Source organism: Dryobates pubescens, chromosome 12 (genome assembly GCF_014839835.1).
Source record: "Dryobates pubescens isolate bDryPub1 chromosome 12, bDryPub1.pri, whole genome shotgun sequence".
NCBI classification, from domain to species: domain Eukaryota; kingdom Metazoa; phylum Chordata; class Aves; order Piciformes; family Picidae; genus Dryobates; species Dryobates pubescens.
Window position 1 is genome coordinate 18,299,219 of NC_071623.1, and position 72,089 is coordinate 18,371,307.

A 72,089-nucleotide genomic window follows, 5' to 3' on the forward strand; every position below is an offset into this window, starting at 1 on the left:
TAAAATGTCTTGACCAATGACATTCAAAGGTAAAACTGAAAGGCTTTTAGATGAAATCTTTCACACTGAAAAGACTTCATTAAGCAGCTCAGAAGAAGTATAGTTTGTCATTAGAAACCTCTCCCAATAAAGTTCATCCTCAAACTCTGCGGTAGGGAAATGGGAGTGGCTAAGGGCAGCGAAACAGCTAAGAAACATCTGAAGAGCATTCAGGAGTTATTACTTCCAGAGTTGAAAAGGGGCTCACTGTTTGCCACTCTATCTGTCATTCACATTGTGCTTGTTTGAAACTGGTGACAGAAGCATTACTTACATTACCATGCTGTAGAAGAAGGAACAGAACTTTGAAAACCAAACCCAGAAGGACAATATGGAATCCAATCACAGAAATGGAAACATCATTATCTTTTCAGGGAACTTCTTGTTATAACATGTACCAAAAATGTTAAGACAGTAAGAGGGAGGCATAGGAAAATGTAACATGGAGAAAACACTGAAGCTACACAAGTTCTCTAGCTTCTTATATTCCTTATAATTAGTATTTTTCTCCTCTTGAAAACTGATGCAGGGAAAGAGGGAGAGAAACTCAAAAATTTCCTTGTATTCCCAACTTCTAATTCCAAGATAAATAAATTTCAGATGTTGGATCACACTACCAATTATTTTACTCTGTTCAGCTATTCAGCCAAGAAATTGGAAAGTGCCAAGAATTGAAAAAACAAAAGAAAACTGTAGGAACTTCCAGTTACAAAGTGAAAGAGACAAGTGAGTTAAAGAAACCCCCCAACAGTGCTTTATTTTCACACCCATTAAGTGCACCACTGTAAAAGCACCATTCCTGAAATAATGTAAAAAAGAAATCTTTGCTTATTCCATGCACTGTCAAATGCAAAGGCAGAGTCTATCAGAAAGCTGTGTGAAGGGATAATAAACAAAAAATTTTCTAGACAAGGTCCTGGGAATTTCAGAGCTAAGCTTCCTTCCCCACCCCCATCTTGTTTCCCACACAGATATGCAAGCTGCAAACTGATTTGCTACAGAAATGTAAATGAATGATTGTTTTCCTTTTTAAACAAACTGATAACTAATAGTTATCACTGAACTCATCAACCTTGCATTGTTTATCTTTCAAATCCACACTATGCTAGCAGTATTGAAAAGTGATGGATGTCCTGCAATGCTCACTGAGACAACTGTCCTGTCTGCAAAGAAAACATCATGTTCTGACCTCAGCATTAAGATCTGTGCTTGTGCAATGGAGGCCAGGTCAAATATATTCTTCCTTGCTCTCTCCCACTATTGTTTTCAGTCTTTCCACGTTTATTTTCCACTGCTGAGTACACATACCTTTTGTTTGACTGAGGCACCAGTGAAGCTAAACAAAACACCTCCAACTTCTGTTCAACTTGAGAAACAATCCAGCATTAAGACTTTCACTTCACAGTCTGTCCATGAGGACAGATACTTTCCCCTTGAACTTCAAGGGTTGCTGAGCTCAGCAAAAAAAAATAAAATAGATGGAAAGTCTGTTTTGTCATTTTTGTTACACGCTCACTAGAAATACCAAATAGTACAGTAGAATATGACCTTAGCTATATCATCTATCCATACATATGCAAGACCAGCCTAAGAATCAGTCACCCTCAAAACCCTCAAGAAACCTCACAAACCCCCCACATTAGGTAGAAAACTGAAAAGCTTTCTTTTGTGTACCCAATTGCAAAGTCATGACCTATTAGTTTTTATAAAATCCAGTATTTTGAAGCAAGGAGTTCCATTTGGTCACATGGAGTGTCTTGTGCTTTAAGACCAGTTCTAAGCCACACGCTTACCAGTGGTAGCACCCCTGTCAATTAAGAGAGGTAGTCTTGTTTTACACTAAGGCTGAGCAAGTTAATTACCCAGGTTTCACCTCTTCAAACTATTTTGTAACATCCTTCAGGAAGGGCAACCCTCTCAAGTGGCAGCAGTGATCCTGAGGGCAAAACCCCCACAAACCAACATTTTTTTTTGACCTCAAATGTTTTCTCTGCTGCTTAAGTCTGATATTTCTCCCTCCCCGGCACCATAAGCAGTTTCAAAATGAACTGATGTAAACAGAAAGCAGTATTAATTTAATGCAATTCATCAGAAAGGTCATTATTTTTTTGTCTTCTTCTACAGTTAGGGCTTGATTAGTTAGGAAATACTGACAGCTCCTTTTTTTCCCCGTTTTGAAAGGAGAATGAACATTTTTGCTCAGACAGTGGAAGAACATAATGATATGGGGGGGTTTCATATTTTTTGGGGTTTTTGTTTTGTTTTGTTTTGTAAAGAAGGTACTATTAAGAGCATAAAGGCTCATTGTACTGCAGTAGCAAATCCAGTACCGTAGCACTTACAGAGGTGGTTTAACAGTGCTTTGGTTCAGAATCAGTGTTAGAAAATAAAGCTTAAAAAAGTTATGACGCAGGATATTTGGCGGGATTTCAACAGCAATTTGTAATGAACATGGAAAGGACTGAGGCATTGGCTTCTTCCCCTTGGCAAAGTATGTTGTTCTTCATTCTAAGTCCCGGGTTTCGTGATCAAGTTTCTCATTTCCATCGATGACGCACTAAGGAGGATTCATCATTCACCACGTCATTGTCAGTGTAGCGATGCTGACACCGTGGTGGAATAAGTAGCAGGATGATTAGTACAAGGAGGATAATTCCACACAGGCTCATGAGAGCATAGGAGGCAATCCACAACACTGGTTCATGGAAAGAAATGCTAGAAACACAGTTGCTTGCAACATCTGCTGTTGTGAAAGGGCCTTCAATCTCAGATACTGGAGAGCCATCAACTTCTGTGAAATTACAGATAGAAAAACAGTAAGTCTACAGACATCATTTAAAACCAAATAACAAAACATTAAGCCTAAATACTTATACATTTCTTTCCCTCCATCATCATACATCTTGGTATACTGTATTTTATTGTATTTCTCATTGCAATAAAAATGCTGTTACTCCTTGTTTATAAAATGGGAATCTAAAGCATAAGGAGACAGTGCCACTCCCACATCTATACAGGCTTTCAATGAGAGAACAAGACATTTGAATCAGATCTTCCATAGCCCAAGTTGAAGCCCAAGCCACTGGATCACCACTTCTCTCTGGACTAACCTTTAAGAAATGTCAGTTTAACAGAGATTAAAAATCCTACATCATCTACACTTTGGAGCAGGTAAGGGCCTGGGTAGTTTTTGTTTGTTTCTGGCACTTACAAGAACTGGAACAGTACTTCAGATGAGTCATATCTTCTGTGTTTGCCAGGATTTTAGGCAGCAGCATGCAGGTTCATTAGTTTCACAGATACCTTAAAGAATTTGTAGCCTAAACACAAGGCTACACAAGGACAGAAAGCAGCACAGATGTTCTTGTGAGTGGAGGTGAAAATTCAGAAGGTGAGGCGAGTCAGGAAAGCTGGGTGACAGCTATCCAGAAAAGGAGAAATTTGGTGAAGACAAAGGGGAATGTCAGGAGTGAGGAGCTAGGACATGAGGGAGCAGTGCTCTTGGACAGGGAAGAAGTAACCAAGCGCATGAAAAATTGAGATGACAAAGGTAAGGCAAGGAGCATGAAAGGGTTCCCTGCTAGCTCCATTTTTGAAGAGCCATCCATCTCGGTAACATCACAGACTGTTACTTGTTTCACCCCCACAAAACCACTACTTTTTAAGCTAGTATTTACTAAAAGGGTTATGCTGCCCGTGGTTGTCACTGTAACCATGGCAAGCGCAGCAAAGTTCCCCTGAGTTGCGGACAGGGCTATGTGCATTGTAAAAGCAGAGCAAGTGAGTTGCCTAGGGCAACAAAATATTCAGAACATTTGGTATCTGCAGGTGTTCAGCCAGGGAAGGATGGATACCTTTTAGCTTGCTTGGGGCAACCAGGAGACTGCAGTCAGTACTGTTGTGCATTTTAAGAAGTCTTCCAAACAGTTGCAATTCACTTCTCTAGTCAGATACTTTAAGACATACACAGAAGCCAAAAGAAGACACACTCTTGCCAAATTGTAAGTGATCTTGCCTACTCAAAACAGGATCTTGCTATTTACACAGATCTTAGGCATGATTCCTGAAAACGTGTTTAATGAGATTAGCATAAAATTCCCTTTGTAAGGAAAAGGAGAGCCTGGGTTTTGAAAAGGCAGGAAGATGGCCTTTTTGTGGAGAACTAAATGCAGATCAGGTGGGCTGCTTTATCTGCAACTTATTGGGAGAGATTTTGGTTGGTATTCCGTCTCTGGGTTCCCAACACCTCATCACTTGAAGAGTTAAGTCTCATTGGACTTAATTCAAATTAATTGTGGGCTGCTGCTGAGACAGTTCTGCTTTACCCTTGCTCCTTTCCCTCACCGCCTTTTTTGTACTGGTGCTAGTGATTTGTAGGCTGCAAGCAGTGTCAGGGCAACTCACTCATCTCATAGAAAATTAGCCTATCATTAACAAACAAACAGAATTCTCCAATGAAGAATTTTCTGTAGGATCACTCAACTGAACCAACTCCTCCTCCAGCTGCAGGTGTAGGAAGACTCCGCTAGCAGGAATATGCTGTTAGAGCAGACTGTGCAAAACTGAGGCTGTGCTCACAAAGCACCCTAACACTGGTGAATATCGAACATACTCTCTCAACTCATCAGATGGTAACAGGGCCTCCAGGCCAGGGCCAAACCACCACACCTATGTTGTCAGCATATCTTTGCCAAGACACTGCTGTTACACAGATATAGTAAGGGAGCTGCACAGTACTGGACAAACTTGTGAAAGACTATCTAGGTCTGTGGCAGAATCAGTTTTGGCAGCATTTAACGTTTTCTGCCTTGCAGTTATTTCTTCTGGACATCTCACCCCCTCACATCATTTCATCAGTCTGCATGAAGTCCTGCAGCAAATCCTAACTAAGCCACATGCTAATGTGAAATGCAAAGCACAAGTATTGCTACTTAGGGATTTAGTATTTTGAGGAGGTACAAAAAAAAAAGCAGCCTGATTTTCCACCTTGGAGATAGCTTTGAAAATAAATAGTCCCTAATTATTCATTCTTTGGCTTGAGTACAATAATTACTCCTATTAAAAAAAGGCAATACAAAACTGTTGCCATAGTGGCTGACATTTTAATTTACATTTTGAGAATGTTTGATAGCAGCACAGCCTCTGCTTTCTTCCTTTCAAAAAGAAGTTTTCCTTCACTCTCTTCCACCCCCAGAGAAACTGAGAGGAAATCAAAAGAGGGGAAATTTGCCTAAATTGTTCAAACAAGCTTTAAACAAACAGTCACACACACTTAGCATATTACTCTTTAGTTGAATTACGATATTTTGGCATATTTTTATTAGAACATCTGGTGGTAGCTACCTATAATAAATTCCTGACCTTAAACAAAGGGGATTTTATTCAAAATAGCACTGCTTGAAAAATACTTACCAACTTGGATGGTTTAGAAAGGAAGCAAACCTGAAGTTAGGTCAAATATCACATAACACTGTAAAGTACTGCTTGGAAAGGGCCCCTGGAAGTCACCTACTCCTACCAGCCTACTACTCGGAGCAGGACCATCACCATCTCAGCTGCAGCTTTATCCAGCCACGTCCTGCAAAACCCTGAGGATGGAGTGCCCATGATCCCTCTGTCCAATCTGATCCAGGGCAACTCACCAGATGTAACTGGTGGACGTTGCCCTGTGTTAGGTAGTTTCTCTTGCACTCATCCTTTCATTCAACTCGGGGCCCATCATAACCTCTGGTTCTTTTTTCCACAGGGCTGCTATGCACTTGGTCCCTTCCCAGACTGTACCAGTGCATGATGGTTTCTGCGCAAGGTGCAGAATTTTACACTTCTGTTCACTGCAGTGCTTGAGGTTTTGTCTGTCCAGTCCTCCAAGTTATCAAGGTTCTGGACTGAAGCTCTGCTATTCATCATTCTTCCAAGTTTAGTGCCTACAAATTTGGGTGTGTTCTCATCACAGTTTAGCACAGAAGCCACTTGTGATTACAGTGCTTGGAGTGTTTCTTCCCTGAAGTCAAGGGAATCAATACTCAAGGGAGTCAATACTCAAGTCTTCTCACTTACTCCAAAAATACTAGAGGTGTAATTCTGCTTGATGCCCAGGTATCATTAGGTTACTACACTGTTACTAACTAGTTGATTGGAACATTTTTTTCTCAAGAAGGTACCTTGTCCAAAACCTTTCACAGACATCCTGTAAACAGTACATTATCCCTGAAATTATCATCAGACAACTTGAAACAATTTCTAATTAGTAACAGGCAGAATAAGTCTTAAAGGGTTCCACTTATTGAGGAAAATACAAATTTCTTTTCCTACTATAACAGAATAGCTTCCTGCAGCCATCGATCTAACTCTCCTCGCTCCTGGTACATCTTTGTGGTAGTTTAAGGCTGTGCCTAGACAATTTTCCACAGATCTTGAACAGAAAGTGGTAGAATGTAAATAAATCACCAATGGATGTAAAAGGGAAAATAATGATAAGGTCTGAATAATTGCATTGGTCCAGTATCTTATGTAAAGTTAGATCTGTAAACTAACTTTCTCTTTTTTCAGCTTCCTTCACTCTGGCAGATACCAACTGGCTTTTTGCTTAGCTCCTGCTGACCTTGGCTGTGTTCTTTGCTGTGGTTAAGTACTAACAAACTGCTCTCTGCTCCTTCTCTGGTCCCGTGTACCGGGAAGGGGGGAAGGGGAAGCTGTTGGTAGCCCCTGCTTTTGTCCATGGAGGAGTTCTTGGTTTTATAAATTGTATATATATGTAAATATTGTATATTTTGTATATATTCATTGCATTCCATATTTCTAGACTGTAGTTGTGCTTGTAAATACAGCTTCATTTGATTTTCAACTGAGCTGGTCTGGCAATTTTATGTTGGGGGGAATTTCAACCCGCCACAATCCTGGAGAATGAAAATGGTGCAAGGAATATTGTGGGATAAACCAGTTCTCATCTCTAGCCAAATCTCAATAGAAGCTTGGGAGTTCAATAAATTGAAGGCTTTTAGTTCTGTTCACCTAATTTCTGTATACAGCACATACCCATTTACCATCTTATAAAAACATGGGCTTAAATGTAGTGTTAATACTCGACTGTAAACAAGAAAGCACAGGTCATTGCAAAGCCACACCAAATGGTCTTTTATAATTCTGTTTCTGAAGATTTATGCCACCAGTAATTCAATTTAATTTATGCTTATGAACAGACTGTAAAGGTCCACATAATTACGTTAATATAGTTGCCATGGAGGACATGGCTGGTCTCCACAGGAAGCCAGTTAAGCAGCTTAATCCCTCACACTGCACTGCCTGCTAACCACTCACAGTTGTGGTTTTCTGATGAAAGTAGTGTTAAATATGGAAACCACAAGCTGTAAGAAGTGAATCCAGAATAACTGACACATCCAGCAAAATCTCATCTGCCTCATGTGAGTAGAGTCTGACAAATCAGTGTATCTTGTCTCAGTGGTTTGTGTCATCTGATTTCTCAAGAAGCTAAGTTCCCATGATGCTAGGTCAGACATATGCATGAAACATGGACAAAGAAAGGAGGAAATGCATTCTAGCACCAGCTGGGTATGATCATGTGTCAAAGCTAAAGTAAATTCAGAATTCCTTTCTATTCAGCAAGCTGAGGTCCTTTCTAGACAAGGCTGGCAGAATACATGGAGTGGTGCAACTCTATGCTTCTATGTAGCAATATTAACATTAAGGTGCTATTGTTGTTCCCTGACTCTTTCTCAACAATGACAAGCTGTCAAAGCAGTTCTTAAGAGCATCAGCTGGCTTCTGTTCCCTGCTGACCACATAGGTCAATATGTTGTCAAAATGCTCCCTCCCCTCTCCATTAATGATGCAGCATGGCAGGAACAGCAGGCTGATCTATGGTTGCTAAAATTTCAGCTAGGAAGCACAAGCAAGAATGAAAGTCAGGAAAACCTGGTCTGCAGTATTTTCCATCCAGATGCATTCAAAATGTGTATTTTGTCGCTGCATGGTACCTCCTAGGAGTCTTCATTAAGCAACCCACATCAATATACAGAGTTTTTCTCAGCAAGCTCAAGTAAGCCAATTTTGAATCCATTAACAATGGAGAGATTAAAAAAACAAAACAAAACCAAGACCAAAAGGCAGCAGCATTTAAAATGCCCTGGAGTTGCAACTCAGCTAGCTAGAATCTCTCTTTTTTTCAATGACCTGGCTGCAATAAGTACTCAAGTACTAACTGCCCTTACAGAAACACTGTCAGTCATAATCCTTTTCTCATGCAAATCTCAGATGATACAACGTGTTTCAGGGCACAGACCACTTCTGTTTGGCACAGTGACTTGCATATACATGCACATCCTCCCCTTCTTTTATGTTCTTGTGGTGGTAAAGCAATGTCTCATCAGCAGGGGGAGGCTTTTTGGTTTTAGCTACCCTTGGTGAGATAAGAGAAACCACAGAGAAAAGCACAAAAAGTTATTCAGTCAAAAATGCTGAGCTTTGACACATTTTCTCAGCAGCTAATTTAAGAAAAAAAAGGCTTTCTACTTATACTGAAAAAAAATGTTTGTTTAGAACCAATACAAACACCTTGGCTCTTAATTTGAGTCCCCTTTTCATCTTAGCTTTTTCTCCAAGTATTTCTGAGAGGCTGAAAAGGCATGATTTACATTAAGAGAAAACTGGAAGCAAAGTACTTCACTGCACATTGTAAAGTTAATTGAAGAATGAATTTATCTGCAAATCAGAACAGGAACTAGCCTAAAAAGAAGCTGCATTAAGAACAGGGACTCATCTCACGGAACACTTGGGGAAATGGCACACAGACAGATGTCTCAGAAAGAAGATATGCTCTCAGAGAGAAGAACACAGCTATGATACCCAGAGCTGAGGCTGATTTTACCTCATGCCAGAAGACTGCTCTGTGCAATACAGATTTTTCTTCTTTCTTTCCTTGAAATCTGAATAGCTTGGTTTGCTCATAAGCAACCATACTTTTTCTCATCAGGTAAGTGGCAAAGGTCTTTTTCTGAGAGAACAGGTGTTTCATCACTCACAAAGTCTTAAACAATATTTCTCTTACCTGCACATGGACTCACTGCAAAGCCCACTCTTCTCTGGGCTCTGTCAAATATTACATAGAAGCCTTCCATGACTGTAGCACCAATAACTAGAGCGTTTGTGGAGGAAGAGATGCCAAATCGGTAGCACTGTAGATTCTCTCCTATTCCAAGGATGGGTTGAATATAAAGCTATTCATTAAAACAAAACAACAAACAGAAAAACACCAAACTGTGAAAAGCATGACCACACAGTACTTAACGGTTCAGATCTTGTGATTTGCATATTCAAGCATTCAAACTCCACTAGAAATAGAGGATGAATGGGGGCAAATAGATTTCTGTATATTATTTAAAACTGCTCAAAGCTTACAGGTAGAGGTAAAGCTCTTGGATTCCAACCTTATATTTTAACACAGCCAGTCACTATGTGAAGGTCAACAACAAATTAATGAGTGACACTTTTAATTGTATTTTCTACATGGGAAGGACGGTTGAGAAGGATCTTGGGATAGGAACTCAAATTAGAGAATAATTTTATTATAAAAAAATTATGAGGATGAAATCAATTCAGAGTGTTCAGTGTCAGCTTCAAGGCTCTAGATTCATAAATTCAAGTCACATTTTACCCCTTGTCTCCTCAGGGAAGATGAAAGATTGCCAAGCCACAAGATCAATACAGAAAAAAAAGCTTATCATAAGGCTTTACTATATTTGAAGTTAAAATGTACTTAATAGGTTCATTCTTCCCTTTACTTCTGACCACCCCCTGAAGTGAAAGACTGCATTAGAGGATACTAGCCTGTATTGCAGCCTGGGATGGGAAACCAGAAAGGAAAAATAAAAGTGTCACATTATATTCTAAAAGCTGGTGTGGAATATTAATAAAAGAGAAACCAATCGAGTTACAGAAGCTGGTGAAGAAATCACATAGGCTCATTGCCAGGACTCCCATATTCACAAGAAGTGTTCCAACTCAGAATGCCACAAAGAACAAATCAATTTACTTCCCAAAACAAGATCAAAATGAGCATTCTGTATTGACATCTAATGTAGCTAAAGTTTGTAAACAAACCAAAAACTTGCCTATTTTTCCTGTCAAATTGAAAGAAGTCCCTCCCAACTACATGGACTACACTCAGAGGGAAAATGCTTTATATTCTTTTTGACTTTAGGCTTGACAAGTTTATTTTCCCTATTTAAAATTAGCTTTTTAAAATTTAATTTAAGAAATGTCTCCCTTGCATGCAATAAACTTGTTCTCTATTATTGCTAAATATAGGTCCGCTTTTTAAGAGTAAGTGCTTTGTAATAGTAAAACTAAATGCATAAGTGAATAAACAATGAAGGTTGAGACCTGTGGTAGGATAGAGATCCGAAACGACCTACTGGAGTTTTCATCCCTCAAGTAAATGGAGAGTTTGGGAAATAAGGACCAGGGTCTTTCACTGTTATCCCAGCATGCAAGCTGTGAACCAGTCCAGAAACCAGAAGAGAATTCTTGTATCTATTGGAAAAAAGAGAAAAATGAGGTAAGAAAAAAAATAAAAGGAGGACAGATACATGTCAATTACATACATTTTGACAGACCTTTGTAAATGATCACTACCACTATCCAGCACTCCTGTTTCCATGGAGAAATTCAAGCATGAACACAAGTCTGACAAAGAGCTTTTTCTTTAAGTATGAAAGCAACACACAAATCAAGGCACGTCATAACCTATTATGACTTGTCTTGGGTTTGGGTTTGTGCCTGGGGCAGGGCATACTGTTGTGGCTCCTGTAAGAAGCTTTGATAAGCTCCCTTAGCTCCAAATCTGGCCAAGGCCAAGCCTATTAGCAATGTGGAAGCACCTCTTCTATAACTCAAGAGAGGAAAAACCTGTTGGGTAAGTTCTTTTGTTTTGGAGAGGAGTGGGACCCAAGACAGCTATGCACAGATCAAGGTCAGCAAGGAGGGAGGAGCAGCCTGTGTGGCAGGCTGAACCCTTGCAGCTCATGGTGATTAATGGTGCAGCAAAATCCTGCCTGCAGCCCGTAGAGGCCTCCATATCAGAGCAGGTGGCTACACCCAAAGAAAGCTGTGACTCTGGGGGAAGCCAGTTCCTGAAAGAACTGCAGCCTGTGGAAGAGACACTGGTTGGAGAAGCCCATGGAGGATTGTCTCCTGTGGGAGAGATGCCATGTTGCATCAGGGGAAGTATCCTCCCCATGAGGAACATGGAGCAGCAGAAACAAAATGGGATGAACTAATTGCAACTCCAATTCCCCTGTGCTGCTGAGAGCAAGGAGGTAGAGCCTGGAGAGAAAGGAAGTGTAGGGGGAAGATGTTAAGATCTATTTGTATTTCTACTACCTTACTCTGATTCAATTAGTAAATTGGCGTTGGGTTTGTTTAAAGTAAATTGATTTTCTTTCCCCAAGTCTGTCTTTTGCCCATGACCGTAACTGGTGAGTGAGCTCTCCCTGGCCTTTGTCTCAGCCCTTGAACCTTTTGTTGCATATTCTCCTCATTCCACCGGAGGGGATGGCTGTGTAGAGGCTTGTTGGTGAGTGGGCTTAAACCACGACAACTTGGACATGTGCAAGAGGCAAAAGCAAGTTTAGCTTGTCCTTCCCTCCCTGTTTGTGTTTCATTACTTCTGCTTCTGCAATGATCATGTATGACCTTCTTGAGCAAAGGCAGAGGCAAAGTATCAATAAGCTTTTACTAGCTACTTGTTCTCTGAATATCTCTGACCAAACAGCACCATTTTGAAGCAGCAGACATTAAAAAAAAATCAAACTATTAACATAACCAAGCCATGTGGATGTGTTATGGAACAATCTCCCTTCCTCACACATGGTTTCTTACTCAACTTATGGTTTTGAAGACAAGAGTTCAGACAAAAATCTCCCACCATCTAAAGGAATCAAGATCTGCTACAGTCAACTGAAAGAAGTATGTCCCTTCCTTTGCCTCCTTTACTACCCTGCCACTCACTACCAGTGCAACTCAACATGCTTTTGAAATAAGGTTGATTAACATTATGTCTTAATATATCCATGGCACTAGCAAAGCAAAAAGCAAACCACCACAGAGCTTGTTTGCCTAAACCAAACATCTCATGTTCATGTTCCCTGAAGCTGATCTCCTGCCAGATCAGAGAAAAAACCTTCCTTATTTGAGTGCACTGCTTTGTGCTGGTTCTTCCCCACATGAAGCAACATACAAGGCAGTATCTTGTTCTGACCTTGCACAACCAAAGCCTCCCATTAGGGTGAAGGAGAAAGATGCAATCCAGACTCTCCATTCCCCTCATTTGTCTTTATCTGTGATATGAATTACTTTGTAAATGTCAGTTCATACATTGGCTATATGGCATTCTACATGTGAAAAGTATTCCTCACCCCACATACCTGCTAATGTATGCACAGTATTAGAGACTTAATACTTCTACATGTTCTTTTCTGTTCTTGGGACAAGAAGCATACACTCACATAAACACACAATGAGTCTTCCCAACACAGACAGCTTTTACCCTTCAATCTCATGTCTTGGCACGAGACAGAATGCTTCACCCATCACAGCTAAGTCCCAGGCCAGACTTCCTGAAAAATACAGCCACTCTCTCAGTTTTCTCTTGGGAAGTAGAGCTTGTGATCTGAGAAAAACTGCAAGATAGCATGTAGACTGGACAGACCAAATCTAGAAAGTGCTCCAAGTGCCTACTCTTGACTGCTTATTACATTGCATTTCTTTGCCTTAGTTCTGTGCACTGAAGAAATGCATTTTGGGGGGAATTTGGATGCAGGATACCTAAAAGGCTATTAAAATGAAGATTTGAGCCTTCCTTTCTTTAACTTATTAACTTAGAATTATATTAATGCTATGAATAGACATACTGTTCTGACTTCGGCTCAGTGAGGTGTAGTAGCTGCCACCCCTCTGTGGCTCTTCTCTGTTCATCTGCCAAAACCACCGCCCTTCAGACCTGCCAACAACAAACTGCATCTCTATCTGCTCCCTAAAAGACTTTATTCCAAATAAATAAGGTTTAAAAAATGATCTGCACCACTAAAGAGCATAAAGCTCACAGCCTTGGTTTTTAAATGGAGCTGAATAAAGTAACACATCCCAGCATACCTGAAGGGGAAATAACATCTTGCTGAGAAGACCAGAACAAGCTACTAGGAGCAGGAACTTGTTAACCTGGCTCACCTGTGGTCAGAGAACTGTGTATGATGACAGCAGATGATTTTGTATTTCAGTGGTACATAGTCTGCCAGAAGCAGAAAGTGCTAAAAATACAGTTGTGATGCCATAGTACAATTGCTAAAAATACCCATTTTCCTGCCATTGCTCCTACACAGCTGGATTCTGGTCCCTGTATCTCATAATTACTTTCTTATTTTATAGACCGTCGTCTTTGTTTAGAGCTGTGAAAGTAATTTTTGGTGAGATCTGGATAGACTTAAGAGTTGTGTGAAGAGGAACCTAATGAAATTCAAGGACAAGTGTAGATTTGTACACCTGGGCAAGGATAATCCCATGCACCAATACAAGTTAGGGACTGACCTGCTGGAAAGGAGCTCCATGGAAAAAGACTCCTAGTGGACTGTAAATTGAGCATGAGAGAGCAATGAGCCCTTGTGGCCAAGAGAGCAGATGGTATTCTGGGGTGCATTAAGAAGTGTGACCAGCAGGTCAAGGGAGGTTCTCCTGCCCCTCCACTCTGCCTAGTGAGGCATTATATGGTGTATTGTGTCCAGTTCTGGCCTCCTCAGTTGAAGAGTGACAGGGAATTACTGAAGAGAGGGCTATGAAGATGATGAAGGGGATATAACATCAGTCTTATGAGGAAAGGCTGAGAGACCTGGGGCTGTTTAGTCTGGAGAAGAGAAGGCTGAGAGGGGATCTGATCAATGTTAACAAATATCTTAAGGGTGGGTATCAAAAAAGATGTGGCCAATCTCTCTTCACTGGTGCCCAGTCTTAGGATGAGGAGCAATGGATACAAATTGGAACACAACAAGTTCCACCTCAGGAAGAGGAAAAACTTTACTGTGAGGGTGAAAGAGCACTGGAACGAGCTGCCCAGAGAGGTTGGGGTCATCTTCTCTAGAGACTTTCAAAACCTGTCTGGATGAATTGCTGTGCAACTTGCCCCAGGTGATCCTGCTTTGGCAGGGGAGCTGGACTCAATGATCTCCAGAGGTCCCTTCCAACCCCTACCATTCTGTGATTCTGTGGTGTGTGTGGAAGGAAAGGGGTACAGCAGTGAGATCTTTGAGATTAAAAAGGAAACATAAAAGAGAGCAGTTACTTTATGCATTTTTAATAGAGAGAACCAAAAACCCATTAAGCAGAGTGAGTGAGTGGGTCCCTTCCAATACCTTATCATCAGTTAACTATTTGCTTGTCATGTGGAAAGCCCTAGTTCAACTGACCTGACCAACATCACAGAGAGTGTGGACCACTGTGACCCACTTCATGGGAGGATGCACAAAGTGCCGTTACAAGAGCCCTTGTGTAGGTTTCCTTCAATGGACTGAAATTGTTCCAGTCAATGCTTAAAGTGCTTTGCAAAGGGGAAGAAATTTTCAACCAGGGAAGCTGAGCTACATAAGGTAACTGGTACATTTATTTCAGATACTGGACATCTGCAGGCAGTGAAGAACATTTCATGCCAAATCTCTACTCTCAATCTGGTAGGAAAAGGATCTCAATCTTGAATAATCAGCATTTAGGCAAATACTTTTGGGCAGGCAGCCAATAGTCCAGCTAGTGCAATTCCTGTGAAATGCAATGATTCCTGGCTGGCTGTTTCTGAATCCATGGCAAAAAACTAAACCCATTCACATTAAAATATCTGGGACTTATTCTTCATCTTTAAATTTCTCAGTGCTGTTCAACCAACATTTCTGAATAGTTTTTATTAACCAGAAAATGCTGCTTCAGTTACTTTACACTTGGGAGAAATCCACCATCCCCATGCCCTACTTCTGAAGCCCACTCTATTTCCAAAGAAAGACACGTTTAAATATAAATAATAATTCAGTACTCATGCTCAAAGGCAGCTTTGTTGATGTAAATAATCCTAATGAATGACATCCACTCTACACAACAATAAGTATTATACTTGGAAAGGAACTGCTTGCAGCAGCAGGTTCTTCTGCTTTATAAACACTCCATTTTGAATGAAAGGTCTGATTTTTGCACTCTTAACACTTGGAATCAGAGCAAGAGGGATTATGCCCATGTTTCTGCAATGCTTAGAATAAAATATTCCACCTCCTCACTATTTCTGATGCATTTCCATAAACACATTTCTTGTCTGTACTTGGACACCACTTTTACCTCTTCCTTTTCACCTCTGCCTTTCTCTTTCCTATTTCCATCACTACCTACAATTTCTGACTTACTAACACAGGTAGGTTAGGAGAGATTTTGCTCTGCCTTGGCTTAAAACTCTTATGAATTTCATGGTAGACAGCAAAGATGCCTACTCCTTTCAAAGATGATGTGATGATTTAAGAGGAGTTTAACATTTCAGTCAGATTTAATGACATTAGCTTACCAGGGACGTGCGAGCTATTGCTTGCACAACAGCACTGAAGACCTTCTGGGGCAGACGGAGGAGCGTGGTTCCGCTGTCTACTATTGCTTTATCAGCATTATACTAGGGAAGGGGGGAAAAAAAAAGGAAAGACATTACACACTGCCACACCTCTCTGTCTCAACTGCTGAAAGCCACTAAAACACAGATTTAAAAAAAAAGGACATTTCCATCTTGCTGCCTCAAAACCTTCACTAAAAAAACAAACCCTAAGCAAACATTTATCTTCATTAAAATCCCAACATTCAGATTAAGAGAATTCAGCAAACTTCAGATACAGTAAACAAAGAATAAGCATTTTAATAGGTATGTAGTTTTTCATTAACTCCTTAAAAAATATGATTAATTGGAGGTGTGGGGGAAAGAAAGGCAAGTAGCAGTGGCAGCTGTTTGCATTAACTACTTCTGTTACCAGCTTAGGCAGTGGGATCAATATAACTGAAAACTGACATGTTTATGTCATAATCATAAGATTTTTTGAAGACTTCCAACAGCAAGTGAATTTAAAGAAAATTGGTTTGGATGTTTACCAAGTGACATGGGATATCTTTAGTGCAGTGACAAAAATAAACTCCACCAAAACATAAAAAAGGAGCTCTTAGTTATTTTGTTGTTGAAAGAAGGGCTGCTGTAGGCTGCTTAGCAGAGCTGAAAGTAAAGCAAACCAGACACACTCAGAAATACTTCTAAAGAGTGGAGAGAAATATCAAGGTGTAGTGGAGTCCACAAATATGCAATTGCCAGCATCCTGAAAAGCCACCCTTGGAAAAAAGTAGGTAGGAGGCACAGCTAAGAGGGTCAGCCACTAACATAAACCCATGCAAAATGCCTAGAGTCACACAATTGCTTGGTGAGGTACTAAGCACCTGGACTTTCATGCTGCATACAACGGACTTGCAGCAGGCAGTAACTTGCCTTCTTAAGTCTTCCTGGTTAATGTTTAACAATGCACCATGTGCATTGTGTGGGGTGCGCTGCTGCCAGCTCAGTATTTTTCTCGGCCCTGGTTTGCCAGGCTCAAGGCCACGGCTGCAGCATAACACTGGACAGATTCCCAGCATTGAAGTGAAAGGACTACTTTTCCCTGGCAAGGAGAGTAGTCGTCTCGGATGGTGGTTACAAAGAATGTTCCATTTCCTAGAAAACAACTAAGAGGAGAGAGGGCACATAGTTCATCATCCTATGCAGTGAATTACGTATCCTCTGCAAGCCTCTAATCTAGCCAAACTTTAATCATACTAGCTCTGAGTTACTGTTCTTCCTCTAATTTTTTGCAGGAAGACCTCCTTTGATCAAGAAAGGAATGCAGCCTTCTGTACTTGGGACGAGCATACTATACTAATATGCACAATGTGAAAGCGAGCCCTGGCTCAAAAAGAGCAACAATAACAGGAAACTTTCATAACACTGCTAGATTTTTAAGTGAGTTGTTTTCTGGAAACAGCATGTATTAAACCATTAGTACACAGGCTCCTCTTCAAAAACACATGGACTGGGTTTTTTTTTTAAGTAGGAAAAAGAAAGCAAACACAAACATTGATGTTAGAGGAGTAATAGTTTTGCTTTCTTAAAGGTATAACAAGATAGAGGCATTTAAATAGATGTTGTTTTCCATATTAGGTTGAAAGACTGTATGATTAACTTAAAATATTTTATCTGGGAATTTGATTGCCACATTTTGTATGGAAATATGCACATATAAGATCTTTATCACAAATGTAATTTAATTTGTGTGAACTATAAAAGCTCAGAATTATCACATCCCAGTGATTTCCAGCTAAGAGAACAAACATAAGATAAAATTAAGATGTCTAATAGAAACAAGGCATGAAAATTATAGAACTAAAATCAAAACATGAATACCAACAGGCAACTGTGAGCAACAAATAAAACACACACACACATCCTCCAGAGAGAAAAATGAAATAGCTTTGGAATAAAAATTACAACCACACAGTCTCATTAGACTGATTCAGAGATAGCAGAACATTATTCTCAATAAAACCACAATATATATCCATCAGGAATAATAACTGGCAAGGCTGAAGTGAGAAACAAAAAGAAAAAGGAAAGAAAGAAAGAAAAGGAGGCATAGGATGAGATATTTTGGCAAGCAACCCAGGATGACACCTGCCTACTGCCATCATGAATTACATGCTTAGATATCTCCACAGGGGTTAATCCAAAAATCTTCCTTTTCTTGCTTTGACTAGAATTGCTTTAAAATCCTTTGATGAGATTTTAGTGTATGACAGCAAACCATAAACTGTAGCTGTTTAAAAACTCTTGTCTCCTGGAATCAATGCATCATCTTCAGTGTTTAGACACCTTTGTTACAACTGAAACTAGTCAAGACGCTGACCCTGTCCAAACCACGGCAGCCTTCTTTTCAGTGGACCACTCACCTAAGAATTGTAGCTTAGTTCTTAAGTTACTGAAAATATTATCAATGACTTTAAAGTTCTCTTTGAAGCAATCCTGGCATGCTTGATGTATACACTGTTTAACAGGGTTTAATTTCTTTTCAAAGTTACCATGCAGCCTTAATTGTCATAGAAGACTGCAATACACATCTGCCTGCAAATAGAAACCCGATCAATTACATGGTTTTTATTTAACCAAACTTGCATTTTACATAGATAGAAACACATCATCACAAATACCTCTCTGCAGTCCAATTCCAGGTTCTGTCCTCCGACCTCCAGTTTGAGAATTTCAACCTGGTAGTACCACTCCTCTTTGATTGGTGTGTACCAAATATCACCTGTGTACAGACTTGGTTCAATTCCACCCAAAACCTACGGGAAAGGAGAAAAGAATTCACATGCTTTAAAATCCTTGATGTTTAGTTTGGAGGCAAGTACAGGAAAACAGGAGAATACTTAATTGTGATATACAGCATATGAAAATTTTCATTTAGCATCATTTGTAAGGATGTTACTGACAAGGTCTTTGTCAGTAAGATGTATAAAGCATCTAGACATTTGTTCTTCAGTCACACAAAATTCCCATATTGGGCCAAATTACCACCATCTCCATGTTTACTCCTTTATGAAAGCTCCACTCTTTAAAACCAAAACTACACAAATGGGACAGAATATTAAACTTTAACATCATAAATTAACTTTATCAGATCAGAAAAGCCTTAACAGTGTTCAAGAACATTTCATTTTTCCTGCACGCATCCAAAAGAGAGTATGACTTATATCTTATTATTGCTATCACTATTAGCTTCCATCATAAAGTTATGTTGAAGCTGACTGGGAGAATTAGGCCATCAGACTTTGAACTAAAATATCATAAGCAATTTCTCTCTTGGGCTTCATCTCTCTCGAGTGTGTTAACATTTACAGGAGGTGAATTCACAGTCTAATAACTATTTGTGACCAACACCTGCGTATTTCAGGATAATTTGGAACCAGTCATTCTAACTCCTGATTCCAGATAAATAACGGCCAATTCATAGTCCCACTAAAACTGATGCACAGACATTCCAGAGTAACAAGTGTAAGAACTGGTCTTCAGATTTCTTCCTTTGATATGGGAAAAGACCCTTAATTCCTCTCCCCCTTTTCATATCACATGAAAAAAAAATTTACTGCAGCTTGAGCAAGAGTAGCAGCTGAGTAAGAGACTACTCAAGTTTGACAAAGGTAGCAGAATCTGCCCTGAAGGAACACCACAAGATTTATGTTTTACTTTATTAAAATTAGACTTGAAATAAAATTTTACTCAAAATTGAGAGACAAAATGGAAAAAAAAAAAAAGAAAAGAGAATGAAAACAGACACTTGAGTTTTGCCTGAGGGCTTAAATTTTTCTTAAAAAGAAAGCAAAAAAACATTTCATATATTTAAATACTTAATTTGGAAGAAGTATGATAGTCATAGAAAAGAGGGAGAGAGATTAACAAAGATACGTCTTCCCTCTCAGACTGACAGATACCCACAAGACTACCTCCGTTGGTACCACTTCCAGAAACAGGCAGTCCAGCACCACACATCTGCAAGGAGAAAATGTTGGGGATCTTTGCCTGCTTCACAAGTGAATCAAAGAAGGTCTCCACAGAACTTGAAGGCTTGAAGGTGTTGGAAAAAAAACACAACAAACAACAAAACAAGAATTGCAGAAGTATTCATTAAAAAGTTTCTTTGCATAAATAAGCAAATCATTCAAACAAGACCATTTTTCACAAGTAAACTGAATTTCCGACAACCAGCTGATGAAAATTCTAGTCATTAAAAAAACCAACAGCTGTCCTTTTTTCTGTTTCTAAAAATATTTTTACTCTTGACCACTGTCATAGAAATCCCTACAGCACAAGAGTATTTTTCAATTGCAGTTTTCAAACTCAAATACCAATTTCAGTGAGAAACTCTCACTGTTCCTTTCTTCTTGGGAAAGACTCTGGCCTTTCAAAAAGGCTTAGAAGAGTCAAGCTTAAGTTGCCCTACACACCCTTCCACAGTTAAAAGGCAGGTCTTTAAAGGGAGGATGTTAAGGTTTTAAATACAATTTAATTCTAATGAACTCTGAATTCAATGTTCTTTATTTCCTCTTCTTTCTTTTAAAGAACTTTCTATGCAAGTACACCCACTTTAGCTGATCACTGGGCAACAAGTTCTTCCCTGCGCTGCGTGCTGTGCTTTCCTTTGCAGTTATTAGAGCGATGCAGTTTCACTGTAATTCCTGTTTCTCTGCAGGCACATCCTAGGACAGGCAGGAACCTTGGCTTGCTTACAAAGTGCCAAGTGCTCTTACTACACAGAGCACACAGCAACCTCAGAAACCACCACCACTTCAGTCTTTGGAAGAAGGGAAAAATAAATGCCCTGAACACAATTATTTGCCCAAACCAGAATCTGAGAAGCAGCTTTTCTCTGTCTGTTGACAGTGTGTGCTAGCAAATATGAGACAGAAGTCAATATAATGATCACACAGCTCTTGAATAAAGCATTTTAATTCCAGAGCCGGCAGGCAGTATCAAATCATTTATTCCAACAGGATGTATCTGTGAATTTCTCAGACAGTAGGTTGAAAACAACCACTGTGTAGTATTCCAATCATGTTTTCAGTCTTAGATTATAAGGTTACAAATTTATAGTCTACAATTTTAGGTTTTAAACTTCTGTCTGAATTTCCTACCTCCTGAAGCTCTGGATGTGCTTGGTTCTATTTTAGTGAGAACATTGTAGCTAGTATTTGTTCTGCAATTAGACATATATGCCCTCCATCTCAACTTTTCCATGATGAATAGAGAATGTCTTAGAATGAACTGCCAAAGGCTTTGCCAAGTAGGTTCATCAGCCCATTGACAAGTTTTCAGAGAGATCACCAGGGCCCTAATACACATCTTTCAAGCTAGAAGCCTTTACTCCCATACTTCGGCACTGTAACCTATATAAAAGCTCATTCATTCCAGAGGAGCTAAAATCAGAGCCTTCATCACCAGAAAAGCCAAAATGCTCACACAGGACTGTGGTACCATCACAACTCAGTTTTATTCTTCCTGAACAAACACAAAAGATTCTTAGGAAAGAGTGGTTGGGAAGGGAGGAATCTAAAGCTGAAAGATCATCTACTACTTTTATTTTATTATCTGGATTTGTTTTCATTGTCATTGTGAAAAACAGCTGTTGGGGAAAGGATGATTTACCTTTGCTAAGGCATCATAGGCAAGACCAAGAATCCCGTGCCATTTAACCCCTGGTAAGAAGAAATTCTCTGATTCAAGAATGGTAGCAATGTTGATGGTGTAGCTGCCATAGATTCCTTTTGGGATAGTAATGACATCTGTACCCAGCACTCCAGTCCAGCTTCCTTGACTGTACTTAACTGTGACATCAATCCCTTGAGATTTGTATGTACTTGACCTTTAAAAGGAAAAGATACACTTATGCATGAACTGTTTCACAATGTGAGACAATGGAATATATTCAACCGCCTTTTTTTTTCCCAGAGAGGGACAAAAAACCTGAATTCTGCAAAGTCAATCACTTATATTCAGAGGAGGAGAAGGATGGGTTGTGAAAGCAGTAACAAAAATGCCCTGTTTGTACTCTGAAGCCATGAGTGACTCAAATCTTCACCAAGTGTGTGCTTTTCTTTCTTTTAAAAATATATCTAAGGTATTATGCCACCTAGTGTAATATATCCCTAACTCAGATTGGTCCATCACAATAGAAGTAATGCTCTTTAACTGGAGATGGAACATATTAAGTGGTGCAGAAAAATGGAAAGCTTCTGAATTCAAATCTAAAACTGAAATGACAAGCTAACTGAAGAGCTGCAGACTAATACCTCATTAATATTATTTAAAAATCCATTTTGAGTAAATTGGAATATTATTGCAAGTATCAGCAGGAAGACATAGGTTTTCTAAATCTGCAGTTTGCTCTATCTATCAGGAAGTAAGTAGACTTGGATATTATTAACAAATGATTCACTGACTTGGAGGAGGCAAAAAAGAAGTTCCTTCTAGATCAGGGAAGCAACGGTAAAGAAGTAGTTAAGCATGGTGAGTGAATAAAAAGGAGAAGAATCCTTTTTAGAAGTCTTAACAAAAACATTAAAAAAGCTTCAATAGATTTTTCATTTTGAAAACCTGTAGCATAAATATAGCAACCCTCTTCCACCTGCATCACCTCTGAAGAGCTATAAAATTTCAAGATCCCTTAACAATTTATTTTGCTTCCATTCCTCAGCATTGAGCTTCCCCTTCAGAAGAGACAGATGACCGTGTCTGGTTCATCTGAACAGACTTGTCACTTGATAGGTTTGTGGGTTTTTTTGAGTAACTAAAGAAAATAAAGGGAAAAAAAAAAGGCAAGTTTAAAATAATTCCATAACAAGATCTTTACATCTGTGCCTTAACAATTAAGCTGCAAGTGATTTATGAAGTGTGGACAGTTCTATGAACACAGCTTTAATCTAACAGCTACTCTGACACAAACAGCTACATGAAGTGGCTTCACAGCCCCTTGTACCTGAGCTTGCCAAAATGCTTATTAGGGAAAACAACCTTCAGATGGCAATGCAGACAGCTCCCATCCATTCAAGCAGACACTTTTTTTTTTGAGGTACAGTTTGGCCATACAGACCATGCAGCTGATCCTTTTGCTGGCTAAGGAGGGAATAGCAAGAAGCTAGGCTCTAACACTGAGCAGTTTGATACTCCCAACACCTAACCCTTCAAGGATCTTCAAGGTTCAGTAGCTTGTAGCTTCTAATATGGCAGAAATACATCAGATAATGGGGCTCACATTTCAAAATGTATGAATTTCAGAGACAATGTTAATACAGGTATCTGGTTGCTTCTACAATTGTTTTATGCTACTGCTGCACTTGTATGACACTTAGGCAAAGAGACATCTCTACTCATTGTCTTTGGAGCACCACTGTAATAATGGCAATACTTTCTACAACTCAAAATAGGACTTTGAATAATTAGTGGTAGAAGAGAAACTGCATGGGGCCATGAAAAGGAAAGGGAAATACAGGGTTCTTCAGGTAGAAAAAGAAGTTTGACTGTTAAACAGAAGAAGCAACATCTGAAGTCAAAGAGAAAAGGGAGTGCTTGGAAAAAAAACACAGAAGTGAATCTGCAAAGACAGACTGCATGACCAGCAACAGCACACAGCTCTTCTTTCATAAGCCGTAACAGCCTGATGGATTGAGCTGTGGACCAGGACACAGAAAGACAGGGTTCATTTACTAGCACAGCTGGTGAACTTACCCATGCAAAGGCAGGACAAGCAACTTCCTTGCCCTCTGTGCCTCAGCGCAGAAATGGGTATGAAGATACTTATCTCATCTGTAAAGCACACAAATTCTGCATTCCAGAGAAGGCCTTATTATTTCCTTCAAGGAGCAAAATTCCTAACGTGGGAAGGGACATCCCATAATACCTGTGGCAACAGATTATATTCAATTCTGCAAAACCACTTCCTGCATCATCCTCTTGGCTGTAATAAGCCTCTGTTTTTTCACCTCACCGGTGTAAAGGAAGAAAACTTTTTTAGAAGTCAGAACTAGAGACTTGCTGGATGGGCTGAGCATTTTAAAACAAATACAGAGCAAAAAAATTCCAAAGAAGATATTATTGCTGTGATGACAAAACAAGAAGTTAAAGTCTTCCAGCAGGACAGAGTGTATCTTAGGCAGGGGCAAGGAGAAAGGCCTTTTAGATTATAGTGCTGTAGGGGCTATTGCCTTCTCCCTCGCCTTCCTGGTTGCTATCTTTACTTCAAAGCAGCCAAGAGAAATGAAGTCTTCAAACTTTGAATGGATCTTAAGCCTCAAGTAAGAAAACTAGCAACAGATTAATTTTCTCGTGCAGAGTTACTCCTCATCACTAGCACATAGCACTGAACAAAATATTTCTCACGCCATGCAAACGTTCTCTCTTGCTGCTCTGCAGACCAGGACTTCAGATTTTCCTGCTTACCCACACACTTTTTCTTAAGCACCAAATCTATGTCTCCACAGACAGCAATGGCAAAGAAGGGTCAGAAAACAGCAAAGAGCAAAAAAATCTGCACAGAGCTTTTGATTCTCTCTCCAGTGAATGGCACAGGGTAAGTGATTTAGGGCTAACAACTTGAAGAAAACATGAAAATCCAACATAAATGCTTGATTTTGAATATAGAAGTCCCACCTAATTTGCAGAGGTTCTGGAACAAGTTTATAATTTACCCTATTGTACCACAAACGGTACAGTATATACAACTGAACTCACAGGATCCTACCAAAAGCAGCAGCTTACTTTTTCTTGCTGGCATATAACTTCTTGTATTGTCTCAATTTATCACCTACAATTTTCTTACCTCTCTATCTCTTGGAATGATCAACTCTGGACCAGTATGTTCTTGAAATCTTATAGATAGTGAGGCAGTAGTACTCATATGAAATAAAAGTGAATACTGTTGCTGCATATTGACAGCCCTGACTATGTCACTCTTTCACATACTGCTACAGAGCCATTGTTGGTAATTTACTTTCAAGTGTAAAACGCCCTTTATACATCTATTTAAGTAGCATTTTATCATAAGTAGGGTGTTAAACATAAACTACTAGTTATTTATGAGAAACAAATGTTGTGATTTCTTTTTAGTTCAGGACAAATTAGGCCATTTCCCAAAAACTTAACACATCATGGTGACTTATACAGCATGACCACCAAAGCAGACTCAGAACTTTTCACAGCAAAGTTTTGTCACAGCCACTCAAAAGCCCAAGTTGTGAAGAGTTCATGATAACAGCTTTATTCTTTTCACACAGAAAGACCCGGATAATTAAGCAGTAGAATTATACAACATGGATTATGGGACACGCAACATCATTTAACACGTTAGATCTAAAATTGCTCAAGGAGGGCTCTTACCCTCTGGGTACTTTGAAACAAAGGTAATGCCTTTGCTATGCACTCTCCTCAATTTCAGGCAAAAAAAAAACAATCATGCATTTAATTTCAGATTTCCATCATTTGAATAAAATTAAAATAAGAGCAGTGGAATCAGGAAATTAAGACCCATCACTCACTCTCTCTGACACAATATTAATATTCTAATAAGCACACATCTATAACTCAGTTCCATTAACTTAATAAATTACTAATCCCTCTTTCCCTTCAATTTGCAGTTTATAACTGTCATATGGAAGCACTTCATGGCAATACAGGAACGGTTACCAGATGAGACAAAACCTCCTTATCTCATTTTCAAGTGTTCCACATTGTATGGAATAAAAGTGCTCATAAGTGATTTGTCTTATTTACACACTGGTAAAGGTCACTCTTAGGTAATTTTAGGGATCCAGCTGATGTGATGTCAAGGGTGATGTCTATCATCTATGCAAAGTCATAACAATTAGGGAAGGTAATCTGACTACTGGAAAAAGGCTATCATAAGGCCAATCTCCAAAAGAGATGATCAATAGGGCCTGGAAAACTAGCTTCACCTCAAGTCAGGCATAGCCTCAGAGAACCACCTCTTGGAATCTGTTTCCAAGCATACTGAGGACTAATTATATGGACATGCTAATTATACAGAAGGACCATGGTGTAGCCAGGTTCAAAATGTCTAATGCTTGCACATTTTTCGGACCATACAGCAGTACTCCATCAATCCAACCGAAACCAGAGATTGCTCTGGACTGTAATGACTTGAGTTTGAATAATTTTACTAAGACCTCAACTATTTAGGGCCTAAATTTCAAGTTTTCATTATTAACTTTCTACCAAAGTTCTCAAAACACAGCATACACTTAGAACACTGTAACCTTCAAGTCATTTCATGGCCTTTCTCAACAACCAACTTGCGCCATTGATGCTGTTTCTGATGCTTTATGGTTCTTATGAGAGAGGCCTTGCCTTTTCAGACAAAATAACATCACTGAAAAGAAAGGGCAGAAGGAACACTTGTGCTTTTAATTCCTTGCAATTAAGTTTCCCCTAGCCACTACCTATGGAAGGGGATAGCCGTCACGTGAAACTCTATAGTAGTGCAGAAACAATTTTCAGTTGCCAATTCCGGACTTTCCAGACCTGAGTCATACCAGAGTGAGATATAGAATAGAATAGAATAGAATAGAGTATGAAATATCTCTATTAACATCTGAGTATGTGACAGGAAGTAGGGCTGTTCTAGCAAACAGCATACAAACACTGACTTTCCCCCCATCACCACTGTATCTTATTGGGTAAAAGAAATCCAAATTCCTATGTTAAAATACATATGAAGGTAATGATAATAGTGATACTCTCTGGCCTCCTGGTACTCTAAGTATTTTTATGCCTATGCTTCAGCTAAAGAGAGACACTGTGTTTTAAACAAGTTTACCTGAAACTGAAAATAGAGGACAGAAAGGAAAGAAGAAAGGAGAGTGATTCAGGCAGACAAAACTGTACTTGGCTGGGACTAATGTCAGCTCATAGTAATCACACCAAAGACTATCAAAACCACCAAACTGCATCTTATAAACAACCAGATTCAGCAGGGTCTGTCCAGATCACTAACTAATCAAGGCCCTTGGCGAAATCAAAGTGCAAATTAGGTTTTGACCAACTAATTTTGGTTTTGAACAAAATGTCAAGTAATAGATACAGTTACTGGGGTTTAATTCTTGTTTTTAAACAAAGGGACAGTATATTTAAACTCTTGATTCATTCCAAGATTGTTCAGATAAGAAATTGGCCAAAATTGATGTTATTTTGCAAACGTTTTTTCACTCTGCAATCTTCTCTCCTTTTCTCCAGCTCTAATCAGCACTGTACTCAGACCTCAGCTGTGATGCCATGAGTGGGACTGTTCATAGTATCAGGCAGGACTTTGCATCAGGCAAGTCCAATCTTCCCATTCAAGCAACAAACACCAAACTTTAGTTGATTAGATGGTGTTGAGTGATAGGCTGGACTCAATGATCTCATAGGTCTTTTTCAATCTGGTTAATTCTATCCTATCCTATCCTATCCTATCCTATCCTATCCTATCCTATCCTATCCTATCCTATCCTATCCTATCCTATCGTCATGGGGTGTCACAGGAGCCAAAATCTAAAAGACATCCTAACTCATCATGGCATGCAAAACAGGTACTTACAGCTCAGCATTGAAGTAGGAGGTGACATCAGGATCAGGCACACCTGCTACCGCAAAATTACTGCTCCCAGTGTCAACCAGGATATTTAACTGCCAAAAGAGAAGAAAGAAGTGGTTTGCATATCCAGCTAAACAAACAAACAGATCATTAAATTTTTTTATCTAAGCTACCTTTAGTTTTGAAACTGTGAAAGATGTCCTGAAAAATAAATACAAAACATCACTTTTGGGAAATATACACTGCAGCCCCTTCAGAACAGTTGATCACGAAGAAGGTCATGCTTCTGGAAGGGGGAAACCCTTCCAGCCCATATTCTCCCAGCACAGGAATCCACAACCACCTTGGATTTGTTTTTGACCCAACCCATGTGTCTTGGCAACCTGGCTCATCCAGGACACAAGCTGAATTACACACTGTTTAATGAACTGTTTGCCTTAGAGTTTATGACATTTCAGGATAGGGGCTGATTGCAAGTCTGAGCAGAAATAACTGGAAGCATGAAGATGCCTTGTGGCTTGGAGAGGACAGGAACGATGCTCAGTTTTATCTTGAGCAGCAGCAACCTAACACAGGCTTCACTGCATTTAAATATGAAGATGGTAGATTTATAAACACCATGAAAAGCATTGACTGAAAGGTAGCCTAAGAGTGTTAACCTGCTCAGTTAATTGAGAGGACGATTTAGGCCAAAAATTGTCTAACAAAACCACATGGATAAAATGAGACATCTCCTTTCCCCATTTGGCTCAGTTAAGCAGGCTGGTTCACCACAGCTGCCTGACAGCTTGTGCTAACACAAAGCAGAATGCAACAGCACAGAAGTGAGCAGACAGATGCAGGGTCAGTCTTTCAGTGAGACTTTGAAATGGCATTATTGTAGAGTGTCATTAAATGATAATTGAGTCAGTCAGAGACTGTGCTGCTACCAAAAGCAGCAGTCACAGTTTCCCCTTGCTCTTGGCTGGATGCTTCCTAGGGCTTTTAGGCATATGAACTTGTACCCCATGGGGCTGTGATGTGAATCGGATCAGGTTCCTCACCTACAGTTACTAAAAATATAATAGCAGCCTGCCGTATCAGACAGCTACTTGAAAGGAAATGGTAGGAACAGACACTAGAAAAGAGCAATTTCCTCCTTTGGTGACAGGTGGTCTCATATTGGCTTAAAACAATAGTAAAATTATGCCCTAGGCAGTAGGGAACACCTGCTCCCCAGAAAAATATGAAGAAGTCAAGAATTTTCCTGTGGGAGGGAGTTAGACATGGCGAGTGGTTTACCCCTGGTTTAAAGATAGCTTGAGTCAGGCACTTTGGTAGTCCTCATCACTCCTTAAGACATGAGTTAGCTTGGGATCTAACACTGAAAGTGGACATGGGAAGGGTAAATAGAAGGATAGGGGAAACACATCTAGAGTTGTCAAAGGAAGTGGAGAAACAGGACTGAGCTCAGAAAGGAAAGTGAAGACAAAGGAGGACAGCACATTTGCAGAAGATAAGCTCTCTTCTGAACTGCACACACTCTGTCACTGGCATTCCCAGTCCTCACCACGCAAAAAAAAATCAGACTAAAAAGAAACAAACCTACAACCTTAGTCAGGTGCCTCACTGCATCCCAGATTTTAGATTAAGCCGAGACAACACATTAAAATTTATTTTGCAACCACACAAGCTAGACACAGACTTTTAAAATTAAAAGGCCATCTACAAGTCCACCTGACTCCAGGAGCGGAGGCTTTAAAAGCAAATAAGAATCTCTGAGTCATGGCTTGCAATAAAATCCAAAGTTTGCTACATACTTTATTTCAATGGTATCAAAAGCCTAATGTTTTCTCAACTACCTAACAAAGCAAGAACTATTCATTTTTAACTCCTCTCTGGGACAGAAATCATGGTAAAAATAAATAACAAAGAACAGCTACAACGTGTGCATCTATCAAGACCAACAAAAGTTGCCTCAGAGGGGTGCTGCAGGGCTTAAATTAATTAGCCTTTCTGAGGCAGCCTGTGATGCTTGAGTAATGGACACTACATCAGCTGCATAAATAAATGGAGGTGTTGCCCTAGCTTCAGTAATATGTACGACACTATCTACTGAGGACGACTTGGAGAAAAAACCCCAATCACTAAATATGAAAGATACTTCACCCCCACACCTTAAATTCACAAATCACTGAAAAGGGCAAATTTACTGCTCTCATAGTACAGAGCAAATCAACATTTCGAAAAGAAAATAGGTATCTCCTACACACAGAGCCAGAAATCCCAGAACCCAAGTCAAAAAAAAAGGGGGGGTGGGGGGGGGGTGTGGAAACAAAGAAAAATACAAAACTAGCTAACCATGCAAGTGCCAGCCCACTCGGGCACAGCAGCATTCAGATGACAGATCACTATTGAGGCTGACATTCTCTGTCCACATGTTTGTGCTTAATGAGATGCAGGCAGCCAGGGCAGACACTGATTTATTGTAGTTCTCACAATAGTGCCAGTGATTAGCAGCTCATTTTGGATGGGTATAACCTACTGAGTTCTCTTTCTTTCCTGGTTAGCCTTTGGGTCTGAATTTTCTTTAGTGTCTCTACGTCTCATTAACAACCACTTTCATGTTGTCAGCACTGGAGCCTACTTTAGTCTGTATTGCCTGCTGCCACTTTAATAGTGCTGCTGGGGAAGCTTTGGACAAGCTCTATTGAATCACGGGGTGGCAACCAAAGAAGCTATGGTCTAGGGCTACCCATCCTGTCCCATCTCCAGAGGTCAGCCCTGCCCTCTGCCTAAAAGCTGTGTACTCACTCTCCAGCCTCTCTATTTGATGACCCAGCTTACTAATGAAAACTGCAATCAGTGGCACATCACCTTGATTCACTGAGCTATGCATTGTGATAGCTGGGGAGCGGTCATACCTCTCTGTGCCTTTACCTTTCTGTCACAGGCACAGATGACCCAGATGCCAAAGCAGAGCCTCCTTCCAAGCCCCATAGATGGTGAGTCAGAGCTTTCATGGGCAGGTGGATCTGGTTCCTTAGGTTTACTATGGCCACCTCAAGTGATTCATGTCCTGTCACTGAGAGTTGATTACTTAGAGATTACCCTGTTTCGTCAGAGGTTGTCAGATGAAGTCAGATTTTGCAGAAGCCAAGGTTGGGAAGACATGGCTGTAAGATGCTATGAAGGAAAAACTGCCCAAAGACTGCTGACTGATTACGTGACCAGCATCAAAAACAGTGAAAAGCTACCTTCCTTTTGCTTTTGGAGGTGCAAAAGGAAAGCCCTGGGTGTTCTTTTTATTGTGGTTTCCAAGTTCAATTTTAGACCTATCTAGCAGAAAGCAGACAGCAAATGCAAAAGGCTGCTTGATTTCCTCTTGAAGGTCACCTTTACCATAGCAGTGGGACATAAAATCTACACCAAGCATCATACCTGTAGATTATTTTGTTGGGTACAATTCCTACATGGAAATAGTGTTGCTGTTGTTATTAATAAGCTTCATAAAGATCCCTAGCAACAGAACAAGCAAACATCCACCTCTGCCATGACAAACTTACAGAGGAAATCTGACACTCTTATCTATATGCCATTAAGTTGTGTTTATAAATAGAAACAAATCCAAACCTGTTTACTGAAAGTCACCAACATTACAAGCAGAAGCCACCTTAGGCCATGCATTTTTATTTTTTTTCTACTCTGAAGGGGTAGAGACACTGAATAAAACCCAGTCATAATGATTTATTTCAACTGGAAGTCAAACACATTGTCAATACTTCAAGGATCCCTCAAATTTTCCAGTGCTTGATTTAGCACTAACATCAAATAGCACTTACCGTATGGCATCCTGCTTCAATAATTTAGCTTACTGCTACGTCTTTAATATTTTTAAGCTTTCCATTGCTGCATGGTTTTATATTCTGATATCTGAACAAAAATTGCCTATTGATCCATCATTTTTTATTCCATTCAGCAAAGTTTCATCTGTCTGTGGTCCAGCCACCTGCCCTGCTGTAGCGAGTGGCATCAATGCAGTAGCATCAACACTAGGGACTATCTATGCTTCATTTAGCTGCCCTGTAAACAGCAATTTGCAGTTAACCCATCATGCATTCAGAATGTTACATTCTCCACATTTTCAAGGAAAAGTGATAAAATATTGCAGTCATTCCAGATTTGTTAGGTATAGGTTGCTAACATCCTCTAGCAGGCACAGACACTGCCTCTGTTCTGACCTACACCTTACTTAGACTTAGTCTAAGTTTCTACTTCCTGTCTTAGTTTGAGGTCAGGAGTTTTTGGAAACTTGCAGAAAACATACAAAACAAATCCCATGGGCTATAAGTGCAGAATGCATTTATTTGAAGCATCTCTCTGCATGGTTTGGCATATACAACATTTTCCAGGTGGGAACCCTAAGGCTTGCATGCAATCCTGCTAGTGCTAATCTTCATCCCCACTGAAAGACTGGTCCATGGAAAAATCCACTATTTTTTATTTTCGTGCTAACAGGTCTGATCCTTTTAGGTCAAGCAATAAAGTTTCACCACTGGGCAGAAGAAATGAGGCTGAAAAAAATATATATTCAGCTCTTCATTCTTGTTTCAGCTGAAGCATAAGGGAAAAGAATGATTTACATAGATAGTGCCATAAATATAATAATCAATCTTATTTAGCCTTACATTTACCCCAGGGTTCAGTCAAAGTCTTAATGATAGGCAACTAGGCTTCCAGCACACAAACCAGCAGACCAAAGAAGCTGGCTCCTTAAGAGTTCATGATGAAAACTACCAGTGTACATGCCTTCTCTGGGATTTTAACTTGGCTCAAGGGTGCCCCTTTTCCCTTCTCTCCCATTTCTAATAAAGAGAGCAACCATTCCACACTAGTAATGCTCATATGCCATTCAAAATCTTGTCCTGCTGTGCTTTCAAGTTTTCTCCCACACAGATACTTAAAATAGGGCTCATAGTCCTACTCTGCTTGATGGAGTATGCCACACAGTGAACTATCACAAAGTAAAAATGTTTTTTTTATTTCTTTTGTCCACATTTAGAGACTATAAATAAGAAGCATCCCATTACTGGCTCATGAGTTGTTACCACATAATGTGATGTACTGGCTTAGTAGAGGTCCACCCCATTTAACAATCCCTGAAGTTGTATCACAGAATGGCTTAGGTGGGAAGGGACTCTAGAGATCATCTACTCCAACCTCCCCACGAGAGATGCCTCTCAACTAGACTCAACTGCTCAAGGCCTTATCCAGCCTGGCCTGGAACATCTCTTAACTCCCTCTCTTGCTTCACCCCACACATAATAAACCCTATAGGAAATAATTTGCTAGACAGTGCTTCAAAAACAGTGAGAAGTGCTGAATTTCTTGTCAGGGATTAGCAACTAGAAATCATTTGGGTAACAGCTCTTCTTTTTCACTCTGGTTAATAGATAGGAAAATTAGTTGCCAATTTAAATACTGCCTCATTTAACACAACGATTCCTAATTACATTATCAGCCCATCTGGCAGGAATTGCTTACAACCATCACTTGAAGAAGAAAACACACTAGCAACTATAGCCTGTGTTTGCCCACAGTTATTACGTGTTATCATTGGCATAGACTGTCAGCTGGGTTATTTCAGCAATTTGTTTCTACAAATTAGTAATATTACAGATATACAGTGGCTTTTTAAGCACAGAGTTACTGTACACTTTTTTCCTCTCTGCATTATTCAGAATCAGCATTTGCAGCCACTTTCTAATAGACAAATTCAGAAGAGTAGGCTGTAACATAGATTTGTTCCTCTTAAGATACAGAAATAAAACCAATTAAAAGATGGGTTAGAGGAATCTTTGGAAGTGTGTCTAGATGCAGAGGCAAAGTCAGACATAAACTGAAAAAGCTTCCACAAAAAGACATTTCTACTTGCAGAGTAATATGTATTTTGCTGGACAGATTAGACTGAAACCTGGCATCCTGGCCTGTATCAGGAATAGTGTGGCCAGAAGGAGCAGGGAAGTCAGTCTGTCCCTGTACTCAGAACTGGTTAGGACATACCTTGAGTACTGTGTCCAGTTCTGGGTCCCTGAATTTAAGAAGGGCATTGAGACTCTTGAACGTGTCCAGAGAAGGGCAACGAGGCTGGGGAGAGGTCTCGAGCACAAGCCCTATGAGGAGAGGCTGAGGGAGCTGGGGTTGCTTAGCCTGGAGAAGAGGAGGCTCAGGGGAGATTTTATTGCTGTCTACAGCTACCAGAAGGCAGGTTATAGCCAGGTGGGGGTTGGTCTCTTCTCCCAGGCAAGCACCAACAGAACAAGAGGACACAGTCCCAAGGTGTGCCAGGGGAGGTTTAGTCTGGATGTTAGGAAGAATTTCTTCACAGAAGGAGTAAATGGCCATTGGAATGGGCTGCCCAGGGAGGTGGTGGAGTCACCATCACTGGAGGTGTTTAGGAAGAGGCTGGATGAAGCACTTGGCACCATGGTTTAGTTGATTATAGATGGTGTTGCGTGATGGGTTGGACTTTATGATCTCGAACGTCTTTTCCAGCCTGGTTTATTCTATTCTATTCTATTCTATTCTAAAAAGGTGAAGCTCAGTGGTCTATACAGCAGATCAGCACACTGCTCCTGAACACTGGGGCAGTGACAGGACTCTTCTATTTTTCATTGTTCATAATTAGTTCCTGAACTGGAGCATCCCAGTCTTCATTGGTCTGCAGCACTTCTTAGAATGATTAAGCCTGAACCGACCTCTCAAGATCAGCTGGTCCAATCCCCTGCTCAAGCATGGCCACCTAGAGCCAGCTGCCCAGGGCAATGCCCGGACAGCTTTTGTGCATCTCTCCAAATATGGAGACTCCACAACCTCCCTGGACAACATGTGACACTGCTCAGTCACCCCCATAGTAAAGTTTTTGTCCCCATTTTAGCAGGAATCTCCTGTGTTTCAGTTGGCACCCACTGCTTCTGGTCTTGTCACCAGGCACCACTGAAAAAAGCCTGGCTCTGTCATCTTTATGCCCTCTCTTTAGGTATTTATGCACATTGATGAGATCCCTCCTGAGCCTTCTCTTCCTCAGGCTGAGCAGTCCCAGCTCTCTCAGCCCTTCCTCATGTGAGAGATGTTCCAATCCCTTCAATGCCTTTATGGCCCTTCACTAGACTTCCTCGAGCATGTCTGTGTCTCTCTTGTACTGTGAAGCCCAGCACTGGACACAGCACTGCAGGTGTGGCCTCACCATTGCTAAGCTGATGAATCCAAAGAACAACTCAACTTTTTGGTGGACAGCTGCACAGCCACTGGTGATGATGGAAAACCACACAATCCAGAGTCAAATGACTATCTGAAGCCCAGACAGCTCCTTTGAGGAGGAGGAGGAAGAGGGCAGGCCCACATGTTAAAGCTGAGCCCAGGAGGATAAGTATTCCCTGTGATGCCCTGACAGAGGTCATCACAGCAGAGAAAACAGACTACCTCTGAAAAAAATCCTCCCATAGTCTTAAGAAGGGTTTAACTATGCAGTCAAGATAAGACATGCATTGTGGAAAACAAAAATGGAACAGAGATTAATGATTTTCTAATACTGTTTGTTCAGCAGGTGGTGCCCATATTTCACTGCAACGTCACACTGGGGACACAGAGGAAGGTGATGGATTGCAGCACGAAAGTTTGGCCAAACCAGAAAGTCAAGTCTATCACCAAAGACCATTCCTACTTTTGCAATGGCAGAAGTCCAGTCACGGAAACTGTGGTGTATTTGTAGGTGGTGGAGTAAGCAGGAGAACAAATGACAAATGGATGCTCTTTGGGGCTGCAGCCGATCAAGCCTATCAGAGAAGGTTTATTGTTCACTGTCATTCCCCTTACCACATTCCCAGCCAGCATCAGGACCTGAGATTTGACCCTGTATCTATACAGCCTTTACACAGGACAAGGGACAATGGCCTTAGTTTGAAAGAGGGTAGATTTAGATTAGATGTAAGGGGAAAGTTTTTCACTGTGATGAAGGTGGTGAGACACTGGGAACATGTTGTCTGGCTGTGGATGACCCCTCTCTGAAAGTGTTCAAGGTAAAGCTGGATGGGGCTTTGAGCAGCCTGGTCTAGTGGAAGGTATCCCTACATATGGCAGGGGGGTTGGAACTAGATGATCTTAATGGTCTCTTCCAACCCAACCCATTCTATGATTCACTCTCTCCCCCAGCCAGCTAAACTGCTCAGCTCACCCTGGACACTCTCACACTTGCATTTGGCCCAGCAGAAGATCAAGGTCTTTTGCCCTCAATCTTTTCATTATCTTCACTGCTAGACTGGGAGGAGTAATGTGCTTCTTTTTCTCTCCAAAAAGCAATAATCTCTTTCTTTGCCAAAAGATTACAAAGTACTATCTGGATTAGCCAATCTATCCGTGCTTAAGAGCACTGTGTGCTTCTGTAGTTGAGATTTGTATTAAAAACACAAATGCTAAAATGACTGATTGCTCTGAAGTATAAACTTGCTAAACTAAATTGTGAGTTGAAATATGAGCATCTGACTCTGGGACTGATGAATAGCCATTTTGAAGAGAAATATTACAGGAAGTGCTTTATATATATTATCATTTTGACAATAAGGGAAGGCTATTATGGTTTAAAGACACACACACACACACAAAAAAGGAAAAAAAAAAAGAGCAGCCAATCAATCCTGGTACCAAAACAAAACACCTATTCTTCATTTCTGTGCTATCCTTCCTGCCAATGCCTTCAGTTCCCTAAGCATTAGCATTCTTTCTGCACATGCCGTCTCATGTGGTGTCTTATTTTTCAGGCTGAAATTTATTTGCTGTGTCTAGATTTATCATACAACACATCCATCCTATTCATGCTATATGAACATGCTTTGCTGTTGAACATGAGCTATTACTTGCTTATCTCAGAGCCGTGTGAATCGTAGCAATTTTGTCTCGTTGCCTTTTCAGAAAAGATTAACTTTTTCTCTTCTTTCTTTTTCTCCCAGATAGAAGTCCCTCTCCCGTATCATACCCTATAGCTGACAGAAAACTAGGGTGTGCGAAGCAACCCTCTGGTTCATATCAAGCAGCTAGAGCTGAAATCACTCCCTGCTCTAGGCATCAGATTTTGAGTAAAATCTGGACTAGTTAGAGAAAGTTCAGTAACAATCATAATAGAGACATCTAGCAAAATCTCACCTGTAAATAGCCATTGAAAGTGTTGCACTGGTTTGAGAAGACTGAGAAAAACTCTGATAGCCTTCTAACAGATGTATGGTTGCCACAGAGACCCCCCCCAGGAGCTTCACCTTTCAGCATTAAAAGGGTATCCTCATCAGCCTTTCTCAGTGTAGCTGGCAACAAGCTAATAAAAAGTATACTGTTAGTTTTCACTAAGAACAGTAAGGCACCCAAGTGCTCACAAATCTGAGTGAGGAATATATATATATATATTTATATTAAATATGTTCTTGAAAGACAAATGAGTGGCTAGATAAATGGAACACTAAAAAAACACCCAACCAACCATAAACACTCCCTGAAATTTAAGAATGAATGCAGGAGACATCAGCTATTTGCAGCTATTTGCACTAGAGTACACACAGAGCTCTTATTAAGTCTGAAAGCATGGTTCCACCTGTTAGTAGGTGTATAGGAATTCAATTAATTCATTTTCTGCTAATTACAGTACAGCACTGACAAGACAGGGAGACTGTAAACTGAATGCCACTGGGATCAACTGTCACATCTAACTGCAAGACTCATGAAGAATCTCAGTGCCCACGCAGCCCTGGTTTAGAGACAGGCTATGTCTAAGCTCTGTGCCACATCTATAAATTACTGAGCATTTCATCCAGAGCTCACCTTTCCCTCCCTAGAGAGCACAGCAGCCAAAGGGGTTGGATACACAGTAATTAATTCAATAATTCAACAGTTAAAGAAACTGAAGAAATGCCTGAAGTTTGTTTCGACCATCAGTCTGACTCCTGGAGATACACTCGGGAATGCCATTACCAACTTCATAGACACTTTCTCAACCTAAACCTCTTCCTCACTGTGAAAACACCAAGCATAGCCACTTCAGAGCAGACCTGCTGGGCACTGCTCAGCAGGAGTTTGAACTCTTTGGAGCAAGGGCAAGCAACATCAGATGGCTACTAGTCCATGAAGATATGGGCACTGCAGGAGGACCTGAAGAGAGAAAGAGAGCTCCACAGTGAAAAGGAGAGTGGTGGAGGTGGGCAAAGGGCTGCACAATTTTATTTCAGAATACAGAAACACAGAAACCACCAGCTACTGAAAAAGGGTTTCACTGTCCTCAGACAGCTCCCTCAGCAAGCCTCCAAGCACATGTGCTTAACCACAGCCCGTCTCACTTCATTCCTGAAGAAAACCACTGTCAAATTATTTCAGTTGACCTGAAGCTAAACTTTCTCTGAAAAAAAAACAACAACCCACAACCACCTCACTGAAAAACAACAAACCATCCACCTCAACTGTCTCAGGTTAAATGTCTGCTATATCTGTTTTATTTACCAGTACTACTTAGGGCATGATACTGCAGGGAAAACACAGTCTTATGCCAAACAGTTTTAGAGGGGTATATTTTTATGGGGGGGAAGGGAAGCGAGACAGAAAAGGACTCATCATGATAACACTTTCAGAATATCATGATATTATACCCAAGAAGGTTGTTTTACTTTGAGTTGTTTTTCCCTTTTTTTCTTTAAAGGAAATAAAATCTACCAGCCTACATCAATGCATTACACTCAGCAAATTATTAAGATTCAAAACTCCATACAGTTCAGAATTTCAATTTTCTGAGGCTTTTGCTCTCCAAAATTAGCTTCCAATTTATTTTGTCAGGCCACCTTTTTTGTTACCTCTGTCATTCATTAGACTCAAAGAAACTGTTGTCTGAAAAATAAACAAGCAAACTCAACCCAAAACCTCGATTAGAAAACCTCCAACTGCAGTTGCTGTAAGACGACAACAGTTTTATGCATTTGGACACAGCCAAGCTATACTAAGTAAACTCAAGGAGGTTTGAACTGACTAATCTTTAAACCTTCCTCCTGCTGTACATATTTCTATGCAGTGAGTCACTGCCTCTGTTTACTGTGCCGTTTGGGAATAACAAAGTCACGTTGGGAACCAAGAGTCACATTTCAAACTTCAGCTTATGAAACCCATTTCTGATGTTCTTGAGTGTAGACTAGGAGGCATCTCTAGCTTTGTGAGCACTGTGGAGGTTTTTTTCTGTAATGTCTGTTTAGTTAAAGACACCACAGTATCCTTCCCTTCAGCAGTGCACAGAAGTCTCTCTCAGGAGACATTCACAGACTGCATTGGGTTGGAAGGGACTCTCAAAGGTCATGTTGTCCTACTGCCCTGTAGTGAGCAGGGACACCTCCAACTAATCAGGCTGCCCAAGGACACATTGAGTCTGATCTTGAATGTCTTCAGGGTTGGGGCTCAAGTACATCCCTGGGCAACCTGTTCCAGTATTTTACCACTCTCATTGTAAAGAACTTCCTTCCTTATGTCCAACCTAAATATCTACCCTGCTCCTGTTTAAAGTCATTGCTCCTCATCTTATCACTATATGCCCTTGTAAACAGCCTTTCCTCAGCCTTCCTGTAGGTCCTGTTCAGATACAGAAATGTAGCTTTCAAGACCTCCCCAAAGCTTTCCCTTCTCCAGGCTGAACACCTCCAGTTCTTTCAGTCTGTCTTCGTAGGAGAGGCACTCCAGCCCTCTGATCATCTTTGTGGCCCCCACACTCCTGTATTTCTATCTCCATTAAAAGGTCTCTCTTGCACCAAGGGAGATGTGAATCTCAAATTTAACTGGATTTCAAATCACACTAGAGAGTGAAACCAAGTGCCCAAACGGCTCCTGCAATATTTAAGACGCTTTTGAAGGCAGTGATTAACATTGTAAAAGGCTACATTTTGGAGACAGGTAGGAAGAAAAAGAAGTTTGCAGGACAGCAAGTGATAAAAATCAAGGTTTTGAGAAGGGCGCACACCGGATCTGTTCTCTTCCCTTTCCTATCCCCATCAACTCACTCCCTTAATGACAATTCTTTTCAGGCTTTTTTCCCTCTCCACTGTCAAGATGTTTTGAAGATGAATGTTTGCTAGCAAAGGTTTTTCAAAGCCTGGACAGCTGCTAGGATAAGTGAAGGCAGGACACTCTTAACACACCAGGTCAATCCATTCTTCCCAGAACAAGCTGTTCCCAGTAGCACTTCTGCACCCATACAGCAGGGCTGCTTATTATGAGGTTCTTCTAGCCACACTTACTGCCTGTTTTCAGGAAGGGCTTGTGTATGGGGTTTTTTTAGTGCTTTTTTTCAAGAGGACACTGATTGCTTATAAGGTATTTTCCAGTTGTTCCCTTAAAACACCCAAATAAAACCCAAGTGTATAAGCCTATTTTTTCTTGGACTTTCCCTATCCAATATGCTGCACCGGTGAAACAAAACCCAAGTGTATAAGAATATTTTTTCTTGGACTTTCTCTATCCAATACGCTGCACTAGTGAAATGACCAACCTTACCAAAACAGGAAAGTCAACAGGCATGATTACACAGGGAACCTTCACCTTGCTACTTAAGTCAAGGTCATGGCTATGAAAGTAGTCCCTCCCTCCTAGGCACCAGTACCAACAATCCTGTGTTCACACATTGGGATCCCTGGGTTAGGCAATACTGTTGGATACGGAGAGATAAACAAATCAGTACACACATTGGAAAACCAACTATGAAGTCCTTGGGCTCCAGGACTTCTCACATGTTGTTTAATATATGAGAACTGCTACAGTATTTCATAGTGCCAAACAGGGATGTTTCAGCTGGGAGAGCTGAAAAAACTGGTCTCTGCATTTACCCATCCACTAATCCTTCCTCACCTGCCACCCACCTCCATTCCTGCCCAGGAACAGCCATGATTACATACTTTGGCACATCTGTTGGGCTACTGCCATACAGATGGCAAAGGGACATGACTGGATCCACTGCTGCAAGCAAGGGGAGGAAAGACTAATCAGGAAAAATAAAGCAAGTCCACCTATGTCAAACACAAGGACTAGAGTTTAGCCTGGAGAAGAGGAGGCTCAGGGGAGACCTTATTGCTGTCTACAGCTACTGGAAGGGTGGTTGTAGCCGGGTGGGGGTCAGTCTCTTCTTCCAGGCAACCTGTGGACAGAACAAGAGGACACAGTCTCAAGGTGTGCCAGGGGAGGTTTAGGCTGGATGTTAGGAAGAAATTCTTCATAGAGTGATTTGCCATTGGAATGGGCTGCCCAGGTAGGTAGTGCAGTTGCCATCACTGGAGGTGTTCAGGAGACTTGATGGGGTGCTTGGTGCCATGGTTTAGTTGATCAGATAGTGTTGGATGATAGGTTGGACTTGATGATCTTGAAGGTCTTTTCCAACTTATTCTATTCTATTCTATTCTATTCTATTCTATTCTATTCTATTCTATTCTATTCTATTCTATTCTATTCCCTGTAGAAAAGCTATGCCCCATCTCTGGGGAAAGGTGCAGGGTCAGGCAGCTGTCTGCCACTCTGTGCCATCTTAAGTGGCCACAGGAATGTACACAGGTGGCTCCAGGTCTCAGAGCACAAACAAGGTGATGCAACACCAGTATTTTTATTTCCTTGGTAATTAATAAAGGGAATACAACAGAAAGCTGTTGCTCCCCATTTCACCCAACCTATTTAGGATCTTACCAAAGAGCAGTATTTACTTGCCATCATGGGTATTTTCAGGAAGGGGAGTTCGAAGGCACAAAGGGAAAGCAGCTCTCCCTTCTAAAATACCAGGAAGGAGTATTTGATCACAAGAAGAAAAAAAAAGAGCAAAATTTAAAAAGCTGTTAAGCAATGTCACAGTGCTGCATTCGATTTATTAAAAAGAAGAACAATTTTTTATATTCATATCTATTGTTACTTTAAAATATGGCAAGGCAATTTAAAAGGCAGATTTGATTCTTGAGTTAAATAAGACTCTCTCTTTTTATTTTTTCCCTTCTCTTACAAAAGCAGCAATGTTCCTCCCCTTGCTATTGGACTCATTTATTTCTCCTTCTCCTTCTCAAACATGCACTTTCCTCTTTACCCCAGCTAATACTGTAGAGGCAGCAGCTCTGGGAAATGAACCAGCTTCGCCTGTGGCTCATACATCATTACAATTGTTAACCAAGTTCCACTATAAACATCTTTATTACACAGGAGAACACAGAGGCATGCAGAACACAGCTTTATTTTCAGACACCAGGTTGAGTTTGTAGGGCAGGAACTTAAAAGTCTTTTTTAATGCTTTCAGGTCAAAGAAGTCTGCTACTACATACTGCAACAAAACACACAATACAGCTTCCTACAATCTTCCAGATATTAGTCTGCATGTAGGACTAAGCTACCTTCTGCTTCAGCCAGTGGTTACAACTTCTGGTGTGATGATGACAGAAGCCCAGTGCTCCAACATTTTATTCACTACGAGGAAGGCAGCAAGTGTAGCCATGTTGCTGCCTACATATGAGTTGATGGTGTTCAGGCCACTGGAATTGTGGCATTTTGCCCACTGTTAACAGTGAACATTGTTGTGCACTTCTGCTGTGGAGGAACTTTCCAAACCTGAAAAAAAAATGCAGGGGTAGTATCACTAGCATTTGGTCACATTCCATGAAAAGGTTAATCTGAAGGCTCAGCAGAGTGCAAATTAAAGTTAACTTTAGCTGGAACATGTAACTCACTGCAGAATTCATAACTGCAGCTGCTGAGAAATTTTCTGAATTTTTTTCCTCCCCATACATTATTTATCTTAGCAGTCCAAATGCAAAAATCTGGCACTTCGAATGATGTGAAATGTTTGTGTTATTCCCTGAAGGACTTTGCATCTGTGAAGTAATGAAAACAACAACCCCATGCAGCGCTACAGACTGGGGTCGGAGTGGCTGGAGAGCAGCCAGACAGAAAGGGACCTGGGGGTGCTGGCTGAACATGAGCCAGGAGTGTGCCCAGGTGGCCAAGAAGGCCAATGGCATCCTGGCCTGCATCACAAATAGTGTGGCCAGCAGGAGCAGGGAAGTCATTGTGCCCCTGTAGTCAGCACCACACCTTGAGTACTGTGTCCAGCTCTGGGCCCCTCAGTTTAGGAAGGGCATTGAGACTCTTGAACATGTCCAGAGAAGGGCAACGAGGCTGGGGAGAGGCCTTGAGCACAAGCCCTATGAGGAGAGGCTGAGGAGCTGGGATGGTTCAGCCTGGAGAAGAGGAGGTTCAGGGGAGACCTTATTGCTGTCTACAGCTACCTGAAAGGAGGTTGCAGCCAGGTGGGGGCTGGTCTTTTCTCCCAGGCAACCAGCACCCGAACAAGAGGACACAAGATGCACCAGGGGAAGTTTAGGCTCAAGGTGAGGAGAAAGCTCTTCACAGAAAGAGTTATTTGCCATTGGAATGTGCTGCCCAAGGAGATGGTGGAGTCATTGTCCCTGGAGGTGTTCAAAAAAGGACTGGACGTGGCACTTGAAGCCATGGTTTAGTTAGTCATGATGTGTTGGGTGATAGGTTGGACTTGATGATCTCTGAGGTCTTTTCCAACCTTATTGATTCTATGATTATTCTGTGACAGATAAACTGAAGCACTGTGAGTGCATCAAGATGTCATCTTGCTACAGCACTTCTCAGACTTTTGGACGTTGTAACCACCTTTAGACTCCTTCATCTTATTTGCAACCTTAGATTCACCAGGAAGAAAAATGACTTAATTAAATAAAAATCTCTTCAGTCACAGAAATGTATCAGTAGGACTGATGAATCATTTTTCAACACACCTTGCATTTCACTCTTGCCCACAGCAGACATTTATTAGCCAGCAGAGTGAATAAAAACAGAGGTCTTCCACACCATGCTTAAGCAGCATGGTAGCTAATACTGCCCTGAAGACCTTCCAAATTGGCATAGCATGCTCTGTCTTGAAAAGATGACACAACTGTTAATTTCTTATGTTGCAAACACCAACAGTCAGGGTTTCTGTATCAACAAGTATCATAACAGAATTTTGGAAGTAAAGTTTCCCATTAGGTAGGAAAAAAAAAATGGGAGAAAGAAAACCACCTCCCTCAAGATTTTGTAAAGCCACAAATCAGAAAATAGATCTGAAGCCTGCAGTCAAAATAGACAACCTAGTGTATTGTTTTCTATCCCAAAACTATTGCCAAAAGAATGCCAAAGGCAATCTTCAAAATACACCTTTTGCTGACATGATGTATTTTTTTCCTTCTCTAATATCACAATAAAATGTTCAAAGGGGGACAGGCAAGGCCCAAATTTCCATGTGATGCCTTAGCAGGCAAGACTTTTGTTTTTCTAGAAGCCCCACATGGCTAATGTTCTCTGGTGTGAAGCTTCCTATTGTAGCAATAAAGAAATAGAGCACAGGTAGGAGTGAAATTTTCACATCTGGGCTTGACATGAGTCTGAGCACAAGCTGCAGCACCACAGCAGGCTCTGAGGTCTTCTAAAGGACCACTCTTGCAGGCAGATCCACTAACAAGTATCAAGGGATCATCTAAGAGGTGGCTATCAAACAGGGAAAAAGTAATTGGGTCTGTTGAATGGCAGGAGACCTTTAATGCATGAAGGCCTACATTCCTTTGCTAAGTAGAGAGGTCATTCTCAGTTCTTGAGCCATCCTCTGTTTTAATGTAAAACAAAAAAAACCCCACCCCAACCCACTGAGAAAACGTAGCATTATCAAGCAGTTTAGATCCCTAGGAATGGATTCATTTATATTTTTAAGGAGGGGAAGCTTATCATGTGGTACTGCAGTGTCAGTACTTTTCCCTTTTTTAAATGAAACCAGACTAGCAATGACTTTGAGACCACCATTTTCCCTAAACACATGCAGTCTAGCTTAATAGCAATTTTCACTAGTAAGTAGGTACAAAAAAGAATTAATAAACCATCCATAAAGCTAAATAAAATTAACTAATTTTAGTATTCACAATTTGAGCAAAGAGGACAAAAACTATAAGTAATTTATTTTTCACATTTTCAAATTATTAGTAAGGAGTGGTGAGGGAAATAAAGGATTACAGAGGACAATTACTGTCTTAACAGATTCCCTTCAAAAGAGTCTTTTAATTATATTCAGTGAATTGTAATTTTCTCTCAAACAACATTTTTCCTATCTAGCTTATTTTCCTCAAATTCCCTCTGCTATACCCCATAGGTTTCACCTGTTTGAGGAGGACTCTGGAAAAAACAAAGCTCTAGAACATCTGCCCCCCCTCCACCCTCCCTGTAAGCTACTCTTAGGCATAAAAAGATAGTGAGAGCAGGAGGAGGAGACTAGCAAAAGGAAGAATGAAGAAGAACTACGAGGGAGGAGAGAGCAGTGGGGGCAGGGGAAAAGGTATTATTTTATCAGCCTCTGCAAAAGAGAGAGCAAATGCTGACTCTGGCCCAAGGCTTTCTGGGGGCATGAGAGCTGACTTCGCTACATTACTGCTCTCAAATCAGTGCAGTCCAAAGCATGTGACAGCCATGCCTGGAGGAAGCCCTCAGAACGAGCTGGGTGCATGGACAGTGGCATGTTCAACGGCCAAACTTTTATGCCAGGGGCAGTTTACCAAGGTCCTCAGTGAAGCTCTTGAGCAGCTGTGGGCTGTTGCAGTCCTTGCTGCGCAGACCTCACAGCCTCTGCCTTAGCAAAACCAAAACGTGAGGCTGATACAGACGTGCTACCTCAGGTGCTGCTAGCAGCAATGGAGATTGTGTAGAGGTCCCTGTTGTCACATCTAAACTACTAGTGACCCTAGTAAGCTGGGTTTCGACTATCTTGGTTCTTTAACACTGCAACCCAGTTGCACAGGTAGCTACAATCTAGGCATATAAGAAGAGGAGAGAGTCAGCTAACTCACGATACTAAAACCAAGGGAGCTCACGTGCAAAAAAAACGTGAGTAAAATCTATTTTAGTTCTGGGCTATTTCAAATGCTTTGAAGGACACCAAACTGATACAAATTCAAGCATAAAACTTCTGATTTTAACAGCACTCTGGTATCTGTAAAACACATGCTGCATTTGTTTCACAAGCTCAGATCTATGCAGCCAAACCAGGCTGAAAAGCAGCAAGATAATATGACAGTTCCATCAATGGCAGGAAAAAAAACCAACTTCCTTTTTCTGGGGCAGCTGAGTGCTGCTTTCTTTACTTTGAAGATCTGATCTCAAGTCCTAATCTGGTCAGAAACAGGAATAACAAGTTCCTTCACTTATTTACACAAATTATCATTAAATCTGTATTTTACAGCCAGTAAGAAAAGGATGAGATGCATGTCTGATTCATACTTGCACACGTGGCAAGGGTTTAAGGGTATATGGGTACCATGGAGCTCCACGGAGAAAGACCTTGGAGTCCTAGTGGACAGCAAGTTCTCCATGGGACAGCAATGTGTCCTTGTGGCCAAGAGGGCAAATGATATCCTGGGGTGCATCAAGAAAAGTGTGTCCAGCAGGTCTAGGGAGGTTCTTCACCACCTCTATTCTGCCCTGGTGAGACCACATTTGGAGTACTGTGTCAAGTTTTGGGCTCCCCAATTCAAGAGAGAGACACGGATCTGCTAGAGAGTGTCATGAGGATTATCAGGGGACTTGAGCATCTCCCCTATGAAAAGAGACTGAGAGACCTGGAGCTGTTTAGTCTTGAGAAGACTCATAGGGGATCTGATCAGTGTCTACAAATATCTGAAGGGTGAGTGTCAAGTGGATGGGACCAATCTCTTTTCAGTGATGCATAGTAATAAGACCAGGAACAATGGATGCAAATTTGAACATAGAAGGTTTCACCTCAACATGAGGAGAAACTTTACAGCAACAAAACACTGGAACAGGCTGCCATGGGGGGCTGTGGAGTCTCCTTCTCTGGAGGTGTTCAAAACCTGCCTGGATGCATTCTTGTGTGGACTACCCTAGGTGATCCTGCTGTTGGCAGGGGGGTTGGACTCAATGATCTCTTGAGGTCCCTTCCAACCTCTAACGTTCTGTGATTCTGTACACCATTGTATCAGATTCCTTTGTCAAATGTAGCTATATTTGACAATGATCAGATAATATTTCAGGTCAGACTCACTTCACCTACAATAAGTGAGAAATTTTCAAAGATGATAAAATGTGGAGGCAATGCCATGCCTAACATGTCCTTATTGGATCAAAGTCATAAGTGCCCTTCACAAAAATAAAGACCCTGGCAGGGTATAGCAGTTTTAAAGTATGTCTTACCAGACACTACACCTAGAGTTCACATCCCTCTGGTCAGAGGAAGGCAATAGAAGTTAAAAAACAAAACAAAAACAAAAAACACCCAAGAAAAGAAAACACCACACCAAAACCCAACAACAACAAATAACCCCACACCAAAACAAAAAATCCAAACACAAAACCAACCAACCAAAAAAATCAACAACAACCCCCCTGAAAAGATTCCTTAATAATCTCAAACATCCAACATATGGGAATTCCACATGGGTTTTCTTTTGCCCACTAGTTTGTTTTCATATCTTCTGCAAATCCCAACTCATTTATTCCTTAATAATAGGTAAAATAGCTATTTGCTCTCCCACTACTTTTGTCCTTCAAAACTTAACTGATGCTCTTGCCTTGATAGGGAATGAAATGCAAGAAGCACACATAAAAATTGTGAATCCAACACCTATTGCCACCACCTATGTTCCTCACAGATTCTCTGCCCCAACCTTTCATGATCTAAATGCACAGTTGCTATGATAGACAACCCTGGGTAATAAAGCTTCCCCCATTTCTCTGAGGGAGACAAAGCACCTTTAAAAGAGCAGTTAGTGGGGTTCTAATTCAACTGACCCTAGAAGGACAGCAGCTCCTGCAGAACAACCACCACGAGTCTCTTCCATTCAGGGTCACTCTGGGCAGAGGCTCTGCATCTCACAGAGCATGGCAAAGCCTTGCTACAAACACTAATTATGCTATAGTCAGGGCAAATTCATTGCAATGTTTTGGGTTATTTTTACAGTACAGGCTCCACCACCTCCTTTTGTGAGGGCTGATTTTGTATGGAAGAAGGTGCCAGAATGCTAATTTGTAAAGGCAGGGACTGTTCTGCCAATCCAAACCTGTCTTGTTTGCTTTGTCTTTGGTCAAAAATATATTACAGCCCACTGCACCACAGTCATCACTATATTAGTCCCATCTTAGGACTTTCAGGTCCTTGTCTTTTTAATTTCACAGGCACACAACAACCAAAATCTGCCCAATGTGTCATTTAACAACAGGAATATTTTGCATCCTGTTTCCAAAACTTCTTGTGTCTAAAATGATAGCATTAAGGAAGCAGAGATTCACTTCTTAGGGAAGAGCACAGCTCCAAAAATCAAGCCCTTATCACCTAATATAGCAAGACTAGGGAAGTGATGAAATCACAAGAGCAAATGAATCCTTCCTCTTCATTCCTTCAACACTCAGGAAGTAAGAGCTATCAACAATTAAGGAAGAATGGCTGTATGTTCAGAACTTATTAATGTGTGCCTTCATCACCTTCAAAATACCAAGCTATAAATTTTAAGAGTCCATGACACACTTGAGGTGTTTAATATATATGCTTCTTTATAATTTTTATTCTTTAATAGCTGGAATAAATTGAAGGAAATAAAACCTCCCACCAGTTACATGGAAAGTGGAGTTCATCTTTTTCAGTGAAGGCCATTAGACCCACCATTCATGCTGGCCTTAAAACTTCAGCAAAAGCTTACAGGACAGGTTTTTGCTCACACACTGCACAGAACAAACTGCCATTAGGCAAAACAACAAACAAAATCTCTTCATCACAGAATGAAAAATTGACACTGAATTTTCAAAAAAGGAGCTGTGGCATTCAGAACACAAGTCAGAGAGCACAGCTATGTGACTCTCAGGTCTCGGGAGTAACATTTACGTGGTCTCAATGAAAATGCAATTCAGAAACACAGTAGGGCCAGCAGGACTGCCACCACTTCAAACAATGAACACTGGCACAAAAGGCAAGATGAGGCAACAGCACTTTCTTTGCAAACATTCAATGCAGTCCAGATGGATTTCAAGAAAGCTGTGAAGAACATGTGGTGCTTTAAGAATTCTAGTGGTCAACGGCTCCTAGGAGAAACAAAAATAAGAAGAGAACTGCAGTGAAGACAGCAAAAAACCCTAAATGATCTTTGATTCAACACCTCACAGTACTCATAATCTCAGGACAGGCATAATAGAAAATAGAGAAAAGGAATTCCATCAGATTATTTAAGGAAATAAAAAGTAAGAACAGAACACACGATTCATATTGGGCTCTTGCCACCTCTTATTTAAATCTGCAATTGAAGAAGTGCACCTATACAGACAGGTGTAAACCACATAATCTGTTACAAGTAGGACACATAATGCATCCATGAAATAAGAGACAAATATATCACATTCTTCAATACAATAGACCTTCTCTTCCACCTTTCACCCAATTCTTGAGTAGATGGGCGTGAGAATTAATGGCAGTAATGACAGCTGACACCAAGCTGGTAGCTAGTCTGGAGATCTGATACTATTAGGAAGGATACTGTATCATAAAACTAGAAATGATCAGAAGCACTTCCGCTGCAGAGCCTTTGCAAAACTGGATTGACTGCACTTCAGTTTTCTCTCTTGAAAATAAATTTGACTTCACACAGCTGCTCTATTTTTATATCGTCAGAACAAGTATTTCAGAACTGCCATTGTGAAACTCAGTTCTGTTCTGTGTTTATCTGCTATATGACAAATCAGACTTCGAACGAAAGCCAAACAGTGTGCCTTAAATGACCTTAAAACCAAAATTCTTTCATAGTAGCTTCCTTCCAAGAACAGAAATTTAAAAAAGAAAATTTCTAAAAATGAAACTGAGCAGTAAAGCAAGCCCAGGAGTGCTGGAATCTCTCACAAATGCTCATTCCCCATACTTGGCACAGTAGCTTTCAAAACTTAAGGCACATACTTTGAAAGTTACCAGGCATCAACATTATCGTAAATGAGACATTAAGTCTTGTGTGTCTTTTCACAACCTGCTATTTGGTCTTGATCCATCACAGAGAGGGGATGGGTAAATGCAAACAAGGCAGTAACAGACCAAGACCAAGTGGAAGGTTGTGAAAATGGTTGGACTTGATCTTAGAAGTCTTTTCCAACCAAAACAACTCTGAATCTGTGATTCTGCAACACCGTCTGGAGCAGCAGATCTGCCATCCACCTTTCTGTTCAGACAGTGCAGAAGCAAAGCTGTGCACTGCACTTCTTTCTTGCCAGTATCCTTCTTCCTCCTTGGCAAAATACCATGGTATCATTATCCTCTCCACAGGTTGGCAGTCTTGGGAGGGGCCTTAGCAAAGAAAGGAGTTAGCTTAGCTGAAGGTCCCATGCCAGAGGGGTACAGGAGTATAGGAAGGTGTCCAAACATCACTTCACAGTGCAACTTTTAACATAAGACAAAGTCAGTTGGGAGGAGCATTTAAACCAGCAAGAGAGATATCTCCTTTTCTACTTAATGATGACCCGCTCTGACTCCTGCAACTGCTTGCCCAAGGAGTTCAACATGATCCCAGCACTTGGTAGTATCAAGATACTTGCTTTTAGTATCATCACTGCGAAGGATTTGAGTAGCCTGTAGTGACCACTGAGTTTTATACTCTACATTGTAAAGCAGAAAACCAGCAAGAACATTTGTGATCTTTAAAGTCTTCTAGCTTCAAGCAGAGAACGAGATAACAAATTCATCTCTATTAAAAGGAGAGAATAAATTTTAACTGCACTCTACTGAGTCACTACACGCTAAGATCTGATTTTGGAAGCAGAAGCGCATTTATAACCTTGCTTACAACCTCGGTGGGCCTACTCGTGAATAAAACTTCATACATGCTAAACACCAGTGGATGTCTTTTAAATAATTAACTTTGCAAGGACGCGTTCAAAATACCAAAAGCTTTGCAACCAGATTCAGAGGTTTGATGTTTTGTTTGTTTTGTTTTGTTTTTTTTCAGATGGAAAAAAAAACAACCAAAAACCATCAGAGACAAGTTTATCTCAAATCTTACATCACATGTAATACAAGTAATACTAGCTGTTAAGTGTAAGTGAAGGTTCCAGGTGCATTGAGAGCAGCCTATTTCTCCCTCTTAGACCTCCGGTCACATTATGAAAAGACTGTTACATTTTTTTTTTCCAATTTCAGAACCCCTCTAGACATGTAAAGAGATTATATGCTTGATAGTAATTTTCTACCTGAAATCATTTCTTTCATAATACGAATTGGATTCTTAAACCAATCAAATCTGGTATCTTGATTCTGGCAGAAATCAAGATTGAACATTCTCTGCAGTGATAAAGCACACACAATGCCACACTAATAGAACTAGTTAAACAAGGAGCACACAACACGGAGGGAAAAAAACTATTTCACGGGCTCTGTGGCTATCAAGCCACACCTTGGTACATCAAACCTCATTAGCTTTTTTATTTTTTTCCTAAACATCTATTGATCATAAACCAGCACCACCCTTTCTCAACACAGGTATCGATCGTAGTGTCAAACATTGCAATTCGAGGGATGATGTGGCCAACCCTCTTACACACAAGGAGTTTAAAAAAAAACACAAAACAAAAGGCGCACAGAAACCGAAAAATGTCACAATGTCACAGTGCTCCCTGTTGGTTAGGCATTTTGGCATTCAGCGGCTTTTACTACACAGAGAAGCTAAAGCAGGAGAATAAAGAATTTTTTTATGTGTGTGTGTGTGTGTACGCTAGGAATGCAAGGACCTAAACTCCCCAAGCAAACACAAAGTTTTGAGGGAAAGCCCCGAGGGCTTTCAGGAAATTAATCCCCCCTCAGCTGACTAGTCATCCCCACCAGCAGCCCAGCACTGCTCCTCCTGGGATCTCATGACAGAGATGAAAGAGCAACTAGGAAAAAAAAAAAAAAAAAAAAAAAAAAAAAAAAAAAAAAAAAAAGAGCAACAAACCGACACACCACTTCAGCCGTGCTGGCGAGGGCAGATGGGGGAGATTAAAGGAAACACGCTCTATTTGAAAACAATATCCCCCCACATACACGTTCTTTGCGTTCTTAATGAGTAACACAAGAATTCCCGACAGAAGGGGCTGGTTTTCCCTATCCATTGCTTAGTTTAGCAGGAAGACTTCGAGTGATTCTCCCGGCGGCACCAGAAGGCTCTGTCAAAGTACCCAATCGCAACGCGAAGCCTCTTAAAAAAATAGAATAATACCCAAAACACTCTCGGAGTCTAAACCACACATTTCGACAAACAGAACAACTCGCTTCGAATCTAAACGCTGTGAGACAGCCTGACAACAGGGACCAGCTCTGTACGTTTCAGAGGCAGCCACCGGGCTGGGGCAGGGCAGCCTCTGGCCGGCAGCCGCTGTCCATCGCTGCTTCCCGCACGGCTCTGCTGCCTCCCCCGCGGCCCCGGGAGAGCAGGCGGAGACGCGCCTCCAGCCCGACACGGCTCGCAGAAACTCGCTGCTCCCCCGTGCCAGGCACAGGCACAGTCTTTCGGGGTGAGGGGGGCTGGGATGGTGGGAAGATGCAAGCACTGAGCACCAGGAGAAAGTTGTGTTTGGGCTGGGGGAGGGCAGCAGACTGTTCACTAAGGAAAAGTTTGCCCCTCCCCCTCCAAGCCCGCAGCCCCCTGCCCGCTCCTACCGCCTGCGGCGGGGTCCCGATCAGCATCTCCAGGTAGTAGCCACGGCCGGAGTCTCCCTGCAGATTCTCCACCATGGCTAAAAAGTTGAGGGTGCCTCCGGGATCCGAGGCCAAGGCCAAGCCGTCCGCGCCACCGAGGTGATCCTGCTGTCGGCTGTCGCTCGCTGGCCGCAACACCACCGGGGCAGGCGGCGACACGCTGGGGGCGGCCGGGTGCGACACACGGAGCGGGAGAGAGAAGAAAGCCCGGCAGAAGCTCGCACTGCCGGCCAGGAGAAGTAGGAGGCCGGGAGCCGCCAGCGGCATCCCCATCCCAGCAGCAGCGCAGGGGCCAGGGGGGGCGCTTCCGAACTGCAGCGGCTCCGGCCGGAGGCAGCGGCTGCCTCGCTGCCAGACTGGAGCAGCCGAGAAGGGAGGAGGAGGAGGAAGAAGGGAGCGGCTTCCCCACGCCCTAGCTTCATCTCCCCCTCCCCCGAACTGAGCTCCTCCTCGCGTTTCTCCCGTACGGCCCCCGAGCAGCCGGAGCGTCTCTGGCTGCCCAAGCACCATGCGAGAAAGTTGCTCCAGCCCGACAACCGCCGAAGAAACTTCCCGGCCCGGCCCGTAGGTGCCGGTAACGAAGCCTGACGGCACGGTGGAGAGAAGTTTCTGAAATCCTTAAAGGGAGAGCGGCGGGGCGAGCAAGCAGGGATCTGCGTTGCGGAGTCCGGTTCCCTTTTGGGGTTGGCCGCGCTCGACCCTTACCTAGCCTCCTCGGGCGGCCGCCCGCCTGCTTCAGGACGCCACGGGCACGGAGGCTGTAGCCGGGCGGGGTGTGGATGAAGATGCGGGGGTGGAAGTGCGGAGCCGCACGGGTGTCCGTGGCAGCGTGTGCCTGTGGCGCGAGTGACGGCAGCCGCGTTTTACAGCGGCGGCATCTGCTGTGAGGAGCGGGCGTGTGTGTGTTTGTAAATTCATCTGCTGTGCTAATAAGAGCGAGGCATGAAAGACGGCTACTCGTGAGAAAGCCTATGAGGCTTTAAATGTCTTCATCATGCACGGAATTAATAACAGCAGCCAAGAACGGCCTGTCGAAAGATGGGACCACATATGGCAGAATTAGTTTCAGCACCTCTGGAGTAATGACAGTGCTAGATAGTGCACTGGATGGACCAGATAGTAAAAAAAGTCTTGAAAATAACACCGGGCAAGTCTAAGCAGAGTTACTTCTGTGTTTGTTTCTGACCCTCCCTCTCCGTATCCTCTGTAGTAAATAATGTTGAAAAACATCCAGCCTAAGTCATGCATACTCTTGGAATCCCCTGAAAGAATTTGTTGTCCCAAGCAACCACCTGGTCTGTCCGTGTGTGTAAAGCTACTCCAAGCTGTGTGGACTGTGATCCCTCCTCTGCCATAGTAAACAGCAAGGGCTCCCTTCCTTCCTTTCTTGATAGGGACTAACCACCTGCACGATTTCCAAGTGGTTCACAGATATTAAATGAAGCTTTACCAGTAGTGCTTATCCCCAGAATGGCTGAGCAAGCTATTTGTTGGAAGGGTGCTCGGTTGAGGCTGTTATTCATAGCCATTGCCTGAGTTGCTTGCAGAGGATAAGCCTTAAAAACAAAATTTGAGCCCACCTGCCCTTGCTGAAAGAAACAAACAACATGTTTTCACTTTTTCCCTTCTCTTTTACTGATGATTTTAGTATTCTGGTGCTCTGTCACTTAAACTCTGGAACCTTTGCTCGCACTTTGTAGGTCCTCCCTTAGATCAGTGCTCCTGGTGCACTTGGGTGCCTTCCCCTGCACCTGCAGCAGGAGGAGAATGCAGTCCCTGTCCCTACAGAGCTCTCTGCAGGAGGAAGAAAGCGCTTTAGTGATCTGAACCTCACTTTGCCACAGCTGGTAGCGTGGGAATCTTGCAAGGGGTTTGGTCTGGCTGGAGACTTGGGTAGAGAGCGTAGATGAGGCTTGTGCTCAGAAGGTTGTTTCATTTATGGCAAACTACACCTCCTGGTAAAAGGTGAAATTGTGTAAACTTCTGCTGCTGCAGGAAGCTTTCTATTTGCCTGACAAGTAGGAATGTGAAATATTGCAGTCCTGGTATGCCTACTCTCACCTGCTCTAGACAGAGCTGGAAAATGCTGCTCCGGACTGATGGCAGCCGAACACCTGAGGGAGTGGCAGTGTGGCTCACACAAAGAGGTTATCTCCAGGGTGCTACAGTAATAGCTTTTTCTAATGTAGCTGGGATAGTGACAGGTTATACTCTAAGGCCTGTCTACTCAGAGCTGAAGGGGAATTAAAATGCTTTGCACTCTTCATGGGTGAGCTGAAAACTGGAAAAATGCCCTTGCCCCTTTGAAAAAAGAAATGTGAAAAGTAATCAGGAGTATAATTGAACACCCCCTCAGAGTGTTAGGGATGTATTTATAACAGTCAGCAGCTCTATACATTTTAATTCTTTTACAGTACAGTAAGTCTTCCCTCATGCCACTGTTGCTAAGATACATTACCATACTTCTGAGTAAAGCAATCCCAGTCAAAAGAAGTGTATAGTTTTCAAAGTATAGAAGGTACAGCATAGCCTTCAAGTGTTCAAGAGAAAACTTGTCTCTTTTCATAATATTTGTTGAAAGTTCTTGTGCTGTTTTCCACACTACATAAATCTTGTAGTGAATGCATATCAGACAGCTGCTGCATATGAAATGGTGTATGCGTAACCTTTCTGTTCTCCCATTGCATCATCACAGTGGGGCTCTTGTTTGTACAGTGTTGTGAGGTTTCTGCCTTGTCTGCTTCTCTTTTTACCTAAGCATTTGATAAGGCTTTGACTGTGCCATGTGCAGGTGAGTAGTCCCAGTGCATTTATGAACAATAGCAGGAATGGGCCTTAAAAGAGCAGTGTAAACAACGGCTTTTGAAAGAAGACATTATAAATTCCTTCCGAAGAGCTGAATATAACTATATCCAAAACATTTGGAGGAGAAATCATCTGTATGCAGTGACTGCCACTACACTTAATATGCACATTTATTTCTTTGTGTATCACATAGAGAAAATAAATGGAATGCTAGAAATAGACACATTACAGTTCTGCAGTCCTTGTTTTCTAGCATAATTGGAGAATCTTGGTTTCAGTATTTTTGTTATTCAAAATATGTGTTCTTTAAGTGAATAATGAAAAAAAAATTCTTTAAATATCAGGCCCTGTCTTTTTATAAAAAACAGGTCATTTTAGAAAGTTGTTTGTCCATTTATGAATTTGCAGGTATATCTTGACTTTGATCCAATTCTGCATTAATTTAATTTGGTGTTATTGTTGTGCTTTCTACTTTGAGTCACTTGACAGCGGATTAACGTATGTCTCTATAGCATAAACTTCCAGTATTTACGGAATACAACATACCATCAAAATGCAGCTGCTCCATGTTATGGTCAAAGGATATTAACTAAGTCAGAAGGACAGTTGCTATATGGAGATGTTAAATCAGGACATTGGAAAAACAAGCAGAAGTTGAGAAGGCGGCTGAAGCTGCAGAGGAAGTGCTGAAGCTGATTTGAGCAGAGGAACTCTCCATGGCTAAAACGAGATCCTCTCCTTCCAAAAGAGGAAACTGTCAGGGGACTGCTCAGGCTGAAGCAATTCTCTGCTATGCATCTGAAGAAGTCAGTCTGACCTGTGCTATTGTTATGCAATGATAACGGCAGATGGGCACGCAATAAAGACTTCTGTTCCAAAATCTACTTTCTGTGTTCTTACTATTAGCATAATCAGTACTTCAGTTTTAAGAAGAGTGATTGCTCTTTACCACTAACTGCATACTGGTGCTGAAAGAAACCCAGCTGGACCTGCAGTGTGTGAATGGTTCATTTGCTGAATGCTATAGTCTTGGGAGAGGGGAGATTTTCTCCTGGACCTGACTTTGAAATGGGCTTCTCTGTTTGTGATTATCTTGCAATCAGCTTTTTCAGGTTTGGGCCTAATCCAGTGAAGTGTTGCTGCTGAGTGACAGTTAAGTGGCAGAAGAGGCCACAAGACTTGATTGTCATATATTTGCCAGGACAGTATGTCTTCAAAGGCAACAAACAAACTAGCTGCCTTGTGAGCTGAGAGATGTCACCCAGGAGAGTATTCCAGTGGAATTGCTCAGATTCTATTAATATCTCCTGTGACGTGAGGGCATGGACAGTTCTGAGGCTTAAGGACTGAATATATGTACTGTGTAGAACTCATGTATAGAACTCATCCAAAATTAATCTTGTGGTTGGGCATATAGGTGTATATAGGTAGCTCATTGGTATGTGGGAGAGTGGTTGGTTGAGGTTCTGCCTCACATCTGAGGCAGCCTTCAGAATTCTTGATAAATGCATTGACCACTTTAAAAAGTGTTATTTCTTTTCAGCCAGCTCTGCAGGCTTCCTCAACTCTCTTCTCTAGCTGGCACCGCGGAAGAAATAATTTGTGGGTTAGACCTTAAAATGATCCAGTATCGACCTTCTGATTCCAGACCTTCCTGCACCACAAAGAGCAATGGTTATAAATTTATAAACTATGAAAAATTAAACATGCAATGAACTATTATAGCACTTAAAAAACAACACACTGGGAGTTGGCACATACTGTTGAGATTACTCAGATACATTCGTGGCTCAGTTGGTAGCACATAAGACCTTAATGGGGAAGGTCGGGAGTTCAAGCCTGCAGTGGGCACTAGTGTCCTCCCTACTCTAGTCATGAGGTCTGTGGTGACAGGTTGGACTCGATGATCTTTGAGGTCTCTTCCAACCTTAGTGATACTGATTCCATACTGATTCCTAAATGGGGGCTGCAATCCACTTGCCTAATACTGATAGACTATTCATTTATTGTTAATAGTAAGAGCACTAGGAATTGCTTGTTAGTGGGTATTCAGGGAACTGGTCAGCTTGGTCAAAACTTTCCAGAAGTGCTTAGACCTCCACAATGTATACTGGGAAGTAGAAAACATGGGACAGAGAGTCGTGGAAGTCTAGGCACTAGTCACATGAGGGGAGGTAAATGCATATTGTACGTGTTTGTTCTAATCCACTCGTGTGTCATGTGTTCAATAAGGAGACTGCAGGTGTGCTCCTGGCTGCACCCCACTTAAAAACTCTTATCAGGAATGTTATTTTTTAAAATAAATTTCTTGAGTAATAGAGCTATGGGTCTATATTTATGCCTGTTCTTGGAGAGACTTAGAAATTTTGTGGTCGACTACATTGTCTGAACAGCCAACCTTAAGATGGGAAGTTGCTGGCGGCCTTCCTTTACTTTGTGGTAGCCTGCATAACCACTTCAGCCTACAGAGCTTGAGAAATAAAGAATCTCACAAAAGGCAAAATTAGTTTCTGCAGCCTGTCATTGTAGCTTCCTTTTTTCCCTTTTTTCCTTTAATCCACCTATCTTTATCACCCTGATGCTGACCACAAAAAATCCTCTGAAGACTGGATGCAGCAGGTATGGTTAGCCATAATCTATAAAGATCTGCAGTTTCCTGCACTTGAGTTGCTCAACTCTGTGATTACCATCTGCATGGAGAGCTCCCTTCCTTCCTTTCGTTTCTTCCTGGAGCAGTAAATTTCTGAATTCTGGTTTAGATATGCTGCTGTAGTAAATAAAATCTGAAATGCTAAAGGTTGAGTGCTAAGAACAGACTTCACACCAAATGTCCAAGTGACACTTGGTTGAAGGAGAATTTGGAACTACAGCCTAGGTACATTTGGAGTAAGAGGATAAGAGGATTAATTAAACATTATGTAAAAATATGGGGTTTGTTTGGATTAAAGGTTATTTACAGTCCAACAACGAGCTTGTTTGGTTTGGTTTGGTTTGGCTTTTTAGTCTTGACATTATACTTTGCTTGTAAGTTTTGTCCTTTTTTGCTCCAAAATAGCACACCCAGGGTGTGGGTGAAGTCTTCATCCCGCTGGAAACAAAATTATTACAGTGGTGTGGGTGACCTTGATATAAATAACCAATTCTATATCCCATTTCTTTCCAATAAAAATAACCCAAATCTCAAGCTGTCTTTTGCCAAAATTCTGAGAAAGATTGAAGTTTTTCTGTTCATGCATGTAAAGATAAACATGTGCATGAAAAATGATGATGTTACTAGCAAAGCAGGCCACAAGCACTGAATATTCTTGGTGTCTAAGGCATGGGAACCCCAGAGAATCTAAGAGAGGTTTGCAGCTATCACTCATCTGTGTAAAATAAGATCCTGTTATCCTTCTGGGCTTCTGGAGCCCCCTGAAATTCTTTACTGGGGATAGAGATAGGTGAGGTGGAATTCTGTTTTACAGAATGAACTCCACTGGCAACTGTAATGTTAGTTCATGACGTACCAGGGTATATTTAGCCTTTTGAGTGTTTGTGCTAATGATAAGACCCAAATGGGTCTTAAAACTCACACTTGCTTTAAAAAACTGATAATGAACTGCTTTCAGCTGTGAATGTTGGACTTTATGCAGGATACATCTGAAAAATGGTTTAGGTGCTTTGAGGTTAAGTAAGTCAATTAGTGAAAGAACTGTTATCCTACAGTTCCCTAGTAATGACAGTAGATGAAATGGTCCAGATAAAATATGTCCTAAGGCAAACCACTCTGATCTCTTTCTGAAAAAAATGAGAAAGCTCTGTGATCTTAGAACGTTTGATTGCATTATTAATGTGTAAAATGTTACATGCCTTTGCACAAAAATTTTTCTCTGTCTTAACAATAGTTCATTATTCCTCACCAGATTCAGATTTATAGGGCTTCTCATAATTTATGTCTTCTGCCATTTGTTTCATGTATCCAACAATGAGAATAATTATGCTTGCCTTTTGCTATTCTTTGTTTTCAGGAAACAGTGCATCAGGGAGGCTTTTTCAGTGATGCAGATTCTTGCAGACAGCCTTCCAAAAGAGGCAGAAGTCCAAAAACAGAGCTTGAAAAACTTCAGGTGATTCTTCCCTCATTTGTAATTGTAAAGCCCAGTGGAGTAAGTGCAATTTATTTGCTGCTTGCAAGAGCAAGATATACCTATTTTACTGCAATTTTTATTTCCTTCTTAATGGTTTATTCTATTTCTTATGTTAGACATAGAAATGTGTTACTTGGAGCTGGCTGCATGACTTCCGGTTGACAATGCCCAGAACCTAAAATAAGAGAAGCTTGTAAGTTTGCTCAGCTTAGGGGCTGAGGTTTTTTGGTGTGCAGGTCTATCAGAGACTCGCCCTATTTTCTGCAACTTTGTTCTGAGAAATGCATTGGAGAAAAGCCTGTTGTTCTGCAGCTTAAAAGAAAGAAATAAATCCAGTCCACTTGTGGAGTACTTCTGTGTAAGAAACAGATCTGGAATGTCCAGTTACCAAAACAAAAAATAATAAAAAATGTCTCAAAGGGAAATCCCCATCGATGAGGCATATCCCTTCTATTGTTTTAATAAAAACAAGTCTAAGCACAGTCGTAGTTACTATGCTGTAACAGAAAAGTTTACATGTGCTCGGTGGCAACCCATCCAGCAGCTAATTTTTTCCAAGGGCACCTTTTACAGTGAACACATTCTGTCTCTTTGTTGGTCTTCACCTTCAGGCCACTGCTTGGTCCTAGTGTGGAGCTTGGTAAGACTTTCTTTTGGAGTTACTGCTCTTGGGCACTTCAATGCTGAATAAAGGTACAGAGATCATAGAAGTGACAGCAGACCTCTCAGGAGAGTGCAGGAGGAGTAGTTTTAACTTGCACACTGAAGTGGAGCAGAACATGGCATGCACAGGACTGTAAACAGAAATGCTGTGGCAGGGAAAAGAGAAATGAACCTTCACAGTGGAATGACTTGGAGGGGAAAAAAAGTATGTTGGAATGACAAGAACAGGCTGTCAGCACAGAGCAGGAGAGCCAATGATATCTTTAAAACACTTCTTGACAAAGAAGGATATGAGTACATGAATCCAATATGTCTTAGACAAACAGGTTTGCTGACTAATTATGATTTCCCATAAAATGATCTGTTCTTTTTATTTTCTTTTTTCTGCCCTTACTGAGAGCAGCTAGACCTTCTAGTTTCTCACAGGCATGTCAGTGCCTTTTCCTTCATGTTGACTGCATTCTAAAACCTTCTGAAGAACCACACAAAAAACCCTCTTCACTGTACTCTGGTCTCCATGGCAAAGGTTCAGCTGCTATTGCTTTTGTATGTGATTTTCAGGAAATAATACTGATAATCCTATGAAAAAACAACAACAAAAAGAAATAGAAGTTGCCCCAATGTTGGAGGTAACCTCCTTTATTAGACTTGTATGAGAATAAAAGTTTCAAAGAGAAAAAAAACACTCAAGAAGGGCTAATTCACCTTCTTAGGATCTCATTTAGGATGAAGTGTCATATTTTGACCATATGAAAAAACTAAGTTACCTTATATTAGCGATAACCTAATCTGTCACCTCTCCTCCATTAACACCTGGGTAAATGTTATCCATTTATAAGAGAGCTGTAACATTCGGTTTTGGTTCACTCCACCATGTATAAGCAGACTCTGCTCTAAATAGTTCATAACAACCATTTGGATTTGAAGGAAAGTTGGCAGGAATGCCTTCTGCTAGGTGACCTTTGCAAATGTGTCTGCTGCTGCTGCATGTAGTACCTAAGAAGATGGTGTTTACTGTACTGGTTCTCTCCTGGGAGCTGGTAAAGAGGACAGAGCAGCCTTTGAGGCTTGGCAGAAGATAATCAGAAATGTCACTACGAACTCCCTTCCTGCCAAATACAATTAGAACTTTTGCTGGGGAGAAAATAATTTAGGGATTGCACTTAAATCTTAGAAGAGAATTTAAGGCATATGTGAAATACTTTTTTTTCTCAGCATCTAATACTGTGAGCAGAATGTGGATATTAGTAATAGAGTAGAATTTGTTTTTCTTGCAGTGAATACAAGGTATAAAGTGTTTATTGACTTAAAAAGAAAAACTGAACAAACAGAATAAGAAGAAAGCATGCATGGCTGCTTTGAAGGAAAGAATGTTTTTATTTCATACTTTGAAGAAATTGTTCAAGTAGTTCAGCCGTGTAAAAATGTGACCCCTCTAATGCTGCCAAGGGCAGTGAGATCAGGGATAATCTGCTGAGGAAATGCAGCTCACGCAAGCCAAAAGGAGAGCTTGAAACTTACAACACCAATTTATCCAAGAGGAAAGCATATGCAGAAGGGGAGGCTTGCACTTTTTTGTGCTTGCTGAAGAATCGCATTACCTGTTTTGGGAAACATTCTCTTCACTCTCTGCTGTGGATGCATGTGGATGGGAGGTGGACACAATCTGACATGTCTTCTCCCTCCATACTCTCTTTTATTCCTAGTTAAGAGCTCCATACAGGAATAAAATGGCTCTAGGAATTCTGTAAAAAATTCTAATTTGACTTATATTAGTCTTCCAAAAGAGTTGCAGGATAACTGCCAGGGAAAAAAACATCAAACATAGACCAAATTGGTAAACTGCAGCATCATTACATGGTGATGCAGAAAGTAATGCTGTGGTAATGGGTGATGGGCACATGCCAGCCTGATCATGATTCTGAGGGTGTGCAAATTATTATTTATATTGGTGTGCTACTGTAGTTCCCTTATGCCCTGATGCATACACACTCTGGCTCCCAGTTTCTGTTGTAAAACTGAGGCAGTGCTTCCTCTGCATGATAGAAGTGGGGCAGAAGAAATATGGATGGACACCATTTCCTCCTTACCTGACCCTTACAGATCAGGGTCACCAGGTCTGTGTCAGGGAAGTGTCCGAAAGATGGATTCTGTTGCATGGGTAATCCTAGTGTCCTAGTATCAGTTTGAGCATGTATTTCTACTCAGAAAAAGAGAGATAACCCCTCCAATACTCTGCTTCTTCTAAAATGTCATTGACTTCCTGTCTTTGGAATATTATAATATCACTTTTTGGTATCCCTGTTGTGTAAAACTACAGTAAAATTGCTCAGTAATCCCTCACAGTTTCATATATAAGATTCTACTTAAACCTATCTGCTTCAGAGCATCCTAATCCCAAAGTGGTTTTCTGTGTGACATGGAGGTACCCTCTGGCCATGCCTAGGTTTATGGTTCCAGGCTTCCTGTCTGGATTGACAGTGAGTTTGGTCTTCAGGATGACTTTTCCTAGGAAGATGTGGGCATATATATTGTTACAGACTACTGAATGGCTTTTTGTTTTTGTTTTTCAAGTGATAAGGTATAATACCAATTAATCACATGAGAAGCTTGGTGAAGATGTATTTACTGTTGTTTGTGAAAAATCTGTACACTACAATAAGGGCATCATAGAAAAAGCTCAAAGATAGGATTTGGGTGACATGATAATCATGGAGCACCCACTGAATAACAAGGACGAAAGGTAATCTTGAATAACTCTCCATTTAGTGATTGCTTTCCACTTTGTGGCCTCAATGAGAAAGAGGTCTTGCAGGGAGGAAAAAAAAAAAAAAAGCTATAATGAGGCTAAATAATAATCAGTGAAGAAGGAGGGAGCCTGAGGGAAAGTTGTACTGACAACTTCAGTTCTGACTTTAACTTACTGCTTAGCTAGGTATCCGTAATGTTCTTTTGAAGTAGTTCTGGTATAGACATGCCTACACACCCTGTTTGCAACCCCTTGTAGTCCAAAGCATAATTCTCAAGTTTTAGGTAGGGGGAAAGTTCCCTTTGTACTTAGGAACATGAAATGGTTCTGTCATTTTTTTTTCCCTCTGGGAGGATCTGAGTCAGTGAAAACATGGAATTACAGTGGAATGACTCTCCTGTGTAGTTTTGATTCTTACAAGTATTGCCACACTGAAATTCACTGATGATTAAAGCGTGATCACTTCTGAGTGACTGCTGAACATTGTTGAGGGGCTCCATAGGTGAACTTAAAACAAAAATAAAGAATGATTTATTGATCTAAAATGGCAGCAAAACATGATTTAGAAATAGAATAGAATAGAATAGAATAGAATAGAATAGAATAGAATAGAATAGAATAGACCAGGTTGGAAGAGACGTTGCTACTGAAACTGTCAAGGTACCTATGATACACTTAACCTATTATCTTTATTCATCTAGAGGGATTACTTCTCTAAGATTTACAATAACATAACTGATGTTACTTTAACTCTTTCAAGTTCATTTGATTAGACTGTTTGTCTTACTCTTTCTTCAGTTTCACAGAAAGTTTAGCAATGCCTTGTTTTCCTTAGCTCTGATTCCTCTTTCTCCATGTGTTTCTTTGTAAGCATAAAATGGTTTCCTACCATGAGCTGGCATTAACGTTTTTTTGTCAAGGCAGTAACATTCCTTCCTAAAGCATCTTTCTTTTCTACAGACAACAGACTAGAGGAGTCTTTATGCCTTATTATCATCCGTGCCCTGTAAGTTACTTTAGTTGCAGTCACCCAGCACTTCCATTCTTTTATTTTCAGTGGCTTCATCAGAGCTGTTAGTGCTACAGCTGAAGTCCATAACGTCACAATGTCTTCTTTTTTTTTTAGTGGGCAGTGATGATGTACCTGTTGTAGCAGAGAGAAATTGTGGTGCTACACTTTTGTGCACCTCAGACTTCGCTTCTTCACCCTGCTGTGTGACTACTTTGCCCTTTCTGGGAAGAGAAACCCCTGATACGAATTAGTGAAATTTACTGAATTAGGAATGCACTGAGTTAGAAAGGGATTCTACAGGAAGGAAATGTTACCTGAGTGATAATCCTCAAGCATTATGGGATGACCCACTTTGCAGCACTTTGCCCTTCAATGTGCGCACTCCATGTCCTTCTGCTACCAGCCATACTTTTACACAGGAATTGAATTACCAGTGCTGTGTTTGTCAGAATGGTTTGTTTCCTTCTTCATTATCATGGTGCTGATGTTTCAGTTCACCTTTTTTCCAGTTTGATTGACTGACTCTGCTCACATTTTTAGCAGTTTGGAGGTGCTTCTCTTAGCATTGTGCCCAGGGTGGTGTTTTTGGCCTCTGTGTTATCTTCATATTTACCCTATCAGCAGCACTTTTGCTCCTGGCCAGTGATATTGGTATGCCCGAAGCACCCAGGTGTGTTTCTTCTTTCTTGTCTACTCAATTACTCATCAATAATTCTGTTTCTACCTGCCTTATCTCTGTCTTGGAGATATACAAGTGCTTTAAAGATAACAGAAACAGAAAAGTCTTTTCTTCCGCTCTGATTCTCACTATTCATCTTTCTTTTCTCCCTAGCAATGTTTGTGTCATTTTTTTGTTGCCAGTTCCAAGAAAATACCTTTTAAAAGACCAGTGGTGCTCTCTGCTCTCCTACACTATCAAAGCAAGCATATATATTTTTAAGCACAGTTCACTGTGGTTCTTAATTTTCCATGTACCATGTACCCCTTGTTTTGTGCCTCAACAGCAACCATATTGTCTATGCCTATGTCTTTATTTTCCTACTACCCTCTGCAGTCTTCTTAAAGCTCGTGCAGTTCAGACTGATTTTTCACTTTTCTTTGTTCTTCATGATCCTCATATTTTCTAAAGACTACCTATTGTTAGTCTAATATTCTTACCTTATCCTTATTGGGCCTGTTCTGTTTATTCTCAGCTTATTCAATTCAAATTTTTCATTCTAGCACACTGTTCTCATTCCTTGCTCTTTCTACATCAAGTTTTTCTCATCTTGTCCTTTGGAATTTTTGCATTAACTCCTTTCACTTCTTGTTTGTTTCTCTAGTTTAAAATCTCTTCTTAAAAGGAGTTTTTGTGTTTTGCTTCTTAATCCCAGGCATACTGTTTCTCATGGATCAGCATTGCCTGTTTGCTTTACTGGGCTATACCAACCTGGAGGGTATCAAGCTCGCCTGTTCTTTGTTTCTTTACATAATCCTCCTTCAAGTGTAATATTAGAAACTGTTTCCAGATTCAACATTATTCTGTTTCTGCTCAGAACTAGGGTAATTTTAGGATTATATTTCCCAGAAAGACAAGAATATTAGAAGAATTCTTTTGAAAGGAATTAAAGATATAAGAACTCACAAGCATCTTCTTTAATGCCTGAAAAAGTATTGCATTGGGCAATCCAAGTGTGGAAGGGAGAGAAAAACTTAGGAGAAGGTTTGAGGCACAGCTAAATGTAACACCCTGGGCTGCAGAGAATTTCTTGGTCTTTTTTTATCCTATTAGTTTTCATCTCATGTGCCAAATACTGTTGGTCATAAATTTCAGAAGTGCTGAATGAGCCACAAGGAAAAGAAAAAGACTACAAAACTGTGCTCCATGGGTGCCTGGAAGCCCGGAGGCAGAACCCAACTGTGAGAGTCAGAGTAAAGTAATCCTAGTTTGGGGATTCACCATGTTGATTAGGGTCTTGATTTAATCTCAAGGCTTTCTGTATATGATGTTACACTCAGCTCCTGCAGACAGATACTTTTGGTGCAGGTTTCCCCTCTCACTAAAACAACTCCCACTTTTCTATCCTTTACATCTCTAGAGGGTAGAATGTTTGATGTGACTATGTCTGAAAGGTTCATAAAGCAGAATGCAGTTGTTGTATTCATTCTCTTAAAAATCATACTAGGACTTTGAAATCCATCTTTGTGATCGGAAGGACATGTGATTTGTCATTTGCCATCACAATCAGAGTTTGACAGTCCTGAATACAAATACCTCTCTCTCCTACCTGAGGTGGGGAGATAGGAAAGGAGCACTTCCTTTGGTAGGCCTTTTTAGTAGAAAGGACAGCAGGGAAGAGGAGTATTTACATGGGAAAAACAATCACTAAAGAAGCTGGATTTATATGATACAATTATTGTTGGAAAGGCCTCATTGTACATAAACCGAGGATACTGGGAAAGAGTTGTGAGAAAGTCAAGTGAAGGCATGCCTGAGAGGGTAAATTCTTAGCTGTAGCTAAGACTGGAGTGGGCTTATGCCTCTGGTTCAGATGCATGAAGCTTATAGACCTGTAATAAAGAATGCAAGATCTTTAAAGGCTTGGAAGGATAGCTGGCTCCCCTGTGCAATTCAGTGATGCACAGCTGCAGGGATTTAGGCTGTGCATTTGATTTCTTGCCTGGCTTCTAGGAGCTGTCACAGAAAGTATAGGGAGTATGTCAGAAAGGAAAAAGATATACTTTGGTTAAGGGAAGCCTGAGGGATCCTGGTCTTTGTTATATAGAGCTGCCCTGGGTTCTTTATGGAGGGAGGAAAGACAGAGAGAGGGGAGTCAAATATTAAGGTCTGGTCAGGAGATTCTCACTAGGCTGTCATGATGCTCATTATCCTGGAAGGTGAGAACAGCCTGTGGCTACTTTCAACATGTTATTAAAATAGTGGGCCTAGTTCAGTGACTCTGATAGCCAATTTACTGCTGCTTCCATGCCACCTCAGGAGACCACCTAGATACAGGAGTAGTTAACACATGTAGGGGAATTCTTTAGTCTGAATGCCTGGTTGCACAACATAGCAATATTTTTTTGGACCTCAACCAGTACTTGTGGGTGCTGCTGTGCTGATTTGTTGGCCTGGGGAACATCTGTTGTGTGGTCCCCCGAAAGATGTAAACAGATCTGAAACTATGAGATGGATGTAGACTGATGAAACTGTTCTGCATGCTGGACTCATCATCTGGATGTTTTTCTGTTTCCTGCACTGCAGGATGTTATACCATCTGCACTCCCAAAAAAAGCTCTGGCAGGAATTGTTCTCCAGGAGAAATGCTTCTCAGAAGTATAGTTTCTTTCATGCCCTGAAAGAGTGTTCATGCAGACTCACAGCTGGGCTGTATTAGCAATAGATTATAGGAACTGGATGGTAGTTTAGTTATGATAATTTAAGATTAAGAGATGAGAAGAGAAATACTTGGACAGGCATCCCACCTGCCTGCAATAGCAATGGAATATTTGTTTTGGGTTGCCTACATGCCTCTCTGTCATGTCAGCATTTGGATATTGTTTTCCTTGTTGTCTTCTTGCACAGACATATTAAAAGGCTGTGAAATATTTATGTGGATTTAGGCATTTCAGTCCAGACTATGATCATAGAATCATAGAATGGTTTAGGTTGGAAGTGGCCTCAGAGATCATCGACTCCAACCTCCCTGCTATGGCAGGGACACCTCTCAACTAGACTCAGCTTCTCAAGGCCTCACCAACTTGGCCTTAAAGACCCCCAGAGAGGAGGCATCCACAGCCTCCCTGGGCAGTCTGTTCCAGAGTCCCACCACTCTAGTACTGAAGAACTTCCTAAGATCCAGTTCGAACCTACTCTCCCTCAGCTTGAAAGCATTCGCTCTTCTCCTATTGCTGGAAACCCTTGTGAGAAGTCCCTCTCCATGCTTATTACCACCTAAATTTGGAGACTGCTGAGTCTTTTGTCTTCTCTCCGCTGGCATTTTGCTCCCCTAAAATACACATGAATGAGTGTCTCTGCATAGTTAGAGGAACAACCATATTAATATCATAGAATCATGGAAAAATCTGTTTGAAAAGGACTTTCAAAGTTACAGAGATCAGTCTCCCACTTGCAGTCATAATATTCCTGACACAAGGTCAATTGAGGCTGTGCCCAGCCAACTCCTCCAGTAAATTGCTAAAGAGAGAGAGAGTCGGTGTTATCACTGGGCAGTGTGCTTCAGTGCTGTGCCACATTCTCCTGTGGAGGAACTATTTCCTAATGTCCAACCTGAATGTCAGAAAATGTAACATGTGGATATTGTCCCTTATGTTAACTGGCATTGCAAAGAAGACTTTGTCTCTGTCCTCTTTGTAATTGTCTTTTGAATTGTAAACTGCCGTGATAGCTCCCCTTAGCCTCTTATTTGCAAAATCAAAGCCTAGATCCCCTCAGCCTCTCATCACAGGTCCTCTGTTTGTGGACCATGACCTATTGGTAGTCCTCTGACAATCCCTCTTCTCTTTCTCTGGATCCCTGTTGAATTGAGTTCTCATAGGTAGCCACAGTTTATTCCTGGTGTGGTCTCACTACTGCTGACCAGAGAGTGAATTCCTTGGATAGCCCATGGCCTTCGAAATGTGGCCTGGTGTGGAGTTTACTGTAGGCACAGGGCAAGTACATTGTTCTCTCTTATTTAGCCTGGTGTTTACCATCATTCCAAGTCCTCTTGAGTCCTTTTCAGTTACTTCCAATTTGTTCTGATGCATGGATTTGTTTCCTCTAAGCTGCAATGCTTTGTGCTTCTTGTTGGATGCCAGGTTTTTGGTGGTCCAGTCTTCCAGTTCTACAAGGTTCCTCTGGATTCAGGCTCTGCCATTCAGTATGTCAACTACTCCTCTTTTTGTGGTAGTTAGGTCACCTTCCTAGAATGCCATCATTTTGCATAGATGGTAGACATAGGCCTGTCTGCACGAGCCTCCACTTTCAGTACTGTTTGCTAAATTCTGCAGATGCAGGTTAGCTTTTCTGTATAGTCCACAACCAGCTGCTCTCCCACCACTGGCTGTCCTTTTTCTCAAATTCTGTGCTAAACAAAAGAATTAGAAGAGGCTTTAACTTTGTAGACTGAGTTAAAAATAAGCACTGAATATATTGCCACTTTTTGCATTGTCAGTCTCTGTGCATATGCTGAAGTACACACAGGCTGTGCGCCTATTGTTGGGATGTTCTAGAGGTTCATTAGTGTAAACTGCTCATGCTGATTTTAAAAAGAATACCTTAGCATTGCAGCAGATTGGCCCTGTTTGTACTGCTCTGTGTCTGAGCTGAGGTGCAGTGTGTCCTGTCTGAAAATGTCTGTTGAAAATGTCTCAGGCAGCTTTCATTTTGATGAAACTATTATGCTCTGCAACTGCATCTAATGCAAAAAAGCAAGAAACGAGTAAGGGAAAAAAAAAGTGCATCAGTGTTACTTTCCTTGAACTTTTACATGGTTTCAGAGTACAGTAATGCTGATACCATGACCATGGCTCAACTGGTACATGGTAATCTGTTAAGTTGCAATGTGAGGTAGTCCTCAGAATGCTTTGGATGGGGCTGCTCAAAAGTAATGCAGAGGGAGACAGATTAGTCTTCATTAGTGCCCTGTTTTGAGTTAGAATAGAATGAATTCTGTTTAGTGATTTTACTTTTCAGCTACATCTCTTCCAAGTAACTGCTCTTTCTGAAGCTAAGGGCGTGTTTTCACAGGCAGCATCTGGTTCTAATGGTGATAACACTTGGTGTTTATAGTTAGTACCACGGATTGGCATGCTGACCAAGGTCACTGCTGAATCTTGTGTGCCACATTGAAAGTGCAGAAAGTAGGAGGCTGCCCCTCCAGGGAGGAGCAGACAGGACAGATGACCCGAAAGGTATTCCATTCCATACACATCTGATTCAGTATAAGGTTGAAGGATCACGAGGTTCCAATTCTCTTCTTTAGTGATCAGCATCTGAAGAGGACTCTGTCCATTCTGCGTTTAGTCCTAATCTGTGTGTTCCTGAATCCAGTTCCCAAACCTAGCTCTTGAATCCACTTCCTGTCTGCTGCTGAGTCCAGTCTGGAGCTTCCCCTGTGCCTGCCCACAGTCTTGGTGATGGTAAGTAATTGCCATCAGGGTGGTTGAGTTTGATTTTGGTTTTGTATGTATTTATACATATTATTCCATTTTACTTCTATTCTGTTCATTAAAGCCATTTCAGTTTTCTTTTCCATTCCATAAATCTCTCTCCCTTATTCCCTTTCTCCTCTGCTTCTGAGGAGGGAGAGTGGTTAATAGTGTCTGTCACTTGTTTAGCGGCCAGCCCAGCCCTAACCCTTGCCAGATAGTCAGTGCATTTGTTATGTTTTGAGTATTTGTGTTCCCACCAGGGCAATGGCAACAGAACTATGTGAGAGCAACATCCTTTATTTTGTTGGTTTTTTTTTAAACTTCTGCTGATAGGTAATGATCCAAACAACAGCTGACTGGGCCAGTCTTCTATCATTTGAAACAAAAGATAATCAAATTATCCGAGGGATCAGAAGAATTTTGATAGAGGTGGAGCAGAACTGCAGGACAAAAGCATGCTTCTGCACAACAGGAACCTTCAATATACTGCTTGTATAACTTGGTAAAGAGTTCAGATTAAAAGATTATGAAACAAGCCCCTTTTTTTCCCCTGAAACTATTTCCCACTTCAAAGAACAAGAATTTTCCTTGCAAGAGTGAAAGGTGGTGAATTCATAGTAAACAAGTCAAACCACAAGTGCTTTTTGTGATAGTGACCTGCTGCAGGCAACAGAAATGAAGGGCTGGTTTACTTGTAGCATAGGAACTGAAGACAGCTGGGGAAGCTGCACTGCCTTTTGGGCTCAGAGCCTGGCAAACATCTGCCCAATGCCTGGCATAAGTTGGAGTGATTTCAGGAAAGCTTTCCTTACTTGCTAGCTCCCTTGTATCTGTGTAAAGGATCCTGCTTCAGCAAGAATCAGGAAAAATGCTAGCAAAAGGCCATTGTGTTAGCTTTTCATGGTGGAAAACAAGTCTGTGTAAAGCTTCATGTTGCCTTGTGCTATTTCTGCCCTTCCACAACACCAAAAGGTGGAGGTTGTATCCCTGCTGAAAATACAGCTGAGAGTATATCTAATATTGTAAGACAGAAGTTTAACATGCAGGATTAAGCACAGAAGAAGTACTTTAAATCACAGAACTATACTAAATGTTGAGTGTGCTATAGATTGAATTTTTTCCTTGGGAATATCTAAAGCTTAGTAGATGTCATGAATGCTGGTCCTTGAGTCACAACTGGTTTTGTTTGTGTAAGACTAGTGTGTGAAGTTTACAAAACGCTTCCGTATCTTTACTAGCTAAACATTCCCCAACTAAACAGGTGTTCAGCAAGTCCTATGTGAGGCAATTAGTGTGATGGAGTATTTGCTCCAAGGCAATGTTGTGATGATTTAGTGGTCATGGTAGTTGAGTTGTGGTTGGGCTCGATGATCTTGGAGGACTTTTCCAACCTTAATGATTCTATGATTCTATTTGCAGTACCAAACTCTCATCTGCAGGTGAGATACACAGCAGACACTCATCAATGCACATGAAAAAAAGAATAATTACACTTAAATATCTGTTAGTTTTCATGCCTCGAAGGAAAGTGTGGCATGGAATAATGTTCCAAAAAATGAAAATACTGATTACTGTGAAAATACTTTTTTGCCGTTCATGAACTGTACATAAACTGTATCTGGATTCTGCAAATCAGTTCAGTGGATCATATAGATGAACAATTTTCAATTTACATGTGCAGACTATTTAGTCTGACTATTTGCCCCTCTGATACATGGCTGGTTGCGTGCCTGCTTGGACAGAAGGACAAATTTTTAGGCAGTAGAATACTGAATAGTAAATATTTGTGCTGTTGCATTGAAAAACTCAATTACTTGCAGGCATTTTGCAGAGAATAGATATTTTTCAAGCATTCACATGAATCAAAAAGCTATTCACTGGAATGTTTATGAACTTCAAAGCAGGGGTACATGAACAGAAAAGAGCATAAGAGTGCTTCAGAATTCAAAGCGACATTCTTAAACATCATTTGGCTGTGCCAGCCTTAGGCCAAGTGTCAATGCTGCCTCTCTGCTTGCTATTTAATATTCTAGTGATATATGCACTGAACATTTGGGATGGCAAAGTGTTCTGAGTTTCTGCTTTTCTTAAAACATTTCTGTCAGGGAGGGATGTAATCTAGGGGACTGCTTAGAACTGCATACCACTGGGAAAGGTAATCAAGGCATTAAAAATGACTGCCATATTTCATAGGAGACAAAACTTTTTTTGTATTCTCTCTTCATGAAAGCTATCTCAGAACTGCTTGACTGGGATCAGTGAGAATTTGAATAAATTGCCACTCCTTGACTGTTGAGGGACTCCAAAAGTAAGCTGGGGAGAATACATGCTGATTTTTGTTTTATGTGGAATTTCCCAAGTTACACCAAACTGCCATGGAAGGACTGAGAAGAATATAAAGGAACTTGAAACTGGCCACTGGCCAAAGTGGGTAGTTTGAACTGCAAATGTTGTACTTGGAGCATGGAGTAGTTTTTTGATTGATACATTACATGATAACTTATCACTCATCTCATGATTCTTTGGTGAAGAATGAAATACTGTAATT

The 72,089-nt window shown here is 41.1% G+C and overlaps 1 protein-coding gene across 1 annotated transcript; it reads right to left on the reverse strand.

Annotated features, from left to right (window-relative positions):
• Positions 1 to 2,287: 2,287 nt before the first annotated feature.
• Positions 2,288 to 52,454, reverse strand: BACE2 (beta-secretase 2). Its single transcript, XM_054166040.1, has 9 exons — positions 52,012 to 52,454; positions 27,276 to 27,364; positions 21,335 to 21,551; positions 19,628 to 19,756; positions 18,343 to 18,477; positions 15,641 to 15,742; positions 10,438 to 10,587; positions 9,104 to 9,272; positions 2,288 to 2,830 (listed from the first exon to the last, which is right to left on the reverse strand). Exons 1-9 carry the CDS (start codon positions 52,321 to 52,323, stop codon positions 2,577 to 2,579), a joined length of 1,557 nt encoding a protein of 518 aa, XP_054022015.1. The 5' UTR covers positions 52,324 to 52,454; the 3' UTR covers positions 2,288 to 2,576.
• Positions 52,455 to 72,089: the final 19,635 nt, after the last annotated feature.

Bases quoted from the DNA above. Each gene is read 5' to 3' on its own strand.
- BACE2 (XM_054166040.1), bottom strand. From the start codon at position 52,323: ATGGGGATGCCGCTGGCGGCTCCCGGCCTCCTACTTCTCCTGGCCGGC. The intron at 15,743-18,342 runs GTATTTGTGATG...CCCCTTCCCTAG, and splicing joins TGGAATTGGACTGCAGAGAG to TATAATGCTGATAAAGCAAT. The intron at 9,273-10,437 runs GTCTCAACCTTC...TTTAATGAATAG, and splicing joins GGATCTCTATCCTACCACAG to CTTTATATTCAACCCATCCT.